Below are 59,804 nucleotides of genomic sequence, written 5' to 3'. Positions count from 1 at the left end.
GACAAGTGTCTTCATGTATGGCCGAATGTCAAAGAAAAAGAAAGAGACAAAAAGATAGAAATATGCTTAAAAATAAATAAATAAATCATTGCCAGCACATGTTGATTCTACATACATAGGCATAATGTTAAAGATGTGCGCAGTTTTAAAACCTCAGTGAATCATGGGACATGTGTAACAACTGTAGTAAACTAAAAAGGGAAAAAAAAGAGATATTCAGATATAAATAAAAAAGAAAAGGAAAACAAATCAATAAATTAAATAATAAACAAAGAATAAGTAAATGCATTTTCAAAAAAAAAAAAAATCATGCAACAAAGTAAAAAGGTGCAAAACAAGGAAAGAGAAGCAGCAAAAAGTCAGTTGGATTTAGAGCAAAAAAAACAACAGGATGTAAGATGACAACGTATTAGACTGACAAAATACATCCTGCAATAACAAAATTGTGGACACGTACTCAGATGTATTTTTCCTCTGCTCACTTTTTCTTTAACACTGATAATTGATTTTGTCCATTTTTTTCCATGCGTTCTGCTCCTGTCCTTGATGAACACCTGATTCTTTCATCCACATTTCATATCTTGTGTTTTTTTGACCCAGCGAAGCGCCCACTACCAGTTTTATTTCATTAAATAGTATGTTTTAAATAAATAAATAAATAATTTATCCATCTGTTTTCACTGTGTACATCTGAGAGGAGGTCCATACAATACGTCTGGAATAGTCGAAGCCGGTAGAACCCTGCTGCTAGGTAACTGACTAACAATAAAAAGGAACATTTCACAGTTAAAAAATTAAAAAAAAAAAATTTTCTGCATTTAAAAGCACACAGAGTTCAATGTGAGTACTATGGTAGCTGCAAACCTGATGTGTCTCCCAGTTAAGAAGCAGATGTTGACGTTAACTCACAAAGAAAATAGATCTTTGTAAGTTTTGACAGATGAATCCAGTTCAGTGTCAAACTTATATTCCAAAACCCATATATTCAGTTTGGGGTTATAAAGATGGATTGTTGAATTCAGTCGTATTTTTGTCTTTTGTGTTGAATCTGATCTTTACATAGTGCTGCTACACTTTTTCAATAACAGTGGTGGCATATATTCATTTTTGGCGTTCTACTTTGCAGCATTTGCATGACTTGTACATAGTGTCATGCCCTTTTGTAATCAATGTGCCGGAAAAGCTGCATTCCTTTGCCAGCCTTGGTACAATGCATGCTTTAGTTTCCCATTTATTTCCTCCAGTGTTCATATGGATGAGGAATTTTGCAGCTGATACACACAGCTCAAATTGTGGTTAAAATAGATTTTCTTACTTTAATAGATGATGCTATGTCGGAACATGTGCTAATGTATGGAAAGATTGATGGCTGATGTTGGATTCGGACAAAAAGGACAAAGAAAAAGCTGGTGGACGACTGACGAGGTTTAGGAATAAGCAAGGTCGAAGAAAAAAAAAACAGATGTAGAAAATGTTGGCATTAAAACTGATCTACAATTCTTTGGGAATTTTCAAATAAATGCTAAATCTTACTTGCTTTGATAAGGCGAATCTTAAAACAAATGATGAAAGTGCTGGTTGGCTAATATTTTTAAGATATATGAAGTGTATTTATGCACATACATAGGGTTATGCGTATTATAATAATAAATGTGTAAATCGTACACTAGAGGGAATCAAAAAACTGAATGTATTCTGAAGTACAGACGGTGTTTTATAGTGGAACTGGGAGCGCAGGGGTAAGCATCCCATTTGAGTATTATCCATTTTCTCATTAATTAATACAAAATTAACATTTTTGTTGAAAACTACAACCAACTAACACTTTCGGCTTTACTTGTGAGCCAAATTTGTTTCACAACTTTTATTCTGGATGCATTTTACTTGCAGATGAGTAGAACTGATGCTAAGTTAGATGACAAATCATTTCACTACAGTCAGAAATACATATTAACTTTTAAATGGGATCGATATGACTTTCAAAAATTCACATTTTGGTTTCAGAAGTAAAAGTTTAAATGCCTTTACATTTCATCTACTTTGAGCAGAGGTTGAACAAGGACAGATCTGTTTTTTTCAAGGTTTTGTTTCGTTCACCTAATGGTTTCTCCAGCTTTTTCAACACACAGTCAGAAAATGAAGCTTTGAAATCTTTTACGGACTGACAGCCTATGTGGTTATTTTGTGGTGTTGTTTTGGTCTACGTTTGGACTATGTCTACTGTGCCATGTCTGTACTTGTATCATATGTTATCAATGAAAATCCTCAAAAATAAACAGAGGTGACAAAAGTGTTCACATTCATTACTCAAGTAGAAGTATAGAAACTAGGGTTTAAAAAGACTTCTGTAGAAGTTGAAGTATCAACTCAAGCTTTTTACTCAAGTAAAAGTGTAGAAGTACTGGTTTGAAATCTACTTAAAGTATAAAAGTAAATGTAAGGGAAAAAATGTCATTAGGACTAAAGCTTAAGCCACACCACAGGGGCCTATAGTGCACTACGCCACCTCCCAAAAAAACATTTTTTCTAACAGCCATAATGACTATAATGTTATATTAAAATATTAACCCTCAAAGAACCAAATGTCCACCTTCAACCTAAACCATCTACTGATCTAAACTGTTTAATATCCATTGATCCACTAATCCTATCAATCCATGTAAATAACTGGTGTAAAATACAGTTTGTCATCTTTTCATGGTCATCAGATATGACCCATTTGGACGTTCAGAGGCGTTGTAGTGAACGTGGAAAAACCGTCATCTTCTACAACATTGATTAACCAGTAAAACCCATGGAGTCGGATCAATGACAGTGGATGGAGACGTTTGTTTTTGCATTCAGTCATTAATATCATTGCTGAAAAAGTCATTTTTTCTACAGTTTTCTCTGTTTTTAATATAATAGGTTTCAACTTTAGTCTTAGCTTTAATGAACATATACATTATCATTGAATTTGATATGGGAAAATACATGATTTTTGCAGAAAAAACAAAAAAAAACAGAGGATAATATTATAATAAATGGTGATAAATCATTTAAGAAAAGTCAAATATAGAAGAAAAACTATTTTAGAAGTGCCACAAAAGTATCACTGGATCTTCATGGGTTAATGTTGAGAAATTTGGGAGCACTTAGTCTACCTGTTTCAGCCACATATATGCCCATTGAAAATGAAGGCAGTTTAGCACAATGCAAATGTATTAAAGGACCAGATATGTGTACTACTGAGCATTAACATGTGTTTCATGGAGCGGAACATATGATGACTAGTTGCCTGTAAGTATTAAAGTGATGCAAAAAGTCAAGTGCGATGGATCACGTACAAACCAATAGGGTGTTGGATGGTATATGTTTATACTTCTCATCCACGTTGGAATGAAAATAAGCTGAAATGAAATAGGAGTAACAAGGCTATTTTTTAAAATGTAAGGAGTAGAAGTAAAAAGTCAGCTGAAAAATAATTACTCCAGTAAAGTATAGATAACCAAAATTTCTACTTAAGGTAACAAAGTATTTGTACTTTGTTACTTGACACTTCTGAAAATAAAACAGAAAAAGAAAATGCAGCTTTGATAAAACACAGTGTAAGTGAGCATCAACTTGGACGAGAACAAATTAGCTTTTAGAATAACATTAAAGCACAATTTTGCTGTCACTAACTAAATTTAACATTTTTTCCATGTGCATTGCATTTGAATGTGCACTTTTTTTGGTAGACTGATCTTTTCATTCCTGTCTAACGTACAAATACTGCAATAGTAATCATTACTACTGGCTAAAGTCCACTTTTATTGAAGTGTATGAGCTCAGAAACAAGTTCAGTCGATGATACTGAATCCTAAAGAACCCCAATTCCTTCCATTAATTATTCAGAGCCCCTTTAAAAGACATACATGTTTGTATGAATCCACCTGGGAAATAAAGTACTATTAAACAGTGCTGTTTACACACAGTCCATGTGTACTGGCCTCTTTTATATTTATCTGAGATGAGGTTTTCATTATATTTGTTTATGTGCACAGAAAACCGAAAACTCAAACATCAACTACTTAGAATTCAGGATCACATGTCTGAACCATTAAAGGAGCAGTTGCCAATTAAAACTGTGAAGACACCGGTGAATTAGCATTGGTTTTATGATGAGGTAGTCATAGCTTAATGAATAACAGCAGGTCTCAACCTTGACCCTAACCGCCACCACGAGTCCCACCCCCCCGGACGCCACCAGACTCACATGCCGAGTCCCCAAAAGATGCTTAAAGATAAAAGAGAATCGACCCGTCAACCGTATGTACAAAGACTGGAGATCTGAAAGGAGAAAAGCCATGAAAAATGGATGAGAGAAGAAATCCACTTCACCTCCCCCCTGGAGGCTGGCAAACCCCCCACAGCGCTCCCACTCATAATCCCTTCTCCTTCTGCACACACACTCTTCTCTCCCTGCGCCTCACACACATGCATGTGGTGAATGCAAACAGGAAGACAAGGTAGGCACACACCACCCGAGGCCCTTCGGTAGGTGTTAGTATTCAAGAGACACTTCGGTTTGCTGCTCTTTTATTAAATATCACATACTATCAATAAGACAAACAGTCCAAAATCTAAATTACAATCTGCACTTTCATTCACTTGTCATTTTGCACATTGTGTTTTGTTCCTTACATGGCAAGACATGGTTTTTGTTGATTATTTTTTAATGAAAAAGCAAAATGAACCCAGGTCCTTTCAGCAGATGACCTAGGTTAAAGATGCTTATCAAGTTTCATTAGCTTCTTTTTTGTGTTTTTTTTTTTTTTTTTGGTTTTGGACATTTTGTGCCTTCTTCTGAAACTGGGAATTAAACCAAAGTACTTTTAATATGCATTTCACTGAAGATTACAGAACACATGCCTTAAATGTGAGTGATGTGTTGCAAAAACTTTGGATTGCTTTAACATGTTCTTATATTTTATTATTTTTGTTTGCCGTCATGTATATTCACACTCACTGAAGAGTTGCAGGAGCCATAAGTCTATGTACACACTTTAGCAATGTGATGTTTTTCTGGCAAACAGGATGAATGCCTGACTCCTCCTGGACTTTTTACTTTCCATCATCAAATTCGGCTGAAAACCAAATACAAAACAAACTATGTGTCTCAACAGATTCATCGCAGAGCATTTTGTTCCCTCTAGTTTCTGAATCATCAAATACCGCAGAAGCAGTTTGTACCTTCTTTGAACATACAGTAAGTGATAAAAATTTATCCAGTGTGTGTCTGTCCTCCGTCCTGCACTTTTGTACTTCGTTTTCAAACAGGGATTTATGGAAAAGTAGTGATGCCTTTGAAATTTCAGAGTAAATAACACAGATTTTAAGTAATCCCTTCCTGTAATTTATTGTTTTTAAGAATCTAACTGTATCCCGATTACCTCCTATTTAAACTGTAACTGACACTAAATACAGTGACCTATATTTTCAATTCTAAATACATGTATTCCACTAATCCCCAGCACTGACTGTGGGACGTTATTGTTCATGAGCCTTTTCCCACATTTCAGTCGTCTCCACCTTAACCCTTTAAGACCTAGAACTATTTTTGTGTTGACTTTCAAGTGACTTTTTCTATACATCTAACCTTTCCTAAGTGAATTGTCATAATTTATTATATTGGTCCTGCATTTTTCTGCAAAAATCAGGTATTTCCCCATATTTAATTTACTGATTGTATACAGTAGATGTCCATAAATACTTAGAGTAAATTCATGGGTTATTATGTCAAAACAGAGAAAACTGAAGCAGAAGTTACCTATTTAGCAAAATGTATCATTAACTGAACATAAAAACATGTGTCTACATTTACTGAGGTTTGTTAAACTACATGTATTTTACTGGTGTTACAGAACATGATGGTTTTTCCACGTTCACTACGGAACTTGAATTTACCTGAATTATTTCAGTATCAGTGGATTCAAAAGTTATTAAAACATCTTACATCAGTACATTCTATTCTATTCTATTCTATTCTAATGACAACAGCTATAACATATACATTTGAGCCATACTTTGAGCCTATTTGATCATTTTCCCAATTTGGCAATTTTCTGCAGCACTTATGGATTTATGTTGTCTTTGAGTTTATTCATTGATTATGTTAGACTGATGGATTAGTGATCATTTGTGTTTAAAGGGAGGGATGGAAACCACTGTTTAATGTTAGGTACAAGGTTTGGATGTGACAGCAGTTGTTGATAATGAGCAGAGTGGAGCCTTATACGAATAGTTCAGTTCAGTTTTATTTTTTGACCAAATTTTACCCCTGCATTCTTGTTTATACGTGAACCTTATTTTACTGTCTTTCTTTTCTTTCTTTCTTTCTTTTTTCTTTTTTTTTATTACTTATTATCATAATATATTGTTAACACAACAGTACAACCAACTGCCTCTTTTGGGGACAAATAAAGTTCTAAAGATGAAGTTAAAGTCAAAAGAGAAGAACAAAGAAGTCACAAAAAAACATGCATTCAACTAAATGTAATGGTTTAACTGTGTACAACAAGTGCACAGTAGCCCTACAGTTTTCATGCAGTGATGTCCTAATATGTTTTAATTCATGTTGAACCTCAGTATCTGTATCTGTGCCAAATATCATGGAAATCTATCAAATAGTTTTCAAGACATTAGATCAAAACCACTAATGTGAAGCCGTACAGTGGATACAACCTCAAATGTACTCATCCTCAGTGGAACAAAAAAAGTGTTAAAATAAATCTATAGAAAACCATCTGATAGATACTGGATAATGTAAAGTTTTGGACTGACTCAGACTGAAAACTGCAGCCTGATTCAGACACACATGTATTCTTACACATTGTGCTTTCACCACCTCAGACTCTTTACTAGGTGTGATCCAACTTAAGGCACTTGTATGTAACTAGTGACAGCGTGTGAAATGTTCCAGTCAATGCAGCTGTGGAGGCTCAGGCTATCGGCAGCCTCCTTTAAGGCCTATCTGATGGGCTGGCAGTCGCCTGACAAGAGGGGACACACAGACATGGATGACGGTGTGTGTGTGTGTGTGTGTGTGTGTGTGTGTGTGGGGGGGGGGGGGGGGTAGCTGTCACTCAGACTGGCAGCTTCCTGGGATGTTACATTTCACCCAACACCTGAGCAAAAGTATAAAAAGTAATCATCCACTTCCCTATTGTTTTGTTTCAGTTTTATCCACATTGTTACATTTACTCTTATTGTTCACTAATGTACCTATGTATTAATCTAGGAATCTCATTTCTCCTCCACTTTGCAACTTTACACTGGACATAAACTGCAGAACACATTGTAACACATGCCTGTTTATTAGTAACATCTGCATAAAACTAATGGACTCCAATAATCCTGCAGTATGAATCTGTTGTTAATTGCGCTGTTGAAGTTAATTTCTATGATCATGAGTTAAAAAACTAAAAACCCTCCCAAACAATCCATCCAACTCAAATGCTTTCCTAAATATTTGCAACAAAAACTGAATGTAGCCAAACATTTGCACATGAAATTACTACATCTATTTATATAGCTAGATAACTACTTAATGAATATATGGTCGTGGAAAAAATTATTAGACCACTCTTGTTTTCTTCAATTTCTTGTTCATTTTAATGCCTGGTACAACTAAAGGTACATTTGTTTGGACAAATATAATGATAAGAAGAAAAATAGCTCGTAAGAGTTTAATTTCAGAGCTGATATATAGCCATTTTTCATGGTTTTCTTGATGATAACCAAAATCACTTCGGTTCTTACATCAATAGCTATGGCATTGTACTGCCAAAAACAGTGCTATTAGGCATTCCATGTTTTCTTTTCTGTCTGTTTTAGTCATATGATACACACAGGAGTTAGTACTTGATTGCATAACCATTGTTTTTCATTTCTTTTGATGGTCTAATAATTTTTTCTATGACTGTATAAGGAATACTGAACTCACAGTGCAAAAATTGATGCCAAATGCATTCTGTGATATTTTAAAGCTCCATTCAACAAACTTCAAATACCATACAGTTCAGGTGTGCTGCATTTGCTCTGCATTACATTCACTAACATTTAAATTAGCTGTAAACTTACTTCAATAGATGAAGATAACCATGAACATGTATTTCATCCCCAATTACTTTGCTTACTTACAATAGAGCACAAGGTTACTGCAGCTTTAAGTACAAAAAAAAAGATTGTTTCTGGATTGAAAGGGGGGAAAATGGAGGTTTTACTTATTTGAATATGAAAACGCACTACAGTCATAGTTACCACAAGCCATCTGTCATCAAGACCTCACTGTCAGGTGATGGAAATGTGTTAAACCAAGACAAGCATTTACATATGTTTTCATGTGAAACCAACACATTGTGTCGTACTAAGGTGTTGGATCATCTTTGATATGCCTTGGTGTTGATTCTACCTGTGTGTGAACACTATTGCAGGGATGACACTATTCTAACATGAGACATCTGCTCATTTGATGCTATGATGAGAGAAGTGGAGAACACTAACCTGACAGTCAATATCACCCATAGGTGTTTAATGCACGACTATTTTGCTATGATTTTTGTCATTTTCATTCTATTCAGTGAGATCTTGTGTACCATCATGTTTTCTTTTCCTTTTATTTGTCAAGTGCAGTGTGAAAATAGGGGTAAAATAGCACAAATAAAGACACCGGCTGCTGTGGGTGGGAGTTTGCAGCGTAGAGATCATCTGCAAAACCATCTGCTGCAAAAAAACAACTCCATCAGCAATTTTTTAATGTTCTCTATATTCTCTCTCAATGACTAAAACATAAATAACATATACAGTAACAGAATAGCATATTACAAGAAATAAATGTTGAAGGGTAACACTACTTACTTGGATTATACCTTTAAGAGTAAAGATATTTAACAGCATTATTTAAAAAAACTACTATTTTATGGTCATATCATGTTAAAAATGAGATGTTGATCAATATGCATGTAGGTATAGTATATCAGAATACCTCGTTTTGCATATTTAATTGTATTTCAAGGCATCCGGTTGCTACAGTAGAGGGCGCTCTAACCTTCTGCAATGCACTGGTGGGTTGAATTAAGGAGAGCACCATGGAGCTGCTGCCTTTTACCAAGTCTGGTGTTGTAACTGAGAAAGTGTTGTGTTGAAAGGGGTTTTATAAAAAGTCATGCTGCAGAAAGAGTCCTAAAACATGCTTAGGAAAGGAGAATGAGCAGTAATTTAATAAATGTATATGTCTCTCTATAGTCAGTGGGATAACGTGTGTTTATTATAGGGAAGCCAAAAAAATTATAGATTAAAATAAAAGCACTTTTGAAGAATAACAGAGAAGCAACCTGGATATGAAATGTAGGATAAACAATTTAGAATCACTGGTAATTTAATGTAAATGGGATTACATTATCATCACTGTGACCTCATATATTAAGTTTTGGTGATGATAAAAGAAAGCAAACATCATCCAAAATTGTCTCTGCGCCCAATAATGACTGTGATTAAATTCAGGGCAGCCCCAATGAGCTTCTAATTTGAGATAATACCCCTGTTCATTCTAATATTTGTGGGTACGTTTAATTAAAGTCGACCCCTGCTTTGTTTGCCTGCTGTAATGCGGTTTGTCCAAATGAAGCTCAATAGAATAGAAACCACGTACAATTCAAGTTTTGGGAGGAGGATGAGGAGTAGGAGGAGGAGGAGGAGGAGGAGGGTTGGAGGGGAAGGAGGGGGGGTTATTATACTATTGTCCGCCCCTTAATCCGGTTGGCTCAGAGACTGCCCGCAGGCCAATTTGTAAGTGGTTTGCGGAGCTGCCAATCAAAGCAGACATCCTCTCCTCAGGCTGTGGCCACGGAACATCTCAGTTGCTGTGTGGAGAGATTTGACGGAGGGACACTCCTGTACATGGACCATCACTGCGCTGCAATCCGCCGCCTGCTCACACACGCATGTAACGCATGTGAATATTTTATTTTTGCATGTCAGCAGAGGAGGAACTAGTCGCCGGGTCCTCGGCTATTTGTCTTTTCTTCTCGCTTCTCCCCTCCTATGTCACTCTAATTAATCGGAGGCATGTGGAATCGCACCAGGATTAGGAATTGCTTCCCAATAGTGTGGCTGCTGTTGACGTTATGGACGGAGGTAAGAGGGCTCTCTCATTTGATTTCGCCTCGCACAAATACAATAAATGTGTAAAATTAGCAGAGTGAAAAGTTGGTGGGCGTGGGCAGATGGATTTGCTCTCCGGCGTTGCATATTCGCATCACATTAATCGATAATTGAATCACGTAGCCGTCAGTTGTGGAGCACGTGATCATGTTACCATGACAAGATTGAAGTCTGAGGAACTGATACAGGCTTCACCCAGGCTTTGGTTACACTGCTAAAGCAATCCGTTTATTTATTCATTTATTTTTTATTTATTTGGGGAGGGGGGTTAATTTAGGCCTAAACCAAGAAGTTGGAAGTTGCATCAATTAGCTGCTGCAGAGGTGCATTTGCGCCCCTTCTCAGAGTAACCCAATTGTGTAAAATCCACCCCCCTACTCTCAAGCCTGCAAACTGCAGCTTATTCACGTGGTCCACTCATGATGCAACAATTAATTTCTGGAATATCCACCTAACATGCATTTACAGCCCATTGGTTTGAATTAAGTCTCATGCGCTCTTTGGCCACTTGTCCATTTTTACGCACCAATTTCTGCATCCATAAAAATAATGTACCCCCTTCATAGGCTCCTATATATAATTTTGTCTTTTTAAAATGTTGTTTCTAGGTGTCCCAGTCAACTGGCTATTTTGAGTTGCAGCTGATCTCCGTGGAGAATGTAAACGGCGAGTTGGCGGACGGGGAGTGCTGCGACGGCTCCAGGAGCTCCCAGGACCTGCGCTGCACCCGAGACGAGTGCGACACTTACTTCAAAGTGTGCTTGAAGGAGTACCAGATGGAGGTCACCACCAGCGGCCCCTGCACATTCGGAGCCGGAGCTACACAAGTTCTTGGTGGAAATATGTTTTCTTTTAAGGGTGCAAAGAATAACCCGAATAAAATCGATGAAGCTGGCAAGATTTTGATCCCCTTCCAGTTTGCGTGGCCGGTAAGTGAGATTTAGTACTTCAACTGAGCCAAGAACAGTGATTCTGACTCCTTCTTCTCACACAGACCACAACACAGAATCCTACTTATCATTTTGGCGATATAATGTTTATGTTGCGGATTTTGGACGTGTGCACACCTGATGGAACACACCTGACAAGCATTTGCAAATGTTTTGGAGCCTGTTCCATACTCTGCATGCATTCAGCACAGAAAAAGTCACTTATTTAATCCTTAAAGATCCAAATAGTCACTGATAACTAAAATCATCAACAGATTTAAAATGTTTAATAACTTCTGAACCACTAAACCAATCAGTACTTTTAAGTAATTGAGATAAATTACGGTTTCTCTCTCTTCATTGTCATCACATATGACCCATTTGGACGTTCAGAGGCTCCGTAGTGAACATGGAAACAACATCTGCAACACTGATTCAACAATAAAACCCCTATAGTTTGACAAATGACAGTAGTTGGAGACAATTGCTTTAATGCTGCTGATAAAGTCACTTTTTCTTCAGTTTTCTCTAATAAATCACAATTTTAATCTGAGCTTTTATTAACATCTCCATGATCTGTAAATCAAATACAGGAAAAAGCATAATACAGAGGGTAATATTATAATAAATGGTGATGAATCACTTAAAAAAGGTTAAATAGAGAGAAAATTTCATTTGGGATTTCCCATGAAAGCCAAAATTAGCACCGGGTCTTAAGGGGTTAAAGAAAAGTTAATGCTTTCATAGTAAAAATGATCAAAAATCACACATAATTCTTTCCAAACTGTTAAGAAAGTTGCCATTTTACCTAAACAAACCACTACCACTGACACCAAATCCAGTTGCAGTTCCGTACTTTCTGACTAGATCATACCTGCCATGCTTATTTTCACCTGTGTGTATCTCTTCAGAGAGGGCAGACCTCATAAAGTTGGGGGCTTTTAGCAGCATCCTGTCCTTATGAGTTTTGACACATATCACTGCTAAACGATTGCATGCCTCGCAGGGATCCGGTTGCAGCTACAGTGGTTCACAGTGTCATCTGGGTCATCTTTTAAAGTTGATATATTACTTTGGCTTTGTTCCAGTCCACCCTCATGCATCTGCCAGGCCCGTGATAGGCTAATTAGATGGAAGGAAGTGCTCTGATACCCAGACCCTGCAGGGGGAACCTTGTGACTTCTCATATTCAAATTCATCATCAATGAAGTCTATTTAGGGGAATCCGGTTAATAAGATGTCAGTCTCCTCATTACTTGCTGGAAGATTGTGGAAGTACATGACAAAATGACTATAAAAGTTCATTTCAGTGTAGAATGAAGTGCTGATTTGTATATTTTATATATATATATATATATATATATATATATATATATATATATATATATATATATATATATATATAAAAATAGAAACAGACTTCTTCTTTTTTTCAGGAAGCGTCAAAATTTCCATTATGCAGAACAGTATTTCTCACTCTCAGGGTCCCACCTGGTTGTGTGTGTTGGATTGATGCTCCAATTAATTCTCTATTATAATGATGAATTGACTGTTGAGTGTGAAATAGGTGTTGGGCTGACATGAGCGATGCCTCCGGGCAGTCTTTTTGCCGTGTGTAACTGGCTGGTTTCGACACCTCTCCACACCCTCGTCTTCCTCTCCTGCTGTGGGTGCCAGGTGGCCCTTGGTGGCCCCTCCAGGCAATTAAGCTCGTCTCGCTGCAGATGAGTGATAGCTGTTGAGTTCGACACGCAAATGAGGTGTGCATATTGGGACTGTCATGCAGTTAGAAAACGAGGGTTGAACAGAAAGTTGCTCTGGGTGATGATGAGCATCACAGGAGGTTTTTTTTTGTTTGTTTTTTTTTAGTTGTGTCAATGCTTCTTATTCAGATTTTACATTAGGTACTGGCATTATGGGGGTAAAAGGAGTAGGACATGAGAGTAATTGCATTGTATTTTAGTGAAAAGTCACCAAAACAAGGTCTTTTCTGGTCTTGTTTTTCAGCCCACTACACAAATCTACTTCGACTACTACTGCAAATATCATCTACTTTCATTGTGGGATATTTTTTTGATTGTTTGGTCTATAATATTTCAGAATATTATGAAAAAGTGTGCCCAAAAGTCCAAGATGACATCCTCAAATGTCGAGTTTTGTCCACGATACAAAGATGTTTAGCTTACTGTCTTAAAAGAGGAGGAAAAAGTACATAAGACATACATTTAATTGGACAAATGAACCTTTTGATGGTGGAAAAAATAATTTGAAGAAACAGGCTTCAGCCACAAAATCTTACTGATTATCACTATTATTATAACATTTTGCTTAAACATTTGATGAAAACTTATTAGTGCATCTGCGTGGTTGTCTTTGCCTATACACAAATGTTTCCGTAGCCTTTTGTGTGAGGGAGTCACATGTTTGATACAGGTTTTGTCTTTGCGTATTTGATTATTTAAGGGTTTCCTGCAGCTTTTTATAGCAGAGGCGGTCCTCATTTACTGACTTTAGATGCCTCTGCTAATGTTTTTGAGCTTCAGGGTAAAATAGCATTAAAGGCCATCAGGTGGGAGCTCCATCAGGGGCATAAGAACCACTTGAGCTAATAATTTTCTGGGACTGATGCTGGATTTACCTGAAAGCTATGTACATAAGGCAAAGCTTTCAACATTTAGCATGACGATAACAAGTAAACACATGTGAGTGAGTCTCTTATTGGTGGCTTTGACTGACACCTCGAGGCAGAGGTGAAGAGGGCTATTCTGGTGTGTTTTTTCTGTTAAGTGGCCCAAGCTGATAACGGTGCACTATTCCAGTGCCAGATGTCACAACAAGCCTGCGGGGTCACTCGCCGTGGCGTTGTCGCTTTCCTCACTGAAGAAACAAAGATGCAGTGTACTATTGGCTGTGTCATCTGGACAACTGCCCACTTTAAGACCCATAGAAACCAAAGTGGGATGGACTCTTCTGTCATCCTGAACCTCCCCTTAAAATATGATGCATGAAGACAGAAAGAGAGGTTGAATCACTTCCTGATGATGAGCATTATCCTCTTAACATCATTGTGGCATGCATGGCAACTTGAATAGAAGCTTGGGAGTTGGAGAAATTAGATTTTTTTTAATTTAAATATTCCCTAAAGCTGCTTTTTCATACTTTTGTTATAGTATGAAAAGACTCTGATCTGTGTTTTTTTATTTTTTTTATTTTCAAGAGCAATGCACTTAATTTTGAAGCATTTTTTTCTACAAACGCTCTAATTGTTGAATTGACCTTGAAATCTTGTCATGAAAATACCTTTAGCTTTTATGATTTAGCTACTAAATCACCTCTGAAATACCACTTTTCATGTCCCACATGAGTAGTGCAGTCAGGCTGTAACAATGAAAGTCATTCTGCGTTTCTGGGAAACGGCTGCTTCTTCTGTGAAGACACAGAAACATCCGAGCCTCTTCTCACTCCAGTTATCATCACCAAAGTGTGATGCAGTCGCTAATGGCTGATTTTACTCAGATTGCATGATGCGTAGCTATCCGTTCCTTGGAAGTCTTCCAGTGATTCCCCGGCATTGGCTTTTCTTGCCAGTAATGAGACTGACTATTGATGCAGCTGCCACCTTTGAGCTCAGCCTACACTCGTGGGCTTTTCTGCAAGTTTGGATTTACAGTAAATGATGCTGCTTTAAGTATCTTATTTGGTTGTTAAATTGCTGTTCACATTGATTGACTACTGTGTGATTAAAAAGTGTTTCTTAGTCAAATAGTGTGTTCAGGGGAGAGGGTATTGAGTACCTTTAGTGGCGTCTTGGATTTAATAAAGGATCTAACATCATAGGTATTCATTCAAGAAGATGGATATCAAACCCATCTGTTTAGTCAACAGATTGCAGGGATTATTATAAAGGTTGCCCAACTAATAAGGAAACCAGCTAGCATGGCTCGCTAATGTGAAAAATTATCATCTGTTGCTAATGAATTTCTATTGCATTAATTTATATGGGACTTGATCTGAACAGCAGTCAGTGACAGTAGAATTTGACATATGATGTTTGTCACTTTGATAATATTCTATAGTATTATAATTGTACACATCGATAAAGTCACAATTTGTAGTGAAGACTGTATATGTATTCTGTGTGAAAAACTGCGCTGCATCTCTGGTTTCACATGATACATGTCACCAACACCAAAACAGTTGTTACCTCAACATTTCATGTTGCTCTTTGAGAGGAAGGAGGGAAAAGTATTAAAAGAAGTGGAAATCACAACAAGTCTGGCCATGTTGATGCTGTAGAGGTATCTTTATCAGCTCTGAACAGGTCATGGAGAAGCAAAGTTATGATGACATGACCTCAGTGACTTTCAGGTGTGTAGTCGCGTTGACATATTTTCACAGTCCGATACTTTAACAGTTTTACAACAAACGGACTTTTTTGACCTATAAAGGTTATTTTTGAAACTGACAATCATTGTGTGAGTACATAGTGGCATAATTTAAACAGAATCAATGTATTAATTGTCTTTCCCCATTGACTGTAATAGAGTTTTTCTCTGAGAAAAGGTCCAACCAGAAGTTGCAGGACTTCACCCTTCTATGAATCGACTATATAACTTCCCAGGTTTCGAGAAGTTTTGTAAAGCTTCCATTAATTTTCCTTCAAATTCCAATTGATCCTTTACTTACTTTTATGTTCATGTGCAGACAAAAACAAAACCAATATTTTGTGTAAATAAGAAAAGGGAAGTGATATTTTCAGATGTTTTTGAGCCCTGCTAGCTGCTTCCTTACCTTTTATATTCAACTTTTACACCAAGCTAAGCTATCAAGGTCCTGACTCGAGCTCACATTTACTCAGTTGAGAGTGGTATCATTGAATTTCTGAATGGGGAGAAGAGGATACTTCCTATGATGCTTGACCATCACTTTGAGATGCAGTATTCAGGTTGTCAGGCAGTGTCATTAAGCCAAGTATGACAGTCACGCTTTTACAGAATGGATGTCAAACATCAGCTGGGTCCAATGGCCAGCTGACCAAGTTAAGGCCTCATTTGGCCTGTCTGATTGAGTTTCCATTTTGTCGGACCATGCTGTGTCTGCACTTCAAGAGGGAGAGGAGAGAGAGGGAGACATGTCTTACTTCCATTTGATCACTAATGAAATTGCCGGTGGAATTTCTGTGCCTCTCTCTCCCACCCCGCCCCCCAGCTACATCAGCCGGACGTCCGTTTGATGTGAGCCTGCCTGTAACTGTATCTGCTCTGAACTTGGATGTGTATCAGACCTCCTTCCTCAACCAGCTTGTAAATAGATGCATGTTGTTAGCCAGACTTGTCAGTGATCTTAGCAGAAGGATAACTTTGCTTTCGATGCACATGCGGTTCATGTTTTTATCATAATCTGACTTTGTAATCGCACCGTCAAGGCAATATGCCCCTTTAAAAATAACACTCGGCCTCAGGAGTGCCTCTATGATCAAGGGAAGAAGTGTGTGTATCATGTTTGTTTTGTCTGCTGCTCATGCACTCAACTGGTGCGCAGTTAGTCTCTGGAGGCTGATCATCTCATAAGTGGGAGGCAAAGAGTCTAATTCACATTAAAACGACATGATAATCTGCGCAGACCTGCCTCAGATTGTTTTTCCTGGAACAAACCCAAACTGTTTTGGCTTTGGTTCACTGCTTTGCCACGTGTATGTAAAATGCATACAAGTGTTGACGTAACACCACTGTCGGACATCGTTGTGTAAGTTTAATGTGGGACTGTGGGCGATTACACTCAAGATGATTAGTAGATTCATCAGTAATTAAAGCAATGGAGCGCATTGTAAGGCAGCCACTGCTTTCTTTTTTCCATTCTGTCTCTTTTTACATGTGCCATCTTGCACCTTACATCACCTAATGGGTCACCTGTGTTCACCTTAGATGGATCCACTTTACTCTCACATCAAAGAGTCTTTCTTTTTTTCTCTTTTCTTTGTTATCAATCTGCTATGATTAAAAAAAAAAAAAAAAAGTCAAGTGTCGAGTCATATTGTTAAATAGCATCCCAAAACCTAAATATACCCTATTAATAATGACCTAAAACTGTGCTGAAACTAGAAATTGACACAATCTTCTCAAATAGAGCAAAGTGGTGTCTAAAATACTTTCTGCTTTTGTGTAATCAGTGTTCAAACTTAGTCTTGAACCAGTTTATTCATAAATATTCAGTAGAAATGTGACAGCTCTGACATGGCTAGAATCTGCACTATCATTTTCTGTGGTTTTATGTTGTGGGGTGTCTTCGGAGTTGCCAGGAATTGTTTTTTTATTTATTTATTTTATAGACTGTCCTCCACAGAGTTTATTTATGCATTTCCATTTGCTCCTGAGTTTTGCACTGAACTGTGGATTTGGAGAATAGTTGCTCCTCTAGGATTTCTATCTGTGCGTAATTCGGTTTATGAATCGCCACAACTATTCTGCTGTGTTGGTTTTGTTTGTTGTTTCTAGTTGTCTTCCTGGCTAACATGAGAACGCTGATGAGAAAACAAGACCTGAGCTCCATGTGAGGTGGTGGGATCAGAACTGGGACACCTACATTGTAATTGTAGCCAGAGGGCTTAATATTAGAAGTAGGACAGAAGCTTTAGGGGCGGCTCCTATAAACACTTTGACTCCATCCAGGTATTCTTTCCTTCTTCCTCTCCTCATCTCAACCTGAGTTCATATTTTGGATGCAGACACCGAGGGCTAACAGAGGCTGCCATGGTTAGCCACACCTGATACGGAGCTTGTCACAGCTGTTGCTAGGTGACGGCTACATAGCCCTCTAGTAAACAATTATCCTCCCTCGCTGTGGTGGCTCCCTCCCCCATCTTTCCTTTTTTGGTCCCAGGGCTGCTGTGTGGAAAGCCACTCACCTGTCTTCAGCTCAGCTTTGTATTGATTATGCAATTGGCCTGAACTCCCAGGGGGAAATGTCTACTTTTTTGATTTATATAGAAGTGTTTGACATCTACATTTTTAAGGTTGCTTTAGCCAAATATATGCATCATCATGGCCTTGGTTTTGTATGTGCAGCTAGGAGGGTTTGCTCATTTGTAAGGTTTTACATCCAACTTTAACCTTTTCCCTGTGCCCCTTTGAGTCTAATTAGAAAGAGTCCAGCCATTTGTTGTGTTTGTGTTTGGTTGCTAACAGTTTAATGAAGTGTTTTTCAACCTTGGGGTCGGGACCCCACGTGAGGTCGCCTAGAATTCAAATGGGGTCATCTGAAATTCTAGTAATTGATAAAAATAAAAGCTTACTAATAAAAAAAAAATTAAAAAAAAATGTATGGTGAGTTGAAAGAAACAATCACAATACATAATGGACATGACAAACTCTGAAACTGAAGCACTGTGGTACTGCTTATCTTTCAAATGTTCATTGTGGTTGGTTTAAGATGCTGCAGCTCTTTCATAATTCATGGTTTGAGTTACTGTTTGTTCAGTATTAATTTGCAGCCCAGTAAATACAAGCTGGACTGACTGCACATAGTAATCTCAACCTGGCTTTTCTGCCTCCGTCCACAGTATATAACCTAAATGTCATCTAAAATTGTTTATTTGCAACATAGTATACCACACTATTACATGATTAAAAACAAATTAATTTTAGCAAAAAAAAAAAAAGTTTCAGTTTTGAAATTTGTGATGTTAAAATGAGGTCATGAGCCAAAAAAGGTTGGGAACCACTGGTTTAATGACTCTGAACCACTTGGGCTTTATCAGACTCCAGTTAAAAGTGCTTATTTCATGATTTTGTGAACAACATAAATTATACTGAATTTGATAGTGTCATTTCTGATTTGGGATACTTCCTAAATCTGATACAGGTCAGTTTTTTTTTGCATTGTGACCTCAGTGTAAAGGTTCATTTTAGAATTTATTTCCCACAGTCTTTCCTACTATCTCTCTTTCTACTTATCCTCATCCTCATTATCACCTGCGTTCAAATTTGATGTTCTCTACTGTAAGTCAACGTAAGAAACTAAACACTGAAGTCCAAACTGACCACTAAGGCTTGCAGTGTGAATGCAGCCTCAGATATCATATATCCTGTGATGTATAAACATTATATGAAAAGTATTAATACATAAACATGTGCTGAGCTGCCTTTACATTTGACTCTCTATTCCTCATCTGTAGCCTTACAGGTCTGGATTAATCTAATTTAGGTGAGTTTCTGCAGATTTTTGAGCTACCACTGTTCTTATTGAAAAGTACAGGCATATGACAAATTAAAGGAAAATCCTTACAGTAGCGCTCTCCTCCAGGATGACGCTAATTTTGAGATGAATGTGGATCATATACTTTGGTGTTCGCAGTGACAGGGGAGCGTGACGACTTCTTTGATTGCCTACACATTCACCGAATTTCACCCCAGCTGGACTGACACTTTAGACAGCACTCTCCACCTCCATCATCTGAACACTAGTGGGGGTGTTGAATATTTTTTTGGAGGACTAATGTTTATCCCTCCAGTAGAGTTCAGACTGGTAGAGTAAAAGCCACTGTGCTATTAAGCTGTTCTGGATGCATGTGGTGGCCTAACGCTTTACTGAGACGCTTAATGGTGTTTTTTCTTTTAATTTGTCACCAGTATGTTTCCATCTTCTCATTTTTCACAAATAAGAAAATACAGTCAGGAGGGTCACACTCCCTCAGACAGTGAAGGGATGACTCACTTTACAGCTACATTTGGCAAACACTGTATCTGAAGTTCTGATTTTGCTTTTTTACCCTCAGCATGTGAGCGGGATCCTGCAGCAAAATGACTCTGGATTGCAATGACGTTATAGTTCACGTCCCCTCAGGGTCTTATTCTTGTGTATTATTAGAATTTTAGAAATGACTGCCCACCTTGATCTCAGTTGGACAGAAAGAATGAGTAGAAAGAAAATGATCACTCTAACCTTGTTCCTGTATTTCATAGCCATTTGTCACTACATTTAACGTATAGATTAGTTTCATACGTTTTCCTCAAGTCGGAGTCTGACAGCTTTGTTATTGCTTTGCGACCTAGTCTTACATCCGTCAACATGGACTGAACTCGGTCAGCAGACTACATTCTTAATATTAAATGGATCTGTGTGTTGGTGTTGAAGAGGAGGTGGGTGGGGAGGGAGGGTTTCCTCTGAGAACATTTTGTTTTGTTCATTTTGTGTTTTCACATACGGTGCACCACTGTTTACTTGCATTTCACTAAAAGGCTGTTTTCCTGCTTGTGCCTCGGGGAAATTATGTCTTTTAGGTGTTTTTTTTTTTTTTTTTTTTTTTTTTTTACTGTTGCACATACTGTGCCACTATAAAAATGAATGTCATTTTTTCTGCTACAGTTATGTCAATGAAACATTATGTCTCATTTCTGCTTTGGGGCATCTTAATGTCTAAGATCCTGAGTGTAAGTGAATGCCATAAATTAAAAACCTTGTTTTACTGTTGAATTTCATTTTATGTTTGGGTTTTCTGTGACTCTGTGCATTTCCAGTTACTTGCTTGTTATTTCGGACACATTTCTGTCTGTGCCAAAACCCTCCAGCTTCCCTCTGGTCCTGTCCTCCTTACCCAGTTATCTTGTATGCTGATCTAAACTTTGGAAGGAAGTTAAAACAGTTGTTCAAAGGTTGATTAGGTACACATTGTGCTTTACAAATTAGGTTCTTTTTTCAGTATGCTTTGAACTAGCTAGATTATGCTGTAGCACGTGTCACCTACAAGCAAAAAAACTTTCCAGTGGCAACAAGAAAAGGTATGATAGAAAATATGTGACATGAGGGATTAAAGGGATGTCTGTCCTTCTCAATAAAGATTGTTGAATGATAGAATGTAAAGCATCCTATTGTTCCCCATGCCACCCAAAAATGTAACATATTTTTGTATGCACATGAATATCTGTAGCCATACCTCCATTAAAATGACACTTTAAGCAAACTAAAAACATTTTAATGTTTGCTGTGGCTCTCTGGCTTGGTGAAGGAATCTCTCTTTCAAGTTTGTCATCAATTATATTATCATTTGGAGTTTGTGTAGTGATACTGTGAGCTGACTGTGGAGGATAGCTTAGCATCCAGTGTAGTCTTTTATTGGTATTTCTACAGAATTTTAGCAGGAGGTAAGGCTGTTCCATATCACTTATTTTTCATATTCTAGCATATCTCATTTCATATTTGGATAGTGATACTCATACTGAATTTACAAGGAAAACCTGTTTATGATGACATGAATTCTACATAAATAAAATGTACTTGTAAAATAAATACAGACATAAAATGAAAACATCATTACTCGACATATAATAATACTCAAGCACTTTTTAACTGTTCAATGCATCGTGAGTCTGATTTACACAGATGCCTTAGAGCATGGGTTTCCAATCCTGGTCCTCGAGCCACTATCCTGCATGTTCTAGATGTTTCCCTCTTCCAGCACACCTGACGGTCGTTATCAGGCTTCTGCAGAGCTTGATGATGGGCTTATCATTTGAATCAGGTGTGTTGGAAGAGGGATACATCTAAAACATGCAGGACAGTAGCTCTTGAGGACCAGGATTGAGGACCCCTGCCTTACAGTGCGTTAATTCAGTATAAATCTCTAGTGGGGCAAAATATGCCACCACAGTCTTGGACATTAATAGAAATGCTCCACCTGTATGTACACAAAAATTTGAATGTGTACAAACAGGTATTTTTCAAAATATTGTAAGAAATTTGGTCTAAAGTCATGTAAAAGGGCAGAGTTTCTACTGAGATAACAGCAAAAAGCCCTCCTAAGCTTCCAAAAAATAGAGAAAACTGGAAGAAAACTTACCTACTAAACTGAACTTACCTTGAAGTTTTATTGGAGAAACAAAATTATGTGCACGATATAAATGTATAAAACACAAGTGAACAAAACACTGACCTCAGAGCATTCATAGATTGTTGTTTGTACAGGTAAATGAGACGGTAATACTTGAAGCTGGCAGCTATGTTTCAGGTGCTGCTGTTAATGCAAATGTACATGCTGTACTTCTGTGAGTTGCATGGCTGATGTGCAGTTGTGAGTGGGGTCTCTGTACATATTTCCATCGTCACTCTACACTGATTAATGTGTCGAAACACTGTATGTGTGTGTTGCTGTGGCCCACTGCGTCCCCTGTCTCTTGTTAAATGAATGGTGTGCAGGTGCTAGAAGCTCCTTGTGGGGGTAATTAAAGCATGTCATTACATGGGCAGTTAAATTGTCACTGTACTGTTGAACCTGTTTGAAATGATAATGGGGCTCTGCTGGAGGCAGTGCTGTATTGCTCTCCAGTCAGGCGCCCTGTTGCTTTGGATCAGGAATTAGCCTGTTAATGTTTCTAAAGCATGTCTACTGTAGCAGCAGTTCTGACTTCTTAGGAATAAAGAAGAGAGGAATTCACACAAGAAACCATTAAAATTCAGCTTTAATTTGATTGCCTGCATTAAGTTGTGGATTTTTGGGACACATCATCATAACTATACTCAAGGTTCCATTTAAGTACGTGTCTTTTTTTTTTTCTCGCTCTATTATGTCTCACATCTTTAAGACATACAGTACATAACCCCTCATGGTGTCTGACTTAGAAGTGTGTTGTAGAGTAATTGTTGACAGTTCTGTACTTTGCGTGTAGACTAAGTAATTTTTCTACATCTGTGGTGGGGTTTGTTTTACATCTCGCATAGTCTTGGATCACGCCGGTTAATTAGCACCAGGAGGGGAGGGGTTTGTTGTATTGGAAGTGCATGGGTAATGACCCTGTTGGCATAGTAGCAGCATGCTCAATGGGCCGTGTGTGTGTGTGCACAGCCGGTGTACACCAGCCAGCCAAATGCCTTGCCTTCAGTGCGACATCTCTTGGCACGCGACTTTGGCAAGCCTCGTGTGTGCAGAACAAGCCCTCCACCTCTCTACCGCGCAGAGCCACCGTTTACATGTACGATAAGAGTCTGTGACCCGCTTACTGTGTGTCGTATCTAAATATTTTTTCATCCTCTCATATTAAAGGTTGATGTGTCTGCTTGGGAAAATTGCACCTGCCATTTTTAGTTTTTCAATTAGTGATGTGCAGGCCAACTTCAACACGCAAGAGAAATATATTTGACAGATTGATAGTGAAGAGAAGTGTTGGTGTAGGGTTGTGTTACTGCAAGGGCATGTTGGCAAAAGAGTCGAGGTGAAATGACCTAAGGCAGCATCTGTCACAGGCTGATTTTTGGATGGGGTTTCCCTTTCCGTGAACATGAGATGACATTGCAGTAGAAGTTCACAAACACAATGAAGTGAAACTAATTCAGATGATATAACTTAATATGTAAATGGCTTGTCTTTTGTCCAGCTGGGACGTGAGGAAGGTCCTGTCCCTCCCGACGTCATTGCCACTGGAGGTCTTTGATCTTTGCCTCAGAACAGATTGAGGAGCTAGAGCAGGAGAGATTAACTGGTTCAGATGACATCTTCTTTTTACCTTTTGACTGAAGAAGACATTCACTCTCCTTCTGACTCCTGCAAGCTCTTTTCCCATGCAGAAACTTCTTCTTTGAGATTGTTCTGAGGCTGTCATTGCTCCCATTATCTTTAAGATGCATTGGCTGTGCACAGATACACTTGATTGAAATAATTCTGTTGTGAGATTTCAATTTAAGAATTTACATGGACAGTAAATAAAGTGATCCATTAAAACATGTGTTTATGTGCCCCAAAGTATTTAATCTGAATAGAACATTTCAGCCACAAACTTTTCAAGTGTGTTTGTTTGGTTGACTTTTGTTTCTGTCCCCTTCTGACATGAGTTTAAGTATCTCTTTTTCACCCTTTTGACCATTAAGGCATTTGTAGTTTCTCATTTAAAACTGCGTAAGCGATAGCCAAGTTTTGGAAACTGTAGATTAAATGTTACAATCAGAGAGAAATGATCAGATTGTGTTTACATGTTTGTCAGTTGCTTATATTTTCCTTTGATGAAGCATCCCAAAATGCTCCCTGAAATATGACCAGTCTGTATTTACATATAATGTACATTCACACTTATCCTGCATGTATTCACACCATTTGATCAGTCACGTGAAGCTCTATCTTGCATTCAGATACCTTTCAAAAAACCGGTGTTGGTTTTGACTGTTTATTGCAAATGACTTCATCATTGCAGTGTTGAACAGTGTTATCACACATTGCAGATTTTCCTCACATCAGCAGACTTGCATTGATCTTAATGACTAATTTGAATAATAATTATGTGTTCTAACATTTTAATCGATATATTGTTGTATAAACTTCCCATGCATTTTCCTCATGTTCAGACAGTCATTACCAGGGTGGTCATGTGATCACTTCCATTTTCTGTCTGTCAGCAGGATTATACAAGAACAACACAGAGCCTCAGGCTAACTTATAGGTGCATGTATTTGCAAATGCATGTATGCTTACATGCCCTTTTTGAACAGGCTTTTCTTAACATGACTAAGTGCAATACTAACTTATAACTGGTCTTTTTACATTCATTGTCAGGAACAATATACTCATGTTGCGGTTTAATGAAGAATTTTCCTCAAATTGTACACTTATGTTGTTCTTCACTGCCTCTTTCTTGGTTGGTTGGTAGCTTACAAACAAAGAGCTGACTCCAAGAAAAAAAAACTTCAAGTATGCACACACAAATCTTGCAGAGAGGCAAAGACCTTATACGGACAAGAACTCAAAGGTAATATATTGTGCCACTACAACATCCTCATGTAAGAACAGAGCTATGTCTCAGTCATGTTTGGCAGGAAAACAGTCCTCAAAGCACCACAGGAAAAAAAAACCTTGACCACAGCCTGAAACAAGGTGATGAATTAAAAGTTTTATTACCGTGGCCAGGTGCACTGACCAAAAGCAGGAATATAGAGGTCATAATTTGTGGTTTATTAACTACTGGCTCTTGTGGAGATCTGTGCTCTCTGTGTGCCCTTCTCATTAGTCATTTATGGCCAAAGATTTTGTTTTATATCACTGTCAGCCCTCTATATTTCACAAGCAGTTCCCAACACTAATAGGAAAGCAGTAGCAGCATCATATGGTTTTGAGCCCATTGGCCTTTCAGATTCAACAGCAGAGACATGGCCTGACGTCCTGGCTGGAATAGTGTAGACTCAGCCCTAGTAAAATCAAAAGCTGGGATTGACATCACAGATTAATGAAGATTACATGCAGCGATTACTGGCCATGGGATGAATCGTGATGACCTCATGTCCCATCAGAAGGCAATAAATCAGGAGATGTCAGTGGACCTCCCTGTGGAGCCGGCAACGGGGAGGTGGACATTCAGGTCACCTCTCAATGCCATGGGAAGCGAAAATAGCTCAAGGTTGTAGACGGTGTTGCTAACAGGAGCACTCATTTTATGGGTTTTTTTGGACTTCATTGTAGAAACACTAGAAAACGGTCACTTGGAGTAACCCTCAAACCTCAATGAATGTGTGAAATCCTAAGGAGGCAGCAATGAGTCAATCAAACCTCAGATCTACCCTTCCATTGATACTGAATTGTTGGCTGACTAGGATCTTGCATGGGATTACACACCAAGCCTGGCTCTCACATTCTTTGTATTCTTCGAATGCAAACATGCACATCACCCCACATGCAGAGGCCTGACCCTTCTTTTTAAAAAGAAGTGTGCAGATCCCATGCTTAGTGACCCCAACCTGCCCTAGCTTCCACTTCCCACTGCCACCTCTCTCTGTTCCCCATCCCTTTATTCAAATGGCCACCTTCCTCTCAGTCAACCACTCCACATTTGGCGTGGGAACCTACACCTGTGGCTCTACCCATGCCTCGGATGATCCATGGTGAAGAATTTAGATGAGCCTACCTGGATACAGTTGGTCTTTTTCTTTAATTTCTATGCAATGCAAATACAGTACTGGGTCGTTGCATCATTTGAAGCAAAGACAAATTCACTGATTACATGACACATAAACATCCAGTTTGTTTCACCAGCCGTGCCCCCCTTCTTCACTTGAAAACTAGGATTTCTCAGAGTAAATCCCCTAATCCATCAGGGGAAGGGCAGGGTAGGGTTTTGGAGATTTGACTGACACAGGAGTCTTTGTGGTCTCAGATCAAGTATTTCATGCTGTCATACATGTTTGACTGTTTTTGGGATGTAAAAGGGAGCAGGTTAACATTAAGCTTATATTTAGAGATGTACGATTTGTGGATTTATGAGCCCATGCAATGTAAAAAATAATACATTTGCCAATAAACAATGTTGATGATTTTGTTTATTTTGTCATTTACTCTTTTGCACCCAGGAAACAGACATTTTATCTGTCTATCTGTCTATCTGTCTGTCTGTCTGTCTGTCTGTCTGTCTGTCTGTCTATCTTGTCATTTTAAATCATTTCACCCCTGCTCAGAGTAAATTATACAAATTTAGGAAGCAGTCCCTACCACTGATGATTGTTGTCATATTTTTCCATAAGCTGATGATCAACTGATACCAATGTGTGGCCAATCCATTGATGTTTAATGTAGTTATATATCATATTTTTATGTCTTCCCCCACTGCAGATCTTTTACTTCACCCATGCGATTGGCCTGCCCACACTCAGTAGCATCCATGCTGACACTAATTGTCCCCGTGCTGACTGTGTCTCTTCATGGACAATGGTTTTGATTGGGATTGGGTTGAGTTACGGTGTTGGGACAAGGGTCTTTGTTCAGTAGCCTTCCCTTTCCCTCCCCCACTCCTCCCCTTTATCCCCCTGCCCATCCATCTATCTTGTTCCAACCATTTGGGCAGCTGTCACTTAATCCAGCTAATCACAGACTGGGATGGTCTGTGGGAAACCAGGCTAGTCTGTGGCTTTGCTCAGGAGACTATTTACCTAAACGTTTACAACATGTGGACATGCAAGCAAACCCAAAAGGTGCAGGTCACTGCATCACCACCTGTTCTGTCTCTTGATTCAGCTTTCACAGACAGAAGTTTGTTCTCACTGACTTGCACAGTCTCACGACACAAGCAGGCATCATCTTGTCACTAATAAATGCATTGCCACTCATAGTTCCTCTTGTGCGTTGGCACACACCCACCCACATGCTCAGACTGGGGCAGCCAGCCCACCCTTTTGTGGTGGGGGGAGGGGGACTGGGTGGAAAGGTCAGAAGCCGAGCTACATGTCGTGGGATGATCCACGTTCATGTCAAATAATCCATCTTTGAGGCTGCATCTGTTGTGCGTCTGCGGTTGGATGGGTTGGCAGGGCTTCCGGCAACAGCAGCATGAGTAGACTACCTGCCTCCATGAAAACCCCCAGACTCCTTTTTCACCTACACTAAAGCTTTCCTGTGATTAACTCAGTCAGTGGTCTCAGTCTAAGCCCAGAATTGGTTTTGATCGGGGTTATTAATTAAATCTTGGTCGTTGTATTTTTGATCAATTAATTTAATGTTGCTCTTCAATAAACAGATTGTAGAGGAAAACAAAAAAACTAAAGATATCCTTCTCCACCTCTCCCTCTTCTAGGCTTCCCCATGTCTAATCATTAGCTGCAGTCCCATACAGCTGTACCCCAGTGTCCAAACTCTGACCCAAGCCCCTCAGCTCACCCCTATCCTGTCATCTTCCATCCCCTTCTCTCGTCACCCGTGGTCTTCCACAATAACACTCCCTCCCCTTCCTCCCACCACCACCCACAGCCAGACAAGCCTACTTAATCCCACAGCCCAGCAGCAACCAGCCTACCAGCTTGTTGGTCCCCCAGATCAACAACACAGACACACGTTAACAACTCCCTCCTCCCCGTCATTTCTCTTTCCCGCTTCATTCAAACATAAGTCTCTCAAATATGATCTTTATCCTTCTTTTTTCCTTCAGCCCCCCCTCAGGCCAGAGTCCTATCAATGACATTACAGTAGAGGTCACAGCAGTCACAGTGCGGCTACTACAACTGTCACTGGTGGTGACGTAATGAATGCTATTTAGGTCAGCTGGTTGCCTAGCAGTGTGCCCTGCAGCACACCAGCTAGATTACCCCTGTGATGCTGGTTAGCTTGGTTAGTTTCCATGTGTTTGTCATGTTTACTTAAACCAGCTGCAAAGTGTTTAGGTTTTTATTTCATTATTGTAAAATAGTTTGTTTTAGTTTTAGAACAGTGACATAAATATTTGCAGAGTATTAACCCATTTGCACTAAACTTCCATATTTATTAGTATGTGTTATTTATGATTGTCCCAGTTCAGTGGGAAGATTGAAAAAACATTGTCATTTGACAGCAAGCTCACATAGTTTTGTCTTGGAGGTGCTCTAAAATAACATAACAATCCACATCTTTAGTTAAAAAAAAATTAATATCAGTCTCTTTGATTGCTAATAATCTTATTGGCAATGAAAAAATATGTCGAATTAGTTAGTGCATTATGTGCATTGGACCGTTGGTTTGTCAAAGCAGTTCTGGGGTATTTGGTTGAGAAAAGAGACTAAACATATCAACTGCAGCACCTCCATAGGTAGAAAGATAAATACAAGCAATCTAAGTGACTGACCTGATGGAAATATTTCAGTGCTACAGCAGAGTTTGCAACTGCCTGTCAATGAAATAAATGAATATGGTATAATAAACACAAACTTGATGCAATAAATGATGTGTTTCTACTTACTAAATACCTTTAAACCTATTACCTGTTTAGCAGAACTGTTGATTTTCTGCTGATTAACTAATATACTACATGACTATTGTAATATGGATGCACTCGTCAATGTTTGAGGACACGACTCAAACTGCCCACTCGGTACTCAATTTCCTCATCTGTTTTCATTGTCATTTTCCTTAATTCATTTGACTTCATTACATTGAGTAGGATGTGATGCTGTGGCCATAGGACAGCGGCAAGCATTGCATGATGTCTTCACTGGTCAACTGTAAAGCATAACTTGGTGAGAAACAAGATAATCCCCTTAGCTGCTGATTTACCTCACTGTCTGACAACCAAGGACAAAGCCCAGCAGAGTTCATCTCCTCCTGCTAATATTGGCAAAGTGACCTTCTCGATGGACATCATACCTGCTGAGACTTTTTTTTTTTTTTTTTTTCCCCTTGAAAACATAGCGAAAGACCCCTTTTTATCTCCTGGTCAGTTTTTAATAGGTCACATGTAATACTGTCTTGGAGGAAAGCTGAGGCTTATAGATGAAAAAGCAATAAACTGACCCAGGTGTTTGGATGTATAATGGCATCATCTGTGTCCCATAAAGAAGCAGAGCTGAGAACCATTACCTCCTGTCGCCAGTAATAGCATCTTAATGAATTACACTGTTGTTGATGCAGTAGACTTAGCCAGCTGCTGCTTTTATCAGCTGTAATGTTGTAATGGTTAGAAGGGGTTTGTTGAATATTACCGTTAGTCTCACACACTGAGCCAGAGGAGACTTGGTTTATAGCAGTATCCTCATGTCCTCTTGTCTTTCCTGTCCTCCAGCTTCTCTTGGCATCTTCCCACAGTTGTGCTTACCTTATCTGGCTCCCTCGTCTTTGAATCATTGGGTTTCATCGTAACTCAAGCACACCTCCGAGTAATGGGGCCAAGCTGCATACGAGACTCTGTAGTAGCAATGAAATCGATTTTTGCATCAACTGTGTGTGTGTCGGCTAATATGAGAAGAGCTGCTTGAGTATAGCTTGGTAACTTCATTATTCTGGCTCTACGGTGGACATACTGTGATTAGGAGCCAATAAAAAAGTCTGTATTTCTAGATAATAAAAGCAACAATATTCTCATCAATAATCTGCCATTTATTTATTTATTTTTTTGCTAGTTCCACGTTTCATTTTCCCCCATTTTCCCCAGGAAGCACTTGTAGTTTTGTTAGGATACATATTTTTTCTCTTATCAATTCTTCTGGACATCTGCTCAAGTAAAAGGCCAGTTTATGCACAAGTGAAGTTAAATGTTAGTGTCCAGTCATAATAATGTTCATAGGAGCATGCAGGTGAAATAATCAAAATTAAAGATGCACATGAAAACATTTGTTTTATTTGCAGACCAGTTAAATTCCCCAAAATACTCAGATTACTCACAGGTATGCAAAGGTAACTGAAAACTTTTACATGAAAGAATGTACAATCCGAAAATGATTGAGAAGGGCTGAGCGATCCCACAATCTTAAATTGTGATCTGTCTTAATTTGGCATATGATCTACTTTTCCGAGATATTGAATAGATGAATGAATGATTGGTGCATTCATTCATTCATTCATTCTCCAAACCCTTTAATCCTCTGGAGGCTCTTGGTAATGCAGGAACCTATTCCACCTACACTGGGACATGTTACCGGTTCATCACACAAAACAATAATAACAGCACTGCAAAACTGCGCTAACATGAGTTTAAATGACCTGGTGACCAGTGCAATTCTATCATTTTATGGGCTAGTGAGTTTATTCCAGTGCATTTGCAGGGCTACTTTACAGTCTGTCTGCACTGAAGGGTTTACTTTTCGGTCACGTTAACTTGCCAAGTTTGTGTAACATGTTCTGCTGCTGCTGAAGAAATAATGTCAATCCATTACCATAAGTCTGTCAGCTTTGGTCTGAACTCTGATGTGCAGTACACAAATGCTTTAGAATTATGTTAGTGAAAATGTTTTCCACTCTAGTGGGATAAATCAGTCTACCACAGTGTAGCTAAGTAATAGCATCACTACATAGGAATGTACAGGAACTAGTGCTAACAAGCATTTATTTCATCAAGATATTATCAGTATTGTCAATTTCGCTCGCCAAATGATACAAAAATCCAGAGTTTCTACCCTGGACAAAAAAGGACAAAAAGCCAGAAGAAAACTCATAACTGTATCATGGATCGTGATTCTACCTCAGAAGATGTTCATATTATCTTTTGACAGATTTTTCCAGCACAAACATGGAGAACATAAAAATATATAGATTTTTGTGTTATTTAACTAATTGCTGCAGCTTTTCTTTTAATAACACAGTGGGTGTTATCTCAGAAATACTTTTGATGGTAAAGAAGCTGATTGTTTCATTTTATGTTGCTGTGGGAAGTTTGAGCATCTATGAACACAATGCTTCATTCATTATATTGTAGAAGCATAACCTCTGCTGCAGGTCACAGTAGGTAATTGTGGTTACTGTCTATATGTATGAATTGGTTCTCATTTTGGAGCATGTGAGTTAATGATGTAGATTTTATCTAAAATTTCATGGAATCTGACTGATTTTGTCTTTTCTTTCTCTCCAGCGGACATATACGTTGATCGTGGAGGCCTGGGACTGGGACAACAACACACGGAACAGTAAGTTTACACTTGATTCATTGTTGTGACGTTGATGAAGTGCTACTGATGGACAGTTTTACAGCCTTTCAATAAGATTTTCACTCTTTATGTTGGTTAAATAAGGTTGAGGCTAGATCCTTGATTCAACTGCTATGTGACCTTCTCAAGTCTGAGCGTGAAAATTAATCCTCGATTGATGTTCGTCTGAGAAATATGTACAAGCCCAGGACACAGAGCTTCCTTCCTGTATTACTATCTTAATCCAGCCCCACAGACTTCTGACCAATCAACAAGGTGAACGTTCTTTCAAGACCAGTGGGATAGTTGAAAATTTTGTTGAGAATGCTCCAGAAGACTTGAGTTGAAATCAGATCACCAGCTTACTCCTGCTATTATGTTAAACTTTTATGTTCCAAGTAGTAACCCTTTGTTTCTTCTTGACTTATAATCTGTTATACTGAACACCATATCCCCAAGATGCCTCATATAGAATGCTAGACTTGTTCCTTGGCTATTTTGGCTGTGGCGACCAGCGCTGACCAGCTGTATCCTGTTTTCCTTTAGTTATGTCCGCTGGGTGGACTCCTGTGCAACCTCTTTTTCCCGTCTGAGCAGTAGTCCAGTCTGGGAGGAAGGGGGCCCATTGAAGACTCTAATGCCTCTATGTGTTAGTGTAGCTTTGATCTGTGGATTCGATGGCATATTTTATGACTCTAATATGTTTCTGAGCGTGAACGGACCCATGCACTAGACTGTCCTCTCTAGTCCAGACTTGTCTTATTTACATGAAGTCATTACATCCTGTTTTGTCCATAACATCAAAAGCACTTCCACTTGTGAATGCAGACAATGGAGAAGAAATAGATTTTGACATCACAGCTCTTTGATTAGACTGCTGCACGCCGTGTTTCACCATGTAGGCCTCCAGTAATTGTGTACATTCAGTGATTACTTTTGATGTTTCTGATGGTTAATTGTTTCCCGCCATTTTTGTCTTCGCCATGTGGCATATAGAAGCAAAGTAGATGGTTTTGCAAGATAACACACCAACTGAGAATGGTTCCTTTTTCATTTTGTGCTGAAATTCAGAGGCAGTTTCATAAAATGTTGAGAGCTGTAAGAGTTTTTTTTTTTTTTTTCGTTTTTTCACACTGTTCAAAAGCTGAACTGAGGACGCTGTGGGTCACAGACATCAGCTGACTTCAACCTTGATGTCATGGGTTCAACAGACACAAACGTCTGGAACAAATGCCCCTTTCAACCTCCGCAGAAGATCACAAGGAAGTCTGCATGTAGTAGGGAAACTTCAGTGAGGTCACAGTTCATTTCAGTGGTTATTGTAGCTTTTTTTTTTTTTAGCCGGCAGGTGGAGAAGGGCATCTCACCTATTATCTATACTCAAGTTTACTCTCACAGTGACCAGTATATGTGCATCGCTGTAAAAACATTACAACATTAGCAGTAATTGAATACATATATTGATAAAGAATGTAGCGCTGTTCTTCTACTGTCAAATAATGCTGTTATGAGAAAATAGAAATCAAAAAACATGCAGCATCACTATTCCATGGTATGCTTATCCTCAGATCATGTTTCATCTTTCTCGCTTTTTTTCTGGTTATCACTTTACTCTTATGAATAAGCAAAATGCCCCAAATACTAGGAAAGTCAGTGCATTGAGGCCACAGTGGAAACAGCAAATGCCCTGACCATTAAAAACACACTTTAAGGCAGTGCATCTCACTGTTTTTATCCTGTATGCTGCTGTGACAATGTCATTCACGTCTAATATTAATTGTGGCTTAATTTTTTATTTTGGCATTTCCACTTTTTTTCATACAATTAGTGGAGTGAGAGACAGGAAATGGGAGGAGAAAGGTGTATGATTCTGTCCTCTATCCCCTTGACTAAGAGCTACTAATGATTCTGTGTAATGCCAAACAAAAAATTAATACTCCAACAGATTAGAATGTCCAACTTTTTTTTTCATTTCTTTTTTATGTCCAATGTAGGCTATAGCTTACAATGACTGCTTGATAAAGTCCCTTCATCTTCATAGATTTCTGAGTATTCAGGGCCTCACCTTATAATTCAGATGTGTGAATGTATGGTGGAGAGAGGTGTGTTTTTTGACAGCAGCTTGCAGTTCAGTTTTGTGGTGCTGAACCTCTCCTGATGCACACTGATGCTGCCATGAGAAAAAAAAAAGGGTTATCTTGTCCGTTATAGGTTGTGTGGCAGTTGCAATGAATATAGACAAAGAGGTCAGAGGAAAAAGATGGAACCGTGGAGCTTTTTGAGAACCCCTTTCTGTCCAAAATGGGGGAAAAGTTGCTTTATTGTTGTGCAACTATATTGCAATGGAACAAATAGTTAGCTGTAACTCTTATTTTGTTCTTTGCTTTGAATTGTAAGCATTTACATTTTTTACTTTGCTGCCCTCAGATGCATAGAACAGTGTCATCTCTTCCTGTTTTCAGCAGAAAAGTGCTTTCATCATGACAGAACATCTGATTTATGTAGTCATCTGTATCAGGATCAGTAATGGGGAAACTTCCAAAAGTAATTGTGAGTGACTTGTTAGTTTTGTTATCAAGTCTAAGTCTGAGATGGTTCATCATAAATCCTGCCTCTTTGCAGAACTAGGTCTGCAGTGTCATGGTTTCATCAGATTTTTTTTTGTTGCTGAAAGGGATACTATCACGTCATTTTGTACAGCGTCCTCTGACTTTATTTATTGAGCACCAGAACTGTATAGAAGAAAACTCAAATAGCCTAGTACAACCTACACCTTTGTGAGTGCTGGTCCATAATGCAATTTAATACCAGAGCTACTGGTGTTAAGTTACATTATGGACCAGTTCCACAGTAGTTAATCCTGAGTCTATACACTTGGTTGTCGGAGGCTCATATAGAAACATATCCTGACAAACTGCTACATTTCTAAGAGTTTAGAATCTTTTATGTAATTTTACACAGCAGTGTAATCCAAGGGTGAACTTTAATGTATATGAGTCTAAAAAGTAATGTCATGTCAGTCAGTCGTCTTCTGTAGACCTTGGATTTGAGCTTGTTCTCTGGCCTGACTCAGCATCATTCTCATGTCTTGTCCTACGTAAGAGTCCACCCTGTGTTAGTCTGTCAGTGAGATTCCTCTAGTTCGGCGTCATGTCCTCCGGCGTGGCTCTCTTCCCTTCCCCCTGTGTCCTCAGGAAAGGCAGCCGGCTGTTTTCCTTGTGTTTATCGAGCAGGAAGTGGAGTGGACTGGGCGGCCGGGCTCAGTGTTTAGACACCGAGGTAACAGAGCCCGGCTTGGGCCCGGAGCCCATTGTTCTCTATCTGGCAACTGCCGGGGTTTATTTCTGTTATTGTTGCTTAATTCTGTCTGACATTGTGTCAGTCCCCAGCAGAGGAAGGTGTGTGTGTGTGTGTGTGTGTGTTGCTCACTTCAAAATGTCTATGGTGCATTGCAGCCTAAAGTCACACTGAAAAGGAAATCACAGACCCCCTATTTCCACAGAGATTGTTTGCCGGCTTCGATCCCACTGTGATAAAGATTGCTTTCTTTCTGGAAGCTGGCTCTGCAGCGAGCCTCGCAAGGCAAACAATGTTAAATGTGAGTGTTGGCATGCTAGAGGCTAAATAGTAGCCTCCCAACAGACGCATCATGACAATGCTCATACAGGGAGCTCAGTGGTCTTTTGTGTGATAGCCAGAAAATGGATCAATTTGCAGATGATGACTTTGAATGGCATACTTAACATTCAGCGGGTCCTCACACACAGACAGTGTGATATCAGAGTGTGTGTCTGCTGAATGTGCTGCTTCTGTTCCAAGTGGTGACTTTACATCAGAATACAAGAGACTCCACATCTTTTCCAAATGTCAGCCTTCACAAATGACATTTTTATTAACACCTTACTGAATGCACTGAAGAGTTTCAGTTTATATCGCAGATGAAATCATAATTGCATTTTTCTCAATAAAACATTATTGTGCAGTGAATTAAATCGTGCTTTGCGAAAGAACGTGGTGCAGAGCAGTGTGACTCTTTTGGCTCGTCTGTCACTGTCAGTTTTGGCACTAAATGTTAGCAAGCCGATTAATCTACTTTGGATACTACCAGACTGCTTCTCAGTGCTCCTGCAGGAGCGACATAATAGGATTTTAAAAGTAGGATCAAGATGCAACTTTTTTCCTACAGCTTTTTGTAAATTGGCTTTTTTGATGGCATGCAGTGGATGAAATGTGAGTCAGGTATTTCATTTTAATGGATTCATTTAGTACCAATACTTTGCTGGTCTTGAACATAAATGTACTTACAGCAGGCCTATTTTTTTTCTTTTTTTTTTTCTAACAAAAGTGTTGAATCTAGGCTTCCTATTCTGAATAAGAAAAAAGCCCAGATCTGCAAAATTAATGTAAAATCAGTGTTGGTGAAATGGACGAAGTGGATAAAGGACAAGTGATGTGAACTGTAGAGTCAGTGTTTCCTAAAATATGTATCATGTTCCACACCTTTGCCCATTGGTAACTGGGTTAGCCTCCAGCACCCGTGTGACCCTCTTGGGGGTTTAAGTGGTTCAGAAAATGGATGGTTGGACTATATATAATGTTCTCTGGATAAACATAGACAGTTATGGCATTTTGTTAACAGCACATATAGCACTGATATATATTGAGAAGGTTTCTTGATATCTGTACATTTATTTCTGCTCACATTGTGGATGTAAAATATTCACCATCTGACATGTGTCATATCTACTGCAGATGAGGAGGAGCTGCTGATCGATCGCAGCACACACACTGGAATGATCAACCCCGGCGACAACTGGCAGACCATCCTGCATGACGGGCCCATTGCTCGCCTCATGTATCGCATCCGGGTGCGGTGTGATGACAACTACTATGGCAACAAGTGCAATAAGCTGTGCGTTCCTCGAGACGACTACTTTGGCCACTACCGCTGTGAGCAGTCGGGGGCTCAGGTCTGTCTGGAGGGATGGATGGGTCCGGACTGCAGGATAGGTGAGCTGCAACATTTGGGAGATTCTGAATAAGCAGCTTAGTTTTTTCCTGTGTCTATAAATGTTTTTTTTTTATTTAAATAATGAAATAAAACTGTAGTTACTTTACTGTAGATATTACAGATCCTTCTTAGCTTGCATTGATGCTTTGCTACCATAAACACTGTACGTAACCATAATCTAGACACATAAGACACTCGAGGGCTTAAAAAAAGCAAGAAATAAAAGTATTGAACAAAGTTTATAATCCCAACTGTTGTCATATATGGGTTTTTTAGTTTGTTTTGACATATGCACAAACTAAAGCCTGTATGTGAACCCTGAATGTAGTTTATTTACCAAGCTAAACCCAATTATTTACGTTAGCTGACTAGTTAGCCACATGATATGCTAACTAACTTTATTCTACTCTAGTTCATTTTCCATTTGGAACACGTTTTGGTTTGGTATGAAATAGTCTGGTTTTGGAAACCTCCGTTTTAAGCAGTTGTATCAAATATTAGCCATTTGGCATTGCTGTGTTTCACCTTTTAAAGATGGTCACATTATGATGCCCAATTAGTGCTTTTGTGGTAATTGAGGGCAATGTTAATAGCAATTACTCATTTGCAGGCATGTCAGAATTCAATACATGAACCTTATACGCGAGGATTAATGTTGTAATTGCCATAGATGTGATAGAAAATTCACTATCTTTGAAGCTTTTCTTACAGTTTAAATGAAAAATAATCCATCATTAATCTAAAAAAAGGTTGTAACATCATCTATCATTTTAATCATTGAAAAGCACTCAAAACTAGTCAGTCAGTGCACTTGTTTTTATATAATGAAAGTTAGTGAGAGCTGCTGTCTTAAGTAGGTATTTTCTAAGTGTGTATTTTCCTCACTTACAGCTCAGGTGTGAGCATTTGCTGTTTTTCCAGTCAGTTCATTATTCAGTGACAGATACATCGGAGCCCTTCTTTATGCAAATTGCTCACACTTAAAACCGAAATGCCTTATACTTCAAAGCAGTGAATTTATTTTGACAGTAGCTATGTATTTATATATTTATATCCTCATATATTTTGCATGATTAATAATTAATATGTACATTAACAGTAGTAAAAGCAAGTCATACACACTTGTCCATATCCAAAGTTCCTCAGTAAAAGGCGATTTTAAAATGCGGTATGCGTTGCCTGCTGATGTGAAAATGTCGTAGGGTTGGAGTCGTGCTTGTGGGTGGTGCTGGAGAGAGTGGGAGGCCTCCATAAATCACCCAGCTGACCTTAGAAGACGAAGGGTGAAAAGAGGAGGGGAGTGTAGAAGGGCTGGGTTGTTTTTAAGAGGGGGGTAGTGTTGTACATGCAGGCTATAAAGTTGTCCCCTCCTGGCCCCCCCTCAACCCCAGCCCTGGTCAGGGTGCCATGAATTCTCACGTCTTGTTGCACTTGTTAGAAAGATTGCAAACAAACGAGCGTCTCCTCCCACCTTGCCATGTCATGGCCACCTTTCTTCCCCACACACACTGTTCTGTGGCCTGGCTTTTTAAAGAATAATTGTGTTGTTTTCTGTGGGAGTCAAATTGAAAGGTGCATGTCTCCCAGTGGAATTAAAATCTCACCTTTAGATTGTCTTTGTTTTTTGTTTTTTTTTTTCTTTTTCAGCAATCTGCAAACAAGGCTGCAACCTGTTACATGGAGGCTGTGCTGTCCCAGGAGAATGCAAGTAAGATAACATTTTTTCTTCTTTATACTGCTTCTGTCTGTGGATATATGCCATATCCCTGACTGCGTCATGTTCACATTGCTATCAAATTGTACATGTTTGGATATATTGAATAAACAGGGCTTTATATAGCCACAAAACTGAAATACAAAGGAATGATGGATTTGTGAGACACCTTCACTTGTCGAAGCCTGTTGTGTTGTTTTGTGTCAGCCTTTTGCTTCTCTCATGGGCATCTCCGCCTCGGTTCAGAAGAAAAGGGCAATGGCACGCCTGCCTCCTTGTATTTTTAGCCAGCCGAAATTCTCCACAGAATACCAAGCAACTCATCGGCTCTCTGCGGCTCGGACCGAATAAAGGGAGTTGTGAGCATGTGAATTTGACCACCGTAAACGTGCGGGGAATTGTCATATCCCCTCTCCATCCGCATTGCAGTCCTCCTTGAAGGGCAGGGGGCAGGAAAGGAAATGAATATCCCACTGTGTTATGTACATATCCCAAAGTGGAAACGACAGTTAGATAAAGTGATGTAGAAATGCCCCATAGGTCCACATTTCCAGGATATGGTACATCCCGTCATCATTTGTAAATCCCCCTCCCACCTGCCGGATGGAAAGAGACACTTGCTTCCCATTATTAGGAAAAAGAATTGGCTCTGAGCCAAGGAATAATAGGGGGATGACCAGTTTTAGGAAACTGCCTCACATTTTTCTGTGGCTGACTTGATCTGCAGGCAGAGGGAAGCGCCTTATTCTTCCAAAATGTCAAGTTCCAGTCAAAAGGAAAAGTGACTTGAATGGAGGAGCAGCAGTAAAGACTTTTCCTGCAGTGGCATGAATTTAATGAAGCCTCAGGTCACAGAGAGCTGGCATTAAATCCTTTGCCATCTCCTTTCATTCCTTTTACTTTATCACAGTTTTACGGGTTTTGCCCTGTTTGCCACAGGCTTTTGAGAAATACAAAAGCTGGTACGTGCCTGTTGTTACGCCAGCACATTTGGGATTTTTATTAGCACACATTAGGCTTGTTCGGACATATTTGTTAGAGGCTTGCCGTGTCCCCAGGATCATTCTGGGCGTTTTGCAAACTTTGACGTGTCATAGTGCCAAGATGTTAGAACACAGCTCATAAGAAACATCACGCCTACAGCTGTGAGGGGTGGATGAGTAAGCATTTTAAAATGACTGGGAATTAAACCACATAATGCGTCTTTTGATACCCTCAAGCTTAAAAAGTGTTGACTGTGTGTGTCTGCCAAAGTTCTGTTACTGTTGTTGCTTCACTGCTGTCAGATCATACAGTATATACAGAGTCAGAAGCATGCCGAGTATTCCCCGATGCCCACCCCTCCCCCTCACCCTAAGAGTGGCAGAGACTCCTGATAGCCTTGTCTCTTCGAGCGACAGCGGTGCCGTCTGCAGGAGAGCTCCAACTCAAAATAGCAGTCAATTGACAAGACAGCTGGCTCGACGACACCTCAGCCTTGGAATAGCCGTGCACTGTCATGAAGCTGCAGGCGTGTGCACATATACACTGTATACACACAGCCTCCAGATACTCTGATCCACCGTGCCACCCTCATAGAGCCCACCCCCCTTCCTCTGGTCCCAGACTCAAACCCAAGCACGGGAGCCACTGGAAGTATTCTTAACCCCTCCTGCCCTGGAATGTCACCCTCCACTAAGATTAGTTGGCAGGAGGCCTTGGGTTGTTTTGAGGTACGAGCCGATACAATATTAGGTGTTTCCACTGTTGGGGAGGTTCCATTCTTTGTCCCTTTTGCACCTTTTGACCATAAAACATGTAATGATAAACAGGAAATGTGTCAGGGTTAAGAAGTCTGATATTCAGTCATGAGAATTGTAGGCCTTAAGATGCCTTAAATAATGCTGCATTAGTGGGTTAAATGTGTTTTGGGTTAAATTTAGTATTGCTCACACTCTAAGAAAACTACAAAACCATCATGGATTCAGTAGCTACTAATGCAAATGTTGTGGTAATGTCTTCAGTAGTAGTGTGTGGCTTCTCTCATTAAAAAAAAAAAAAAGCCACATCTAGAATTGTTGAAGAATGCGTTAAAATGGTTTCTGTTAACATTACTTTAATCTCACATAGATAAGTATAATTCTAACAACGTGCAGTTAGTGCTTGTTTGACTTATCTGAAAATTACTAATTTGATATCTGCTGTGACTTCTGCAAGAATGTGTGCAACATTTGAAGGCATTAGTCACACAGGAAGTCGGAAAAACAGATCTGTCATGCACAGCAGCAAAATGATTTGTATCACTAAATATTGCATACTCTGATTATTCTTGATATCTGTCATGCATTTTGTTAGGCTTTCCATTGTTTTCATTATGATCTTAAAAAAGCCCCAAATTTATCATGTTGAAACCAGCAGGAAATCTGATGCATCAAATTATATTTACATTATAAATAAGATTGTCCAGATGATGCAATTAGATGGATAAGTGTCAACCATTATGATGATGAAATGCTTATATACACAGTCGCAGTTGGTGCTAACAACTAGTTATATAAAGAGTCATACATCCTGAAATGCTTACCACTTTGTAAGTTAATATATTAATAATGATCGGGCTGTGTTTATCATCAGTTACTGTGCGTCAGTTACTGTAGCTGATGGTTTTACTCAAGTGACTCATCGCTTAGAGGAATAAAAATGACTGGAAAGAAATGAACATGAAGATTTGATGAGTCCTGTTGCCCTCTATGTTCTTCTATCCATTAAAGATGAAGAAGGACCAAAAAATGAAGGAAAACACAAGAGGAGGTTGAGACATTTGTGGAGATGAATGATTTATGGTTATGTTTTGGTGTCTGTGTTTGACAGGTGTAACTACGGCTGGCAGGGCCAGTTCTGTGATGAATGTGTTCTTTATCCTGGATGTGTCCATGGGACCTGCAACCTACCCTGGCAGTGCAACTGTGAGAGGAACTGGGGTGGCCTACTGTGTGATAAAGGTACTTTTTTTTTTTTTTTTTTTAATTTTAATTGAAATTTTTATCTTTCTGCTGCTGCTACACTCTCCACTCTCATCTTAAAAAAGCCTAACATTTGCAATCATATCTAGACCCAAGACTTTACCTTCATGTAAGGTCCTTACTCCTTGTTTTCTCTGACTGGAGAACAGCAGCTGGATAGTTTTACTGCCTGTGTGATCTGAGCAGCAGTAGAGACACTCGATCCCCTCACATCGCTTCGTCACTGAGGGCTCTTCGGGGGATGAGAATGGGTCCTAAGATCCCCAGTGGAGACAGATCCCTGCTCATTTATTTACCAGCCTTTAGGGTGACCTGGCCTTTAGTGTAAGGATGGAGCACAGGATCAAATAGGGTTTAGTTGAGGTTATTTTGTACGAAGAAAAACATCAATACTGACAATTGAAACTAAACTATCACATCTAATTCAGCACCTGTGGCTGTTTTAAGTTGTCAGTAATGGTGACGATAAACTCTGAAATGTTTGTAATCATAATTGACTAACAGCTGAAATGAAAAAGGAGAAATGTATCCTGTAAAGCTCCCGCCATTAAACTGTGCTGCAGAATGGTCCTGAAAACACTCTGTGGTTCCCGTCAAAACTGACAGCTGGTGCTCTACACTGAGCAAAGCTTCTAACTATCTCCATCAGGATGAATGGTGAGACAAGCATTGAGTTGTCTCACAGGGTCAGGCCAATCAGACATCCATATTATTTTTTATTTAATAGTTTATTTGGAAGGGACAGTGCACATTAATGAGTGTCTATATTGAATAACATCAGATGTAAACATGCTGGATTATAGCGAAAATGCTAATTTGCATCCAAAGTACTGAGGTAGGTCACAAAAAAACATCACAATTAAAACATACACATAGAACAATGACAGTGCAATACATTTAAAGTACATCACAGTAAGAGATTGAAAAAAAAAATATCTATACATATCTGAAGGCACAGTTGTACAAGATTTGTATTCTGTTTTCTGAGCCAACTCTAATGTTGTGATATTTTGCTTACAGTTTTGCATTAGAATCCATATGTAACGTAGATGCGTCAGGATCAAACTGCAACTCTAGCCAATATTTTTCATACTAAACTGGCTCAGGACTTCATGAATGAAGCAGTAAGTCAATAAAGCTAACAAAATTATCATTCTAATTCTGCCACATTCACCAACTCCATAAGCATTCACAGATAAATGAGACAGGAGAGAAGAAATCATGGTACCTTGCTTTTCTTCCCTGATGTAAAAAATTATTAATATAGTTTTCACTGCTGTTACATTATGCTGCTGATCCTCCTTCAGATCTGAACTACTGTGGTCGCCACCAGCCGTGTGTCAACGGAGGAACCTGCATGAACACAGAGCCAGATGAATATTACTGCGCCTGTCCACTGGGCTACTCTGGAAAAACCTGTCAGATAGGTAAGAGAAAACCTGCCCTGCCAATATGAAAATGGACACTCATTGTGGGGTGCTTAAAGATTTTTATGTAGTCTTTTTTTTTCAGTGTACATACTGTATATGCTCCACCTTCTTAACTTCTTATCTTATCTTGTGATGTAACTTTGTGACACCCATTATATGAGAATAGATATGAAACCGTTCCTTAAATCACTACAAGTACATAGTTTAAAGGTGATCAGCTTGTAGCCTGTCTAATCTATTATTCTCCTCGTTCTCCATCAGCTGAGCATGCCTGTGTTTCCAATCCATGCGCCAACGGAGGTGCATGCCACGAGGTTCTCACAGGTTTCGAGTGCCAGTGTCCACCAGGCTGGGAGGGTCCGACCTGTGCCAACAGTGAGTTGCTGTACTACCTGAATACTTTAAAGCTATCCTCTGCTCTCCATTTTTTTCCCTTTCTTACCATGGTGTTACATCATTCCTTCTCCTTTTTCCACACTTTTTCCAAATCAAACTGACTCATTACTAACCATTTATGTAGAGAAGAATTAACCTCTTTCATTTTTTGTTTGATGGATCAGTTGACCACAGTTGTAAAGACATGGGGAAAAAGGTCATTTTAACCATTTTTAAACTTTCTTAAATTCTTAAAATGTGCTCTTTTTAACAGTGGCTTTACAAACAACATGCAACTCAGCTGTGGTTTATCAATATACAAGCCTGTGCATTTGTCTGAGGAAGAGAAATCAAACAAGATGCAAAAACTGCAACCATTATCACATCAATAAATCGATGAATAATTTGATAGTAGATAATATAGCAAAAGTGATGACATGAATTAAGTTCTGATTTTTCTGGTCTGGCAGTGAACAAGAAAACACAAAGGATGAGGGTTAAAACCATAAATGTTGCAAGAATTATTTTTAAATGTAAAACAGATTTCCACAGAGTTAACCTTGTGCAAACACAGTATTAGTCAAGGAGTAGCCATGTGTATCCTTTATAAATAATGATAAACTAAGGTCATCTTTGACATTTCAGCTCTCGGTTCTCTTGGAGATTTCAAATACAGTCAAAACTCTTTATTTGAAGATTTATCATAAAAGTGTGTATATAATATTTTGCCATTAACCATCAGATTTGATCATTTATCATGAATAATCAGCCTCTTACATCTTACATGGCCTCCACCCTTAGATTGTGATCCAGGAAGAAGCATAAAATGAGCTGAGGTGTGTGTTATGTGTGTGTTTGTCAGATTTGGATGAATGTGCCTCCAGCCCGTGTGCCCAGGGTGGAACCTGTATCGATCTGGAGGACGGCTTCGAGTGTGTGTGTCCCCCACAGTGGGAAGGAAAGACCTGCCAGATAGGTGAGCCACGCTGCCCCTTCTTGTGTTTTTTCATGTTTTCATCTGCTCGCTATACTTGTGTGTCAGACCCACAGACACAGTATTGCTCACTGTATTTTTGGATTAAAACTGCCAAACAGCAACCTGAGCCCCATGGCCGGAGTACAAGCTGTCAATATCCTGGACAAGCTGGCAGCTGCCCACAGCGTTTTTTATTTATTTATTTTTTTTGTCAATGACTTTATGAGCTACTTGTGTGTCTATATCCGGCTGTTTGTTAGTCAGTGACGATGGCATGCATTTCTGTATCACTTCCATCCCGACAAGCGGACGTGACCGGCGTGAAGCCAGGAAATGGATTACAGCTGGTAAACAAAGTTGGGGTGTTTGTCGTTATGTATGTGTGTGAATGGTGGGGGTTGAAGGCAGGAAAGAGATCTCAAGAGTTCAGTGTCATCTTACCAGCTCAGATCTCAGCTTACAGCCTGCAACTGGCCTCCTGTCTTACCTGGCAATTGGTGAGTGTGTGTGTGTAGAGTGTTGAATTTCAGAGAGAGACAGGTGTGTGAGCAGGACTCCCTGCGGACTAACCCCCCCACACCCCAACCTCCATTCTGTCAATATTTGAGTAGCGGTGCTTTTCTTGTTGTACACTTCTGATGCCTTCGGAGGTGATGAGTGAAACCGGACTGTTTGTTTTTATTTTATCTATATGACACCAATCGAAACAAGAAAGAAGCAAATTAGTGAGGTCTAGGATGCATATATACACAATTACAAACATCCTCACATGAGAAAGTATTACCTGAAAATTGATAACAGAAATTTACAAAAAAAATATGTACCTTGTGTGTGTATGTATGTATGTATGTATGTATGTATAGGTGCAATAAAATCTGTTATCCTGAAATAGACCTCTTTCTATCCATGTAGTGACAAATATATAAATGTGGCAAAAAATTGTAATGTACAACACAATAAGGAATACAGACATTTTTGTTATAACTGTGTATATATCAGGATATGAAATTTTCCTAATGTGCTTGACGCAAATGGTAGCATCACATTTATTTATTTATTTAGAACATGCAAAGAAACAAAATAAAACACAGCAAAATGAGACAAAAACAAAATAACATTTAAATGAACAGAATCTATCTTCAGGTACATGCAAGTCTGAATTTTGCATGGTCATTCAGATCTTGAATTGGCTAAACTCTTGTAAAATTCCTATTTTCTAAGCTAAAATGCCTTATGACTCTGAGAACAGAATAAAAGAACCTGCAAACTGGTTTTTATTCTAGTCTGCACGAAGCGTGTAAAAAGAAGAAAAACAAACACCTACATTTCTGCTTCCGCGTCTTTATTTTTGTGTTTTGTTTTTTTTTTTCTTTTTCTCTCTGGGGTTGGAGAGTTTGGATCCCTATTCCTATCTTTCTTACTGTCTTTTTCTTCGGTGTGAGCCATTTGATGGATTCAATCTTCCTCTACTTCCTGCCTTTTTACAGATGCGAATGAGTGTGCAGGGAAGCCCTGTGTGAACGCTTACTCTTGCAAAAATTTGATCGGCGGATATCACTGCGACTGTTTTCGGGGATGGTCTGGACAGAACTGTGACATCAGTCAGTATTTTTATTCTCAATACTTGCCCTCCTACTTGCGTCCTCCTTCTCTGGACACTCTTAACAGGCTCCTCTCACTTTCTGGACGCACAATCTACTGTAGGTGTAGTTTTTATGTCACTCACTTTCTCACATGTGGTAACCCGTCTCTTTCTCATCTTGGCAAACCGAAGCTCCTGTTCTGTTCTCATGACTGAACTTGCACGCCCTGTTACTTTCTTTGGATCCTGTGCATGCCCAGTTCCAACTTTAAGGTCTATCCAGCACTTTCTTGGCTTCACCATTAAATTTCTTCTTAGTCTTAATCAGTGCACATCCCACGTTGCACTTAATAACAGAAAGATAATGTATCCTAATTAGGAAACTATAATAATATTTATAGAGTTTAATGATGCATTTCATGTCTGTTTCCTCTTCAGACATCAGTGGCTGTCATGGCCAATGCAAGAATGGAGCAACGTGCAAGGTACAAGTTCTTACATTCCACTTCAAATGAGAAACTAAATGAAAAGTTCTTTAACGGCTCAGTATCTCACCTGTTCTTTTCTTTTTGTTGTCTTCAGGAAGGGCTGAGAGGTTACCACTGCCAGTGCCCTCCAGGCTTTGTGGGCACTCACTGTGAAATTCAGAGGAATAAGTGTGACAGCCAGCCGTGCCACAACAACGGCAAATGCCATGCAGTGTTGGACGGCTTCGTGTGTGAATGCCCACCAGAGTTTGCTGGACAGCTGTGTGAGGTGAGTCTCATGTTGCCAAGTACTGGACACTTGTAATGACTATATATGAAACAGTGATGATTTCTTTTCTGCAGTTATTGGGGATGCATAAAATGTGGGAGCAGAACACACTTTGAATAGTATTTTTTTCTTTAAAAAAATAAAATAATAATAATAATAATAATAATAATAATAATAATAATAATAATAATAATAATAATAATAATAATAAAACATTTTTAAAAATTAAATAGGCAAAATGTATGAATCGTACTTGATATTTTACAGAAATTGCACCAAACAGATTCAGAAATCTGCAAGCTAAAATAAGCCCTGATGTGCAATTCCTGGGTTTTTTCTTTTGTGTTAAAACTAAGGAGTACAGAAGTTTATAGACTATATTTAAGGTTAAAAGCAGAACTTGGAGAGCATAAACACTTAAAAAGCCATCAGATTTAGGGTTGCATATGTTCCAAAGTTACTGACACCAATACCTTAGCTTTAATCATTCCTTTAATACCAGAGGCTTCAATGCCAAATACACTAAAATCCACATTAGGGCGCAAATCTTTTGTTTTATGTAACTCATTTGTCTTTTGATACACTCAGCAAGTTAATATGCATGCACTGATGCTCATAAGATCTATTCTTTTGGTATCAAATGGTACCACGTGGTACCAGGTATATTTAGGTATTTTGATTTGATCCAAGACATTTATAAAGACAAAACATTCCAATCTGGCCCATTTCATAGTTAATGTACTAATTCAGTCACATGTGTCAGGGTGAGCCAATCGTATTAGATGCCTGACATCACTGAATCTTCTCTTAAAATGTACGACAATTAATGGTTTGGAAGAGTGGATTTCTTAGCTGTGATGGGAGAGATTAGTGATTGGTGACTTTTACCTTTGTTTTTGACAATGAAAAGAAAAGAAATATAAAAACACGTGTATTTGGTCCATGTACGATTACATGACAGACTGTAGAGCTATCGCAAAACATCACACGCTTCGTGCTGCATGCTACGTCTTATCACGTGGCACCATATTTTCATAGTTTATGTTTAGTATATGTTAAAATCATCACAGAGGTTGATAGTTATGGAACCAACAGATTTCAGAGTCTCTGGACTCAAGGCCATGACCATGTACCACCTAAAGACTGGACTCTTGTGTCTTTACTCTGTACATTTTTGGTTTAGGTCAGTGTCAAAAGAGTTCCACATTTTCGCAAACACACTTGACAAATGCTTGTAATGTTCAAGCTTTTGGCTGTCAGTTTGCCTTTGACGACTCTTAAATACACAAATTGCCCTTCACAGTACAACATTTTCATCTGAGCCAACTATCTACTGCAGGCTCTATGTAGTGCCAAAATATTGCCGTGATTTATTGAAAAGTTGTGCAATAACATTCCAGCCCAATTTTGTGCTTCACTTGTAATTGGTATTTTTCTTTCATAGAGACATTCTATATTAGTGTCATTTCTAGCTGCAGCCTTTTCTGTTTGAAGTGTGTGTTTGAAGTTAATGTAGGTTAGCAGTGAGGAAACTGACACTTCACTGCATCTCTCGGGGCCTGAATGGAGGACATTGCTGGTCAGGAGCCAATCCTGATTTAGCATCTCTACTATAAATATGAGCCTCACTCACTGAGGTGACGCTGGATCTCTGCCCACACACATTATAGGACTCCGATGCCTGCTGTGGCACGGTTTGCATTCCTGCCCTGCGGAGCCAAAACTACGAGGGTTTCAGCATCAGATTACTTTGATTAAAATCTGCTCACAAGTCCATACTGTAAAAAGTTGTTAAGTTGTGTTCATGCAAATGAAATCCACAGGGAAAAAGGAGGAACATGTGCTGTTTAAGTAGTAGACACGCATGTAGAAAGGTATGATTATGTACGCCCTGGGTTTCCAATACACAACCGCTTTTAGAAAATTGTGATCTCTACCTTTCCTTGATATTACAATAGTCAGAAAAAGGTACGTTTTGGCATAACTTGTTTGTGGTTTTTAACCACAAAACCTATCAACCAGCAGAGTTTATTCCATAACAATGTTGTGGCTTTTGTTAGTACAATAATGTGCTGAAGATTAATAGACACTCTTACCCTCAGATGAGATCTCCTGACCACACACATGTAAATGGTAAAGAAAAAATGTATCTTGTCCTGACACTTAGGGTAAAGTAAACTGTGTGACCACAGGCTTGTTGCCCTTCTCTTGTTCAGTACCTTAAATGGCAAACTGGTGCAAACCCACAGTTTATGCACAGTAGGCTTCTGTTTACAGAAACTGGGGTATTTTCACTCTGACCTCTGTATTGGAGTGTGTAGAAATGGCAAAAGATGATACCACAACCGCTTGGTGGGTTCTTTGACTGTCTCAGTGGATGGTTTATCTTTATTATATTCACTGTGATTCTGCTTGAGTCAATATTAGCCCTCATAATGGGTTATCGTTCTTTTGCCTTCTCAGTTTCTGTCCCTCTCTGCCAGGCATCTGTCTAAGAGTAATCTTGCAAGATTAAGGAGGGCAGAGATGTAAAACCAAATGCGTGGATTCCCTTGATGAGCTTAGGGAAAGTTTCTGAGGCTTACTTTGCTTGTCCACTTACCTTCGATTTGTTCGGAACATCAGCAGCAGGTTGAGCCAAGCTAAGCTGCTCACCTACACAGACTTTAGCTTTCTTGGCTCCATGGCTTCACTTTCTTAATTGTCTTGACAGTCACTAAGGATTAGATCTTCATTGTGTGGATATATGGAAATTCAGTTGGTGTAAAGTGTGAGTTCAAATGGATGGAAAAATAAATGGATCTGCACACTAAATAACACCTCTTCATGGATTTTATAGATTTAGTTTTAGACATTGGGGTGTGTAAGTAGTCTAATGTCCCATGCCCAGAAGCCATCTGGCCAGGCATTCAAGTGGTTGGAGTTAGAGCTGCTGGAGGGATCAGTTACTGACTGTGGTTTTAGCAAATCAGTGATGAATTTGTGCAAATGTTGAATCCTTTCCATATATGATTAAAGGCTATAAATGTTGCATGTGGCATGTTTTGACACATCTTGTTGTTTTGTTCTCTGTAGATTCCTACTTGGTCCCCTTCAGATACTTGCGATTCCAACCCCTGTGAAAACGAGGCCACGTGCCACAGCATGGGCCAGGACTTCTACTGTGCATGTCCCGAAGGCTACGAGGGAAAGACCTGTGAACAGCTCAAGGAGAACTGTCAGACCACCCCTTGTCAAGGTGCCAACTCCACTGATAAAATATTGTTGAAGAGATGAGTACTGCACTTCAATGAAAAGCCACGAGTTGAAACAGTGTTTGTGATTCTTCCCAGTGATTGACAGCTGCACTGTTGCTGTAGCGACCAATGACTCCGCCGGAGTGCGGCACATCTCCTCCAACGTCTGTGGTCCTCGAGGTCGTTGCATCAGCCAGCCAGCAGGAAACTTCACCTGTGTCTGTGACCAGGGCTTCAGTGGCATCTACTGTCATGAGAGTATGGAATATACCTTTCACCTTTTTTTTTTCCTCCAGTGGTTTTTACTGATAAAAATCTGCCTCTTATGTTTGATAATACCCTTTCCACACAACTGTTTTAAAAAATTGTGGAAATGACACATTTGCCCTGTTTCTAATTGTTACTCATGTTGGTGTCTCCTCATTTCTTCATTTGTAAATTAACAAGTTTTCCACAATTCCTTCCACACAAGGCAACATGCAACTGTTGCACATACACTAGGCAGCATAAATCTGTTAAAACTATCTTTTTAAAATTTCTATGGAAAATCTTTGAAATTTGCTATCAAATTCTGTGTGAGCTTGCATCTAAGCTGTAAGAGTGCTGCTTAAAACTGAAAAGTAAAAATCAAGCTAACTTACATTTTCAAAAGTGATATATTTGCACTACCTTGATTTTCTAGTATTTTATGAGTAAACTGACATCCTTTTGCTGTTTCAGACATCAACGACTGCATCAGTAACCCCTGTAAAAATGGAGGGACCTGCATTGACGGTGTGAACTCCTTCCAGTGTTTCTGTCCTGATGGCTGGGAGGGACAACTCTGCGATCTCAGTGAGTTCTTTACCACCAGTATTAACAACTACACACACTTTTTTGCAGCAGACTTGGAGAAGAGCTTCAGCCTGCTCTGTTTTAGATACTTTTAATCAAATCCTATCATCTCTCCCCCCTGCAGATGTCAATGAGTGCAGACACAACCCTTGTAAGAATGGCGGACGCTGTGTCGACCTGGTGAATGACTTCTACTGCGAGTGTGCCGACAACTGGAAGGGCAAGACCTGCCATTCCCGTGAGTTATGAGATTCTGTGTTAATGTGTGTGTTTATGCCTACGGCTCGAGGTGGCCTCAACTCCACTGTATGTCTTTGTACATTTTGACGTTAAATGATGATGACTGTGCTCATGCTTACCAGCAGTCTCTGTTTTTCATTCTAGGTGAGAGCCAGTGTGATGCAACCACCTGCAGCAATGGAGGCACCTGTTATGACCATGGGGATGCCTTCCGCTGTGCCTGCCCTCCAGGCTGGGGAGGAAACACGTGTAATACAGGTGAGGACTGGGGATACCGCTTATTACAGCTGAAGGCAGCACATTTTTGGATGCAATGACGGTGTATGCCTATACGAAGGTCTGTTGATCTGTAAGTTACTGTTATGTGTAAAACACCATATCTCATGATTAGGGGTGAATGTTGAAGATGAAGGTTGTGACAAAGTGTAAAGTGGCTTCATTTTCTAAAATTGCGAAAAATTGTCAATCATTCATGAACACAAATGATGCTGGGCTTTAACTTCTGCTTTACCCAATATTCTATTGCTTAAATTCCAGCTAACTGCTTTCCACTCCATGTTATCAGATGTAATATCAGGTGGTATTTTGCATTTGCAGTATGTAGTTTCAGGCTTTATATTATTGACACATTGTGTGTTTTTCGGGAAAAGCTTTCATGTTGAGTGATTCAAGTATAAGCCTGATGCATATGTCATGTATTTGGACTTTTTTCGCCTTGTTAACAGCCAGGCACTCCTCTGAGATTTTTGACTCATCCTCTCTTTCTTCCTACAGCCAAGAACAACACATGCGCCTCCAGTCCTTGTTCCAATGGTGGAACCTGTGTGGGAGGAGGAGACACCTTCACCTGCATCTGCAAAGAAGGGTGGGAAGGCCCCACCTGTGGCCAGAGTTAGTATCTCTGCATAGATTTGCATGATTGACACATATATCACTATGATTTCAGATGTAATGTAATTTCTGCTGCAAAGGATGTCACTTTAGTGTCGGGTCAGATTATGTAGTAATTTCCACCGTCCATAATTGTAGTTTTTATTTTTGGTCTGAAGTGATTTGCATGTGCAGTTTTTCCATAAACTGCACATTTTCAAAAAAGACACGCTCTTGCAGAGTTTTGAATTTTTCATTCTTTTATTTAGCCTTTCAGTTTGGTTTTTGATATTGGTTGAGTTTTACAGCTGCATATGTAGTTTGTGTTCTGTGTTTTAGTTTAATTTTTCTTGAGCTTTTGTGTTTGTTATAATATTTCATATACTTCAAGGAAAGCATTGTCTTACAGGAGCTGACAAAAAGTGTCGGATAAGACTTATAAAACGACTGCTTAATAAAGATCTGTTATTGTTTAAAGCAATTTACTAAACAAACAGTTTCACTTTTGTCTTCTCTTTCATTGGTTATATTATTTTTGATGTGCTTTTTTATTTCTATTTTTAGTCGATGAATTATTTTTATCCAAGTGTACAGGGTGGGGAAGCAAAATTTACAATGAACATTTAGTTGTTTTTTCTCAGCAGGCACTACGTCAATAGTTTTGAAACCAAACATATATTGATGTCATAATCATACCTAACACTATTATCCATACCTTTTCAGAAACTTTTGCCCATATGAGTAATCAGGAAAGCAAACGTCAAAGAGTGTGTGATTTGCTGAATGCACTCGTCACACCAAAGGAGATTTCAAAAATAGTTGGAGTGTCCATAAAGACTGTTTATAATGTAAAGAAGAGAATGACTATGAGCAAAACTATTACGAGAAAGTCTGGAAGATACTATTAAAGAAGAATGGGAGAAGTTGTCACCCGAATATTTGAGGAACACTTGCACAAGTTTCAGGAAGCGTGTGAAGGCAGTGATTGAGAAAGAAGGAGGACACATAGAATAAAAACATTTTCTATTATGTACATTTTCTTGTGGCAAATAAATTCTCATGACTTTCAATAAACTAATGTCATACACTGTCTTTCAATCCCTGCCTCAAAATATTGTAAATTTTGCTTCCCCACCCTGTATATAAGTGTCATGTATAAATTACTTTTCACCACTGGTTTTAGTTTTATGTGTCTTTTCTTTATTATAGTAACCTTGATGTCTTGTTTCTCTACAGATACAAATGACTGCAACCCTCATCCATGGTACGTACTGTTTACTGTTTCACACAGCCCTGTGGGGTAGCTAAACCATCACCCCCCCCCCCCCCCCCCCCCCTTTGCCCATCCTCATCTCCTCACTTCACTCAGACCTTGCAGGCTGGAGGGTGAAGGGCCACTAAAAAGCAGTGGAAGTTCTCGTTAAATCAAGCCTCAAAGGGGCATCTCTCAGAGCAGGAGGCTTGGATATTGAATAGAATAAAGAGAGGTGGGAATTTTTTTTTTTGTGGGGGGAAGGACAAGAGTCCCACCTACCCCATGGTGAATGCAGGTGGGGGGTGTAGTGGCAGGGGGGAGCGTACGTGTCCATTCTTTGCAGGCGACCTGGGGGGGAGCGCGGCTTTGAGGAGGAATGGAAGAGAGGCATGATGAGGGGAGGGGAGGGGAGGGACTGGACACGCCTATTAGCATCTGAAAGGTGGAGGCTTGTATTGATGAGTTGAATTGAGCCTTGTGACCCCCACCTCACATACACACACACACACACACACACACAAAAACGATGTGCTTTGTTGCAGCTGGAGAGGATGTGGCTCTTGTACAGCCTCATCAAATTGTTTCTTATTCCTTTTCTCCCGTAGTTACAATGGCGGTATTTGCGTGGATGGAGTCAACTGGTTCCGCTGTGAATGTGCCCCTGGGTTTGCTGGACCAGACTGCAGAATCAGTGAGTTCTCACACGGAGATATCCAATAGTACACAAATTTCAACATCACAATCAGGATTAAAAGTGAAATGTAAAAGTAGCAGTGAAAAATTAGACAGTTTTCAAAAACAGGAAAACTAAAATTATTTTATACTTGCCTTGTATTTGTATATGATGTTTATGTACACGTTTGTTGCCTGGTAAATTGTGCTGCTGTTTATCTTTGCCAGGACACTAATGTAAAACAGAAATAAAATTAATACCTTAGAACTTATCCCATACTAAAATTGAATAAAAATTAAACTACATATGTGTAAAAAAGACAATAAAATTAGTAAATTGAAATAAATAACATGACATTTTAATATACATATATAAACTGTAATAAGAGTAAAGTAATGACAGAACTAGATTAACTCCTGGAAATCCCAAACTCAAGTATTTCAGTCAAATCCATGATGACTCTGAGGCACTAATGTAGCCATGGTGATGTACTATGATTAAGAGGATGTATGAGTGATGGGAGGAGGGGGGTATGAGCAGGAGATTGACACGCTGACACCTAAATGCAAGACCGGTATACCACCCTCTCCCTTTTTCTTGGTCCTTTAACGCCTCAGGGGGCAAAGGTCATCCCTCCTCCATACTCACACAGTCACACAAACACACACAGAAGACAAATTACCCAGTGACCCTGAAATTCTTCTTCTCTACTCTTTTGTTTTGGCCGGATAGTGTTCACCATTTCTGTCAGGCTCGAATTTGAGAGTTCTCATCCAGATTGTGTTCATGTGAAATCTGTGTGACAATGGGCCTCACAATGATTTTGGTTTGGAGGTTTGCAATTGATGCATGTCTTTAAAGAGCCGCTCGAACTGCAGTTGCGTTAGTAGTTCGACCTGTGCATGATTGCATTCATCAATAAGTTGAATGAAATTTAGCAATTAACACTGAGACAGATAGTGATTTTCCAACTTGTGGTTTGTAATACCTGGACGTTTTATGTGAATCGATGCCAAAAGCCATTACTGATTTCGTTATTTATGCCCAATTCTTCACTGATTTTGTTATTTATTCCAGATCAGATTTGGTGTGGAACTGGGGCAAAAGCACATGAAAGTTAAAGCATGATATGGCTATATTTCTTACTTTACTTGAAATGTCATTTTGCAGAGATTGCACAAAATAATGAAATAAAGCCACTGATTCTTCCTCTCTGCTGTGAGTACTGTTTGTTTTACATTTCCTCCCAATAAAACAAAATGATAAGGTCAGAAGCACGCAGTTCTCATGGATTAGACAATTTGGAAGCGGTTCTTCTTTCCCATTTTACACAAAAGCATCACAAGGTTGATCTGAGAGATCATGAGATAAATTATTAATTTCACTTTGTGCAATCATGACAGTAAACCATGAGAAAGCATTGCTTGATTATAATTGACCGTAAGCTTAAGATAAGGCTAGGTCAGCCTACATGTGATGGTTTCTCTTTTGCAGACATAAACGAATGTCAGTCTTCACCGTGTGCCTATGGAGCTACTTGTGTGGATGAGATCAACGGCTTCCGCTGTATATGCCCACTTGGAAGAAGAGGCCCCCGATGCCAAGAGTGTAACTATATGTTTAGTCAATTAATCAATAACTGTGTCTTGAAATGCATGTACTTCGGTTTATTATAATAGTCCTACTGGTGCAGACTTCTTTTAGTCTTTCCTACAGACTTATGTCCCTCTGTTTTGGTGTAGTTATAGGTGTTGGAAAGACTTGCCACTACGCCGGGCTGCATTTTCCTCACGGCAGTCACTGGGAGGAAGAGTGCAACAGCTGCCACTGCATCAATGGCAAAGTGGATTGTACAAAGGTAACATGGCACCTCGAAACACACAATCACTCCTTTATTGTCAGGGCGAAATAAGAACAGAGGGACCTCCAGCTACTGTTCCCATGGTGTTCAAACAAACGCACAAACTGGCTGAGTTGAGATAAATATTCTGAAAGGTTGTTTGGAGCAGTTGTTGCCAGTGGATGTCATAATGTACATTCATTTTTGTGGCTATATTCTTTGTGACCCTAGAAACTATATTGTTCTGCTTGTCTGACTATTGTGTTAATTTAATGTTTATTTATAATTCCTGAGTTAAGGGCTAACGTTTGCGGATTGCCACTGTAATGCAACATGCTTTGAGCCTTTAACAAGTAGAGCGTGTATCAGAAAAAAGTGTTTCTTAGGAGTATGTGAATATTTTGGTCGTGTGACACCAGGTGCTGTGTGGTCGTCGTCCCTGCCGGCTCCAGTCGTCAGACCAGGACCAGAGACAGCACTCCTGCCCGGCTGGAAGGGAGTGTGTGGAGCACAGATACCTCACATGCTTTTCCCCTCCTTGCAATCAGTGGGGGGTTTGTTCCATAGCTGGACCCTCACCTCCACAAGCAGCCACCAAGTGCCAGCCTAACAATGGGTATCTGGACAACAGCTGCGGCCGCATAACGCTTGTTTTCAAAAGAGACAAAGTACCATCAGTGAGTCGTCCCTTTACGTCTTATTTCATCACAGAATACATTTTCTTGTAGTGTGTTTGTATTGTTGCTTATTACTATGTATGCATGCATTTGCAGGGAACAACAGTGGAGAACGTCTGCTTTGAGTTGAGGTATCTCCCTGATACACGAAGCTTGGCGACAGACCATGCACTTCTCCTGCTCTGTGACCTTTCACATTCCACGCCGGATGCTGTAGAAGTTGCTATTGTGAGTTTCTTTGGATAAATGGGTCTTCACAGTGAACATTGGACTGTAGCTGCAAGTAGTTTATGTACAATGCTGCATCATCTTAGTCCCAGTTTGTCCAGCAGGCCCAACCCATATCACAAACAACATTTGACTTATTAACTAGATGTGAATGCTTTAGTCCTGATATGAGTCTTAACCATCATCCATAGCTCTCCATGGGCTCCTCCTTTAAGTGTAAGTGTGTATTGTGTGACATTTTATTTCCTGTTCTCCGCTTTGGTTTCCAGTCTTTCCAGCCAGAGGATCTACCAGATCACAGTCTGATCCAGCAGGTAGCCAGCACCATAGTGGGCACCTTGTCCAAGAGACACAACAGTACCACAATGCTGGCAGTCACTGAGGTCAAAGTGGAAACGCGGGTCATGCCCCCCTCAGTGGGTAAGTAATGATTGACAAAGGTGTCCCACTAGGATTTTTCGTGGGCCCTTTTCAGTTTTTGACCTGTGTCTTGCTGCTACTAATATGTAACAAAAATTTTATCCTTTCAAATGTCATTCTGTCTGTCAATTTAAGTCACAAATTTTTATCTTGAAGTATTTTTTTATGTTTGGATCTGTAGTAGGTCCTCAGTAATCCACCCCTAGTCTTTAATTTCCCTCTTTTTGTCATTTGTTTCACTGATTTCTCTGACACTGTCTTTGATATTCTTTTACTTTCATCTCAGATTACCTCGTGCCCCTAGTCTGTGTTATCTTCTGCTTGCTTTGCCTTTTCTGCATCATCGTATGTGTTTGGTGGACGCGCAAGCGAAGAAAAGAACGTGAGAGGAATGCCCGATCTACCACAGATGACAATGTGAACAACCAGTGGGAGCCTCTTCGGCTGGTTGTGGGACGGCAGCAGCAGCAACAACAGCAGCTCAAAGAAAGCAACAGGGAGGCTGAACAGGAGCGCAAAAAGCTTATGGGCCCCTCCTATCGGACGTGTGATGAAGGAGAGGAGGAGGAGGAAGAAACAGAAGGCGAGCTAGAGCTCGAGGAGGAGACTTGTGGAGCAGAGGCGGGAAAGCAGCCAGTTTATAAGTACTCTAAGACTGCAGTGCAGTCCAGTGGGGGAGTGATCTGCACCCTGCACAGCTCCAGTTCACCCCTCAAAGCGCCCCATCGGACCCCAGGCTACAGCCCCAAAGACAACCGCTGGAAAAATGTCAGTGCCGTCTTTAATGGTCAAAAAGACCTTGGAGATCATTGTGTATAAGCAATTTAAACAAAGGACTCGCAATTTCTCAGCGAGAGAAGCTGCAAGGCAGCGACTATTCTTATTTTTGGACTACTTTTGGGAAGAGAAAAAGGCTTTGTGTTTTAATAAGCCATTCTTTGCTTTGTTTTCATGTTGTTGTCACTGTCACCTGAAAAGATTTTTTTTTTTATTTCAGGAGGCTAGAGCACAGTGAACATCCTTTTTTGCTTCTGTTCACTTATTTTTCTTTAAATATGTACAGAAGGAGCTGATTTTTTTTTTTCAGGGGGCAAAATATGCTCTGCATTTTTTGTTTTTGGAATTGTACAATTTAAGAAATGAATGGAATCATCAGAAAGGAGAAAATACAACCTGTATAAAGACATTTTTGGTTAAAGATGATTTTGATTGTGTTAAATTGTCAGCAGGCTCCTGTTCAGTGTCTGTGGGGGGCAGATAGTAATTTAAAGGGACAGCGAAGGAAGGGTTTTTAGGGAAACTGACTGTTGCAGCCACTGTAACAGATGAAACCCTCCCTTTGCTCGGTCTCTTTCTGGCTTTGCCCACCGATCCACCTGTGGCCGTCATGCGCCAGCCTTACCAAAACACTTGGCCTGGAGGGGAGAGGGGACAGAAACCCCAGTGCCTACTATGTGGCCTTCCATTTGTTTTCTCCTGTCTCTCAGTTGACTTGGCTGAAAGCTCTGTTTGAGGATTTTTTGCAGTATTTGAGTTGGTAGCAAGTGCCTTTCTAAGAGCCTTGTCGAGGCTCCAAGTCGCGCTGCCCAGTTTGACCTCCTTGTTCTCAAATCTCAAAGGGATGTAAGTGTACATTTAGAGAGTTCAATTTCACAGCAACGCCATTCAAGGTATTTGATCAAAACAGAAATGAATACTTTGTACATATGTGTAAATAATAAAGGAGTCGCTGTGTATATTTGAAATAAGTAACTTAAAGACAAGTCACACATTTTTATTATTATTGATATATGATTAATATTATTTTTATTTTTTTTACAATGCCATTCCTTTTATTTATGCCAGTCAAAATAGGCAGGTTTTATAACACTTCATATCCAGAGTCCCGCAGTTTAAACCGTGCAGTGAGGTACCACAGATGAAGGACTTTCTGAGGGGCTTATCAATGGTTTGTCACAGGGAAAAGATGCAATTGCAAAATTGCAAATGCGGTCTAAGGGTTACATGCTTAATACTTGGTATGATATGCTATATTTTTATCTTAAAACATCTATGTTGTCAGAAAAAGTGGTCCAGTATTCCCGGATCTAGCCTTGTTTTTTACATCTGGAAATTATGATTTGGATGCAGACTGATCTTTTTTTATTTATTTAAGAAAAACATATTATGAATATTCAGCATCTGAAGGATACATGTAAAAATGAATGATGGTTCAGTTGTAAGATCATGAAGAGAGCGAACAGCTATTTTTTTTAACTTGGTTACCATCCTTTATTGCTACTATAGACCTCCCTGATTTCTGTTAATATTATAGCCTTAAATGCTTTTCCCTGCAATAGTTACAACCATTTTTAAACCCATCACAAACCCTTTTGTTTCAGGTGCCTTATTGTAACGAGTAATGCATTATTTGTGTAATCAATGGCCATCTTTTTATGTTGTTGGTTTGTTTTCAATATTAAGGAAAGTAACTCTTTTGTGTGGTGTATTGTGGCGTGTTTTATTCGCCTGAGTAAAGTGCTCTCCTTGTTTCACTTTGCTTTCATGGAGATTCCTGGAATAAAACACTGATGGAGGAGGAAAAGAACAGTCCCCCATGGCTCTGTTGAGCATCATGGCTGTGGACGTCAGGTCAAATGTGGACATCATGCATTAGTTTCATGTTTGGTTTAAAGGCTTTAATGAAGGGAACAATATTTGCATAAGCATGTTTTTTTGCTACCATGCAGATGTGTTTTTTAAGTTACCAACTCAGTTCAAAATGACAAAATTTTACCCCGTTCATATGTCATTGTCTCAAAGCGCCATCATATTTTCTGTAAATGGGACACAGCAAAATAAAGAATTAAAGATGCATCACTGTTGGTGTTAAAGCTGAATATGCATATTGTATACATTTTATTCTACAAGGGACATAAGTTAATTTTGTACAAATCAAAAAGGTTTCCATTCTTTTAGCAGATGTTTCATTGTTCTTAATCATCCCAGTTATTTATTAAAGCAGTTTTGACACATCTTGATCGAGCTTGTAATATTTGGTTTGCAGTACAGAACACTCAAAAAGCAAAGTTGACGCAAATCCTTTGAAGACATGTTGACATTGTGAGCAGACATTTTGTGTATATTCAGCACTTTTTATAATTTATCAGAATACTTTATTAATCCCAGGGGGAAATTATTGTGTGTTTTAATCTGTTCTGCCTAAACTGTCAGAATATTATTCTAAATTGAGCAACAACTGTCATA

At 39.3% G+C, this 59,804-nt stretch overlaps 1 protein-coding gene across 4 annotated transcripts; it reads left to right on the top strand.

The window, feature by feature from the left end:
- The first annotated feature begins 9,866 nt into the window (after positions 1-9,866).
- jag2b (jagged canonical Notch ligand 2b) lies at positions 9,867-59,578 on the top strand. Of its 4 annotated transcripts, none has more exons than XM_030128780.1 (26): positions 9,867-10,158; positions 10,794-11,114; positions 31,385-31,439; positions 36,192-36,449; positions 38,098-38,158; positions 41,015-41,145; positions 42,474-42,593; positions 42,858-42,971; positions 43,834-43,947; positions 45,435-45,548; positions 45,968-46,014; positions 46,112-46,285; positions 49,361-49,523; positions 49,618-49,779; positions 50,242-50,355; positions 50,480-50,593; positions 50,740-50,853; positions 51,370-51,486; positions 52,702-52,729; positions 53,326-53,411; positions 54,888-55,001; positions 55,136-55,251; positions 55,653-55,910; positions 56,007-56,138; positions 56,408-56,558; positions 56,845-59,578. In XM_030128780.1, exons 1-26 carry the CDS (start codon positions 10,090-10,092, stop codon positions 57,375-57,377), a joined length of 3,780 nt encoding a protein of 1,259 aa, XP_029984640.1. In that variant the 5' UTR covers positions 9,867-10,089; the 3' UTR covers positions 57,378-59,578. The 4 variants fall into 4 exon arrangements, with proteins under 4 accessions (XP_029984640.1, XP_029984638.1, XP_029984641.1 ...); XM_030128778.1 differs by having other exon boundaries at positions 36,189-36,449; XM_030128781.1 differs by lacking the exon at positions 45,435-45,548 and having other exon boundaries at positions 36,189-36,449.
- The last annotated feature ends 226 nt before the right edge of the window (positions 59,579-59,804 follow it).

Source organism: Sphaeramia orbicularis, chromosome 24, assembly GCF_902148855.1.
Source record: "Sphaeramia orbicularis chromosome 24, fSphaOr1.1, whole genome shotgun sequence".
NCBI lineage: Eukaryota > Metazoa > Chordata > Actinopteri > Kurtiformes > Apogonidae > Sphaeramia > Sphaeramia orbicularis.
Note: the sequence above shows the minus strand (reverse complement) of the source record. Positions and strands in the feature narration are given on the sequence as shown.

Excerpts from the sequence above, each read along its gene's own strand:
- jag2b (XM_030128778.1), top strand. The coding sequence starts at position 10,090 with ATGTGGAATCGCACCAGGATTAGGAATTGCTTCCCAATAGTGTGGCTG. Across the intron at positions 45,549-45,967 it reads TGGACAGAACTGTGACATCA|ACATCAGTGGCTGTCATGGC; the intron begins GTCAGTATTTTT and ends TTTCCTCTTCAG. Across the intron at positions 50,356-50,479 it reads GGGACAACTCTGCGATCTCA|ATGTCAATGAGTGCAGACAC; the intron begins GTGAGTTCTTTA and ends TCCCCCCTGCAG.